Raw genomic sequence first — 70,160 nt, forward strand, 5'->3', positions numbered from 1 at the left:
ACTGATATTGTGTTCAGGTGATTCCGTATTTACAAATACAAATAAGGAGAATATGAGGCCTCTCACGTGCAACATAGTTCATAAAAATGTGGTCACGCGTCTGTCCTGAGATTCGGACGTTTGTCTGATTGTATTTTACAACATATTAAAACTTCTCAAATTTAAAACGCTCCAGTCGTCAGTAAAGAGTTTACCGTGGGTTATAAAAACAACGTGTTGAGGTTTTTTTTAAGCTATAACCAAACACTACACACACAACCGAAAGCGCAACCAGACTGTCACACCTGCCGAGCGCGGGCCTACCGGATGCGTATCTTACATACTGTCCTTGTTCTCTTCGGCATCACTGTGATGATAGGTGCACAGATACCAGAGTTTAAATTTTTTTTTTCCCAAAACAATGAATAATGGCGACGGTGTATCAAATTGAGCTTCAGTAAAAAGCTTAAGGAGCATTTATGACAGCTGTGAGTCAGTCTCATAACCTAAAGAATAACTAAGTTATGTGCGCTAATAATTCTCACCAAAAAAAGCCGCCGGACTCTGTTCGAGCAACCGGCAGACACCTCCAGACAGTCGGATACACGACGAGACTTCTGTGCATCAAACAGAGCAATCCACACGTCCCATCTTTCCAATGTGCCTATGTATCTACATACATGTGTATGTATACGTGTGTACACGTCTATTTTTCTGTCTGTCTGTAACCGTGTGTAATTAATTTAAAGAGGAATCCGTAGATTAAGTAAAGAAAATCTGATTTCAGTGTTCTCACATCTGTTGATATAGTAATAACAATAATAATAATAATAATAATAATAATAATAATAATAATAATAATAATAATAATAATAATAATTAGTAGTAGTATTAGTAGTAGTAGTAGTGGTCGTAGTATTAGTAGTAATATTGTTGTTGTTGTTGTTAAGGTTATTTTCTCATTATTTTGTGGCCTTCTTGGTGCAAAATGGATCATTTCTCTTCAAGAACATTCCGTCAAAGAATTCCCCCATCCTCTCTGTATCCGTCAGTCTGAAATGTTTTTAGGAACTGGTATGACGTTAAACGCTTGAACATTTTCCTGTCATGTACAAGTAGAAGTTTCCTGCCAATTTCTGTCGATACAATCTGACACGAGCTCCACGCCAGCTCCGCGGCATGTAAACCCATTCTGAACGGAATAATTCCCAAACCTGTTACAGTTCCCTGACGTAAACACGGACACGTGTATGTTTTTCTACTTCTTGTCCCTGTTTATGCAAACGAACTGAAACCGTTATAATTCTGCGGGTTTTCTTAGTCCGTCATATTGTTGTACGCGTTATATCTTTTATCGGCTCGGGGGTTTTCACTGACGGACCTCATAAAGGACATTTAAACAAAACAATGAGGATATGAAGACATTTCAGATTTGAATATTCTACAATTTAATTTACCCAGTAAAACACATTCTTCAAAAAAATCTATTTTTAGAACTGCAGAATTCTAAAATAACATGACTATGTCTAATTAAACTAGCATCAAAATGACCGAAAATCCCACAAGAGACTGGCAGTAGACTGCTCCTTTTTAAGCATCACTGTGTGACCAAAGCAGTATGAAAAAAAAATCAGTATATTTTAAAAGGCCTCAGAGCACAGAGGTCTGACGTCATGTTAATTAGACAACACGAGTATTTGCATTAATATCGTAACCCTCACGTGGATCCTTCTGTATCGATCCGTCCATGGATTTAAAGAGCACGTTACACACTGTGAGCATTTATAAGAGAGCAGTTACTGAAATGAAGAAAATCGGACCCTAAAACCCTTTTGCTTCATCCACTCATTCGCCCCGGGCTTCTCCGCATTCAACCTTGGCAATAGAAAACTAAGCAATTTCCAGTACCAGTTGTGCTGGTGTATTCCGTAGTATTATACCAATCAGAAGCGAAGCAAACAGCGACACCTACTGATTAAAACGAGGACTGCATAGGCCTTATGGTACCTAAAAAGCAGCGTTTGAGTTCCCAAATCGCCCCTGTAGCGTGGACACACTCAGCGTAGCTGAAGGGTAAGAACTATGGTGGCTTCACACAGAGCACAGGAAGCAAAGTTTGCACCAGCTTGTTTTGCATTTTTTGTAACCGTGCACGCAATGGCAAAATAAGTCACAAATAACAACAATCGCTTCAATCTATTCATTTAACCTCCGTGTCATTTGCAAAAAATAAATAAATAAAAAGAAAGGAAAAAAAAAAGAAAAAGAAAGAACGCTTCACTTTGGAACCCCATAAAAATATGTGAGATTTCTGCTCCATCACCAAACCACGAATGCCTTTGCATGACAGCGTACAGAAACGGAGCTGCGCCAAAGCTGATTTGTGCGTTGGCTGTTATTTGTAAAGGGACAGTGTGTCGACAGATTAATGAGTCCGCTGTTAGCCTAAAGCAGGAATCTTCTACATACTGGGTTGTCACAAACGAATTCTTCCAAATACTGGTGTGATTCCGGAGCTACTGAGCACAAACACTGAATTTCAATGTAGTGCAATAATTTTTCATTTAAATTTGCTGTCTAAAACATTACTCAGATTCTTTGGCATAAAGGTTTCAATCGGAAAGGCTATAGATTAGCTTTGGAGTTTTGCCTCGAGGCAGAGCGCTGAATAGGCTACAAGATTAACATAATACAGGTGTAATATTGATCAATTTACTTTTCTAATGTTAATTTACCTACAGAAAAAAAACGAATATAATCACCACTTCATGATAAATGTTTGATCTTTGTCTTGATTGCTGTAAAGTTTGTAATATGAAAGAGACTATAATTTTGCGAAAAATAGGACTGACGTATTTCGCTGTAAAGGCAGAAGTTTAACGACCCTACTCGCCACAATACGCGTGTATTCACGTGTGTTCTACTGGGGGAACTTGTTGCGTCGAAGTTGCCTAAAAATGGTAAAGTAAGCCAGATATTGTAAGGCTATATAATTTCATAGACAATAATTTAAGTCAGACATTTAACTGACAGTCCATTAGATACTTCAGGATATATAAACGGCTATGCGAAGAGAATTAATTAAATATATATTCAAAAGTACACTCGGTCTTTGTGGTGTCGTTTTGTATTTCACCCAAGTGTTATGATGTTACTCCTCAAAACTGAATTTAACGACCGTAAAGTGACCGTTATAACATTTCTATAAGCGTTTCTTGTTTCTTTCATCAATGAAGTTTGACGGTTGTGGCCTATGAAACGATAAAAAATATAATTATCTGTTTATCTGAGCAAAGATTAGCATGAAAACGGTTACGGAAGTTTTCTGACGTTAAAAATGTTGCGGAAAAAGGTTGCGGGAAAGGGAGTAAATAGTTCAAATGGTCAGTAAATATGTTTATTATTGCCCTTCGATTATGGTTTGCAGTCAGTTTCCTAAGATGCAGCTATAGGAACTAAAAAATGACAACGACATTATTATTATTATTATTATTATTATTATTATTATTATTATTATTATTATTATTATTCAAACCCAAAAGAATAATAGCCATTCTTTAGAAATGTGTGTTATGTGTGGGAATCACATCCTAGTTTATCAATTGATGAAAAAATGAAATCACCTCAAATAATTAAATCCTCCAAATAATCACACAGTATGTCTAATATTCAGTTATGTAGACCACTAACCCTTCATTCTGCACATTACACGTGACTGCCATAGGGTCTCAGTGATTTTCTAAGGGCCCTAATGTGCATTGAGTGTGTGAGTGTGTGGAGGTGTTGGGACCTCTGTAATATTAGCACTGTTCTGACTCCTAGAACCACTGGCTCTCTTTCTCAGATGACCACATGAAAGCAGACATAAAGAATACATCTGATGACTGAGGGAATAAAATAACTGAAAATGATAAAGTGATAGAACAGAGCAGATAAAATGTCTGGCTATCGTTTCTGAAGGTGGAGATGTAAAGATGAAGGTCTTGTAAGTCGCTGAGTAAACCCATATAAGACGTTTTTCATTAAAAATACACAACGATCCTTCAGCCAATGAAAGCCAGACAATTTTACTTTCACCAAAAACAACAGGACACTGAGGGTTCCAAAGCAACTTCGCCATCACCGCAGGAAATGAGGTTTTTTTTTTTTTTTTTTAAATCCACCACATGTACAAAATAGTCATGGTTAACACCCGCTTTAATCTTCAGAAATCAAGAGTATTACATTAAGATAAGAGGTTACATTAAGCCCTGACCATTTCGCATACTCTATAAAAGCTTTCCTGCAGAAAGATCTTTCTAGAAACACGCCACGTGATACTGGCAATGCTTTTTATCTATTATAAACTAAACATCAGACAGCATAAGTATACCGCTCTTTTTCATCTGACATGTTTTTGAACGAAACGGTAATAGTGAGAGTGCACGTGCAGAGTCTATATGTCATACTTGTGTAAAATCATGCCAATTCCGTCGATTTGTCAAGTCCTCCACAACGACGCGGTAATCTGACACGGCATAGCGTTTTTTTCTGCTGCTGTAATTCATTTCTGTGTTGTTTATGGTCTGTCATTTAATAAACTTTACAATGCCAGGTTGTTCGTTCTTTGTGTTTCCCAATTACTTCCACTGAAATGAGGTACCGGTGAAGATGCAACACTTAGGGCTGAAAATGATTCTAGAAAGTTCTCTGAACAATCCCTGGTCTGAAATCGTGACCCATTGATGACTCTTGACCTCAGGTTCCTGGTTTGGGTGGTTTATGGAGGCTGTGGCTGCTCCAAAGGTCTTAGGGTCAAACGATTAAAGCAGAAAGCGTGTGAGTGGGTGAAATCTCCGCTAGTTCATCAGTTTCACTGGGGACCAGACCTGTTGCTTTGTGGTCCAAAATCTTCCACAGGGCTGATACATCTACCCTTACGGCTGTCACAAATGAGTGAAAGCTTATATAAGGGGCAACGCATAAAGGTTTTTTTTTTTTTTTTTTTTTAAAGAAAACTCGCGAGTAGCCTAACCTCGTAAGGTTCAAACTCTTTACAAACGTTTTTTCATCTTTAAGACAACATTTTCTTTCAAACTTCAATTTTATTTTGAGTCGTTTTCTTTCATAATTCCAAAATTCCTCTTCCCCACAGATTTTTCGGCCCACGATAATCAGACTTCGCGGCACACTGGACAAAGCGTGACACTCTGCTCACACAACGCATACAGACACAGCAAAATAACAAAAGAACCTGTGATATTTTTACATCGCTCAAACTAGTCAGGCTCCTGTTTGTTCTAAGAGAGAACTCAGCTCTGCCGAAAACGGTTCCCTGAGTGTTCAGGAGAAACTGAACTGGGAAAAATTGATTTTGAAAAACTGCCGAACAAACGCAAAAAGAAGAGCCATCTACTCCACAGCCTGTATTATTATAGCGTGGGCACCATATAGAGAAAATGACGTGATGTGACGCATCCATTATCAAAGCGTATCGTCTCATTTCACACATATTTCTCAAGCGCCAGTGTCGGTTAAGAACGAATACAAAAATGCCTATTTAAGCAACAAATTTTTACGTCTATTTTGTCAGAAAAAAAATACAATGGAAATGATGGCAAAACAAGAGTAAGCTTATTCTAAACGTGCTTTCATATCCCTAGAACGCATCTTTAGGACGAATAACATTTGCTTTCTCTGATAAACTTACCAAGTGAAGTTCTTAATGTTTGCGCTGCGGAGATGTTGGCTGCGTCTCTGTACCGTGGGAAAGGACGTGCCTTCCACTGTCACTGTCTTTTAATTGGAAACGGGCTGAATTTTATGATAATGAGCTTTGACATCAGTCCTAACAACTTAGGCCACATAATGGGGGAGAGCAAGGGGCAAATTCACGTCTTTTCTACCCATGCCATTCCTCCGGTCAAGTTCAAGCGCAAATCTCAACTCTTTCAATGTGTGGCCAATTGACATGCAAGACGCGTATGTGCGCGAGCCGGTGCAGAAAGCATTGTTGGGGGAAGTTAAGCATTTTTCTTCAACCATTAGGACCTAATTAGACCAATGCGTCGTCTTAAAAATAAACACATTCCTTTTTTTTTTTTTAATTAATTAATTTATTTTTACTAAAAGTGAATCCACGTTTACGTTCAAAGGGGAGCTGATAAAAAAATTAAATGAAATATAATTCGATTCTGAGTCACACAACAGAGGCACTATAGAGGTACTATAATGAGAGAGACGAGCAGGCGAGACGAGATTTCCTGAGAATCCTCGTTATTTTTGGATGAACAGATCAAACTGCCCCGTGGATCGCATAAAAAGGGAAATACTTACATCCGAAGGGACCTAACTTATTTTTCTTCTCTCCAATGTCTCAAACTTAGACCATGGTTGTGCAGTGAATTCTACATACTCACATTCTTAAATATAAAGGCTCCTGAAATTAATCTTCGGCCAAAAAGAATCATAAATGAAAAAAAAAGAACTCAGAAGTACGATCTGGGAATACCCGCAAATTCCTGGGAATTACTGGATTCGTCATAATACAACTTACGCTCGGAAAATGTTCTAGGGAGTCAGAGAACTAACTGCCAAGAAAGTTTCATGCGTGCGTCTCACGGCATGTGACTTTCTGCCGCATAATTCTGTCATTTGCGCAATAATGCACGATAATGTGTGCGAATGGAAACGAAAGAGTCACCAGCTACTGGCTCAATTAATCGAAACGTTTGTGTTAAGTTCATATCGGAAAGAAAACGATTTCAACTAATGTGCATAGTCATTTACCATAATCCTTTCCTTCGGTGTACTTATGTGTGCTTATAACACGGTTACACAGATACACAGTAACTGTGAATGGATACACTATTATAGCATAATTCAGTGTCCCAAAGACCACAACCGTTGAATCTACTTCCCTGTCTCTTGATTTAGGAGACTGGCTTTGTGGTTAAATTTAGCTTTAAAATTAAGTATATGTATTGGGAAAGGTTAATAAAAAAATACGTATACAAGCCTCGGACGTTTTTTGCTACAAGCAAATGCTTTGTTACACATAACTCCAAACAGCCTGAACCTTGTATTTTTTTCTTTCCACTCTGTGTCGTTGAGAATGTGGACGGACCATTCCGATGGTTTGTCAGGCCAAACGCCACTCTTTGCATTGTAGACTTTTTCCCGCCTTGACTGATGAAAGCCAATGAGATTGAAATGTTACCACCATGAATCTCAACTCCTTTTCACGTCCCAACAACAAATCAGATGAAGGCCCCTCCGTTTCCATAGATACCCAAAAATCATTAGCATGCAGAGCTGAAGAGGCCAAATGTATAGGAGTGGGCGTGTCCACTGACTGGGCGCCATGGCGACATTTGCATGTATTTAAATGATGCTTTTTTTTTTGTCTTAAGTCTACAGACAGCCAACAAAGACTATCCCCTCCCACCACCTGACAGGCCTGTCCAATCCCAGATCTCCACCTGGCCCATTCCTCTGGCTCCTGTTTCATGACTGTAACAACTGGATGGCCTTGCAAATACTCAGGACACCGCAAAGAGCAGGAACAAATGGTTTGAACAGTTCTCTGACATTTGTAAGATGTACCAGCAAAATGTTAAGACTTACACTTCATATCACCAGCAGCTGCACTCAGGTGAACCGATTTATTCAATACGCTCAAAGAAAACAAAAATAAACACGATGTTTAGATAAACAGATTAGAAGAGGAGGATAAGATGCTTGTGCACCCTCTGAGAAAAGACAGAGAAGTGCTGTGGATACTAGGGCACACACACACACACACACACACACACACACACACACAGAGGTTGTCCTTTACATTCCATAAAGCCTGGTTATCTTTTTCGAGAAGAGACTAATGCTGGATTTCATAAACACAATCAGAGAACATTGACCTCAGAGGCAAAGGGGGTCAGGTGGAGAGAGGTTGGTTCTGTTTCATGACCACACAGAAGAATCCAGAAACACCTGTGTGGTCTAGGCACTGCTGTGAGACAGGGATACACAGAAAGATGACGTCCATATTTATTGACATCTTTTCACTCAGCGTGCAGATGCTCTTGGCCGGAGCGTGATGTTAAAGAGAACGCACAGTTAACGGGTAAGGAAATACACGCACAATTTCCAGAACGTTCTTAGAGAGCAGCGATGCAGTTCTGTATGACGAATTCCTTGCTTATGCTAACACACTTTACTGGACACGAGGTTCATTTTTTTTTCACTCTGAAGCCAGTTCACCCAGTCCGCTTCAAACCAGTTTGGTTTCCAGCCAATTACACAGCTCTTCAAATGCTGCAATTCGGTCAGTGCTGAAAGAGTGTGTTTAGAAAATGTGAAGAATTTCTATAAAAATGATTGCAAGCTTTATATACATTTTTTAAATACAATTTTACCAACAGTCACAGAATAACTGAGTACCTTCATAAGAAAGGAATCTCATGAACTGCACATGAACGTGACGCCAAACCTCGGGTCCTGAAATCATCCCCTAGTGGTGAAGAATGTGACATTCAAACATAACTAACTAAAATTCTGTGAGGAAAAGGTAAGTACAGTCACAAACCTGGAAAACTATGAGCAAATGAAAATGCTTGAAAAAGCACATCCACGTGCTAATAAACAGTTTTAATGTAATAAATGCATTGGCACAGTTCTGAGAGCAGTGGCTACTCCGTGCTCAGCACCTGCAACCTCACCGCAGAGTGAAAGACAGCAGCTGACACTGTCTATAGCCTGAGGACAATTTATTCAGCATGGGCAGGAATGGGCACATATCACCATTAACTGATCTATCAGCCACCAACCTTCAGTATTTTTCACAGTTAGTGTCTCCATTTACAGATTTGGTCAGTCAGTCAGTCAGTTAGTTAGTTAGTTAGTTAGTTAGTTAGCCAGTTAGTTAGTTAGTCAGTCAGTCAGTCAGTCAGTCAGTCAGTCAGTTAGTCAGTCAGTCATTTAGTTAGTTAGTTAGTTAGCTAGTTAGTTGGTTAGTCAGTTAGTTAGTTAGTTGAAATAATTGTGCTGTATTTAAAGAGCTCTAAAATGTGCCCACTGAAATTAATATGAAAAACAAACAAGCAAGTATAAGTGACATTTCTCTGGTGAATACTCTGCAGCTGTCTCAGGTTTAGAGGTTCACTGCCTCTGACATGCCGTGAGCAGGAGGCAAGCGCCGTGAGCAGGAGGCAAGTTTAAATGAGAATCGTAACGATGCGAATAGGTTTATTCGGTGGAGGTTTTGTGATTGGTCCTGGTGAAAATGTACATGGCACAATAAAGCTGTCAGTAAGTATCAGCATGAATGGCCTACATTCATCAACAGTTCCCTGGATGAAATGCAAACAGACGCACTGTCAGGTATATTGTGTTGTACATGCAAACTTATTAGATGAAGATTAGTTGTTTGTGGGACTGCATGTGATGTCTGTGTGTTTATGTATCTGAGATTAAGCTAGAATAGAATAGAATAGAATAGAACAGAATAGAATAGAACAGACCTTTGAAAAAGTAGAAGAGCAAGCTAATGAGAAAGGAAAGAAAGATTGTCATTCTCAGACTGCACTAAACCTTTGATGGATTGTGAAAACCATAGAAATGAAGAACTGACATTCAAAAATCAGCAGCAGACTGTGGCCAAAGTCTCCAGGCTCAAATGTTTTTCAATCACTCCACTTCAGCGCGCCGAACAAACATTCCAACACACGCTAATCGTACTCCTACCCTCTGTTTTATTTCTGTCCTCAGTGCCTTTGAAACGGAGATACAATTTCATCGAGTGAGCCAATAAAATCGTAGTTGTATCTTGTCAGCCAATCGTGTCTGAGGTTTTTAACACCACTTGTCCTGACATGCGCAATAAGCACATGTCAATACCCTTTCAGCTGTTCTAGGACTTGATCCGCTGCACGAGTGTGCATATACATGGGAAGCCACTTCATTCATTAAAACTACACCGCAAAAATGGTAAGTGAAAATTGTTCAGGCAGTTTTAAATTGTAGTTACTCAATTATTCATCAGTAGCCACAACCTAGCTAAAACATCAAGCAGAAACTATGTAGGCAAGTCGCTAAGCAGCGTGCCAGTGTAGCAACTAGGCTAGCTAATTTCTGCTTGTTTGGTGTTTTGCCAGTTGACAGATGTATTTACACAACAAACCTCTTCATTGTTGCACAGTTTGTAATAGACATATGTTGCTCAATGTGCTGTCATTGTAGTACACGGAAACCTTTGTACCAGGAAAACTGTTTCAGGTTGTTTCTTTAGTCCGTAGCTTAACTACTATGACTTTCTCTTCGCTGAGTTACGCCAATACTCTGGGGTGCCTTAGCCACCTGCGATGGGACACTGCAAGACTCAGAGTTGACTGACAGACACTAATGTTTCGCCCTCACAACCCCCAGGGATTCTCACACTCGCGACTTGACCAAATGTTCTTGGAAAGCCCAGTTTGTCAGCCCTGTAATCACATTTCATTGAGCAGAGTCAACTGTAGCAGTCGTTTTGTGGTTTCATGGATAACATTACTCTTGGTGTGAATCCTTGTAGATGGTTAGTTACTTCTTTATGAAAAGCGATCTTGTCAGACTTTGCCAGTCAGTGTGCGCGCTCGCGCGCGTGTGTGTTATTTGACAGGCCCTGATGGGCGTGCAGCTGGTTGTCAGCTTACTGGCCGCCAGTATAATGCAGAGAATGGCCCCGCACTGTTCCTTCGCGCGATGGCTTCTGTGTAACGGCAGGTAAGTTTGAAACTTGACTGTCAAGATTTACCGAACGATTTAACAAAGGTTATTTGGTTTGTGTGTGTGTGTGTCTCACGCAGTTAATGACTGAATAGCGTTATAAATGTTATTAAAGACGAGCTGTTTTCTTCCTGCAGTCTTTTCCGATTCAAACATCCGTCTGAGGGAGAGCTGTGTGCGCTCGCAGGAAAACAGATTCCAAAGCCCAGCAGGAGAGACAGGTGTGAACCAGTAATGTTTTAAAACAACCCCCTCTCTCTCTCCCTCTCTCTCTCTCTCTCCCTCTCTCTCTCTCTCTCTCTCCCTCTCTCACTCCCTCTCTCTCACTCCCTCTCTCTCCCTCTCTCTCTCTCTCCCCCTCCCTCTCTCTCTCTCTCTCTCCCTCTCTCTCTCTCTCTCTTTGTTTGGGAGCGTGATTTCAGCGAGTTGTTTTTTCAGGCGACAAAATGGCCACGGGGAGAACAAGCCTCTGACTGTACCCAAAGACATTGACCTGCATTTGGAGAGCACGCCTGTGAATGTCATCGACGCTCTGGGTAGGCCTGTTAGCGTATTGCGTTAAGGAGACTTGGTCTGAACGCTGTGCCGTGTGCTCCTTTAAGCCTGTCTCCCCTCTTGTCTGTAGTTCTGCGGTTCTTTGTGGAGTATCAGTGGCTGATAGACTTTGCAGTGTATGCCATGGGAATCTACCTCTTCACTGAGGGTTATTACTGCCTGTGTGATGCCAGTAAAGAAGTCAACATCGGAGCCATCTGGTGTGTGCTGACCGTCTTCTTCTGCCTGTATCCTTAACGTTAAGCTTCATCTCCCCCCTCACACTGACTCCTTAACGTTAAGCTTCATCTCCCCCCACACACTGACTCCTTAACGTTAAGCTTCATATCACCCTCACACTGACTCCTTAACGTTAAGCTTCATCTCCCCCCACACACTGACTCCTTAACGTTAAGCTTCATATCACCCTCACACTGACTCCTTAACGTTAAGCTTCATCTCCCCCCACACACTGACTCCTTAATGTTAAGCTTCATCTCCCCCCACACACTGACTCCTTAACGTTAAGCTTCATCTCCCCTCTCACACTGACTCCTTAACGTTAAGTTTCATCTCCCCCCACACACTGACTCCTTAACGTTAAGCTTCATCTCCCCCCCACACACTGACTCCTTAACGTTAAGCTTCATCTCCCCCCTCACACTGACTCCTTAACGTTAAGCTTCATCTCCCCCCTCACACTGACTCCTTAACGTTAAGCTTCATCTCCCCCCACACACTGACTCCTTAACGTTAAGCTTCATCTCCCCCCACACACTGACTCCTTAACGTTAAGCTTCATCTCCCCCCACACACTGACTCCTTAACGTTTAACTTCATCTCCCCCCACACACTGACTCCTTAACGTTAAGCTTCATCTCACCCCACACACTGACTCCTTAACGTTAAGCTTCATCCCCCCCCACACACTGACTCCTTAACGTTAAGCTTCATCTCCCCCCTCACACTGACTCCTTAACGTTAAGCTTCATCTCACCCTCACACTGACTCCTTAACGTTAAGCTTCATCTCCCCCTCACACTGACTCCTTAACGTTAAGCTTCATATCACCCCACACACTGACTCCTTAACGTTAAGCTTCATCTCCCCCCTCACACTGACTCCTTAACGTTAAGCTTCATATCACCCTCACACACTGACTCCTTAACGTTAAGCTTCATCTCCCCCCTCACACTGACTCCTTAACGTTAAGCTTCATATCACCCTCACACACTGACTCCTTAACGTTAAGCTTCATCTCCCCCCACACACTGACTCCTTAACGTTAAGCTTCATCTCACCCCACACACTGACTCCTTAACGTTAAGCTTCATCTCCCCCCTCACACTGACTCCTTAACGTTAAGCTTCATCTCCCCCCTCACACTGACTCCTTAACGTTAAGCTTCATCTCCCCCCTCACACTGACTCCTTAACGTTAAGCTTCATCTCCCCCCACACACTGAGTCCTTAACGTTAAGCTTCATCTCACCCTCACACTGACTCCTTAACGTTTAACTTCATCTCACCCTCACACTGACTCCTTAACGTTTAACTTCATCTCCCCCTCACACTGACTCCTTAACGTTAAGCTTCATCTCACCCTCACACTGACTCCTTAATGTTAAGCTTCATCTCACCCTCACACTGACTCCTTAATGTTAAGCTTCATCTCACCCTCACACTGACTCCTTAATGTTAAGCTTCATCTCACCCTCACACTGACTCCTTAATGTTACGCTTCATCTCACCCTCACACTGACTCTGTCACAGTGCTGGGACTCGTTTTGTCGCAATAATAATCTGTGGTTTTATGGGTTGTATGATTGTTTTAATATAACAATACAACTTTATAATTTTAACTTTTTTTGTAGTGAAAGTGATTAGAATGGATTTTACTGTAGACACCTTTACGACAAACATCACATGACGTGTGAGGTTTTTATGTCTCCCTTACTCTGCTGTCATGGTAACAGGTGTGAATGCGTGTATTAGTGAAACTTCACATTAGTGCACTGTATAAAAACACTCACTCACTGTATTCTGTAAACATCCATGCCGGGCGTCCCGGTGAAGAGTGGGTGTCGTCTGTCTCTGTGAGCGTGTTTTCCTTGACCAGCGTTCCCAGGAGAACTCTCCACATCCTCATGAGTCACTACTTCCGCTCGGACGAGGGTGGCGAGCGCTCCGTGTGTCTGGCGTTCGGGTTCCTCTCTCTGCTGGTGGCCATGTTGGTTCTGGTGGTGAGAGAGGACTACCTGGAGTTTGGACTCGAGCCAGGTCTGGGTCTGGCTCTTTCTCTCAGCTTCCACTCATCGTCCTTCACGTTTATTCATTTAGCTGAAGTTTTTTATCCTAAACCAGTTTTAAGACGGGCAGAACACAAACCGAGTATGTAGCCATTAACGGGCTCTCTGTGCCATTAACGGGCTCTCTGTGCCATTAACGGGCTCTCTGTGCCATTAAAAGGCTCTCTGTGCCATTAACGGGCTCTCTGTGCCATTAACGGGTTCTCTGTGCCATAAACGGGCTCTCTGTGCCATAAACGGGCTCTCTGTGCCATTAACGGGCTCTCTGTGCCATAAACGGGCTCTCTGTGCCATTAACGGGCTCTCTGGGCCATTAACGGGCTCTCTGTGCCATTAACGGGTTCTCTGTGCCATTAACGGGCTTCCTGTGCCATTAACGGGCTCTCTGTGCCATTAACGGGCTCTCTGTGCCATTAACGGCTCTCTGTGCCATAAACGGCTCTCTGTGCCATTAACGGGCTCTCTGTGCCATTAACGGGCTCTCTGTGCCATAAACGGGCTCTCTGTGCCATTAACGGGCTCTCTGTGCCATTAACGGCTCTCTGTGCCATTAACGGCTCTCTGTGCCATTAACGGGCTCTCTGTGCCATAAACGGCTCTCTGTGCCATTAACGGGCTCTCTGTGCCATAAACGGGCTCTCTGTGCCATAAACGGGCTCTCTGTGCCATTAACGGGCTCTCTGTGCCATTAAAAGGCTCTCTGTGCCATAAACGGCTCTCTGTGCCATAAACGGCTCTCTGTGCCATTAACGGGCTCTCTGTGCCATAAACGGGCTCTCTGTGCCATTAACGGGCTCTCTGTGCCATTAAAAGGCTCTCTGTGTCATTAACGGGCTCTCTGTGCCATTAACGGGCTCTCTGTGCCATTAACGGGCTCTCTGTGCCATTAAAAGGCTCTCTGTGTCATTAACGGGCTCTCTGTGCCATATGTGCCACCACTAAGTCCAGTATTAGAGCAGATACAAATGTAAGAATACTGATGGGGAATAAGAGAATGAAGCACAGACAGATACAGAGGTGAGTCTCTAGTTCCGTAATCTAAAGCTGCCGTTTACCTTCTGACATATAGCATCAACAAAAACAAGTGTTAGGTAGTACCCGTCATAGAGGGAAGGACATCTACATCATAACAGTGAGTGCATCTCATTAGTCTGCATTTCTGATACAGATCAAACAACACTCAGGAGATTAGATCCATCTATTGTTTTTTTTATTTATTAACGATTTGATTGACCAGCCCTGTCCTGGTCCTCTTCAGCGCCCAGTGACCTTGTGACCTCTCACTGAGCAGAATAAATGGTGTGTGTGATAAGGACTCTCTCAGGCATGTGTCCGCTGTGTGTTGGGTGTTGCTTTAACACACACACCCCTGACAAAACTTGATGAACTTAAACGGAAAAGGACACAGAGTATTGGAGCTGTGTTAGCACTGAGTCAGAACCCAATCAGTCAATAAAAGCTCAGATACTCATTTACCTCAGGTCAGAAGTGTTTATAGAACCATTATGAATCATTTAACGCGAGTTTTGTTTTCTCCCCGCTCTGTGGCCTCGCTGATTGATTTTTGTCTTGCAGGGTTTAATAGTCTCTTTGACAACCTGGAGATTTTTGCCAAACAGCAGGGATATGAGTGGTCGTAAGTATTTGCTCTGTGTGTGTGTGTGTGTGTGTGTGTGTGTGTGCGCGCACACGTGCGTGTGTAAGCAGGCACACACACGATGCCCTTGTCATGTTGTTAAATGGCTTTTATATGCATACAGTTAAAGACACACACACACACACCCTAACAACGTTGTGTGTTATATCTCTCTCAGAGTTCCTTTCACCAAACTGACGGTCAAGTTGGCTTTGGCGGCCATTTGTGCTTTTATTGGAGCGCTGCTTGCTTTTCCTGGACTCCGGTTGGCTCAGACACACTTAGACGCCGTCCAGATGAACTCAGACAGGCCAATCATTCAGTAAGAACAAAAAGCATGTGTTTCTGATTGGTTCTCTTCACCAATGACAACACTGCCAAGACAGAAATGAATGCACATACGTAACCCTCCTTTCCTGACCGCTCCATTTAAGGATCCTCCTGCACACCAGTTTCCTGTCTCCACTGGTTGTACTGGTTTTGTGGGTGAAGCCCATCGCCAGAGACTTCTTAGGCAACGCTCCCATGGGGAAGACAACAGTCACGCTGTGAGTGTGTCTCAGTACATGACATCACTTCCTGTCCTGTCACAGTAAGCCCTAAAATACGGCCCAAAACAAACTTCAGGACACTTTCAGACTTATCCCAATATTTTCTTTCATCTTTTTTTTGCCCGCCCCCCCCCCCCCCCCGTTTGGCTTCTGAGGATAAGAGTATCCATGGAAACAGATAATGACAGTGTGATACATAGTAACATACACACTGGCCTCGTGAATCCATGACATATGATCATATAGGTCATTGAGAGCTGCGTAGCACATAACCAGCTCAGCTGCTCCATCATCACGTCTTAATTACAAACACCAGTCTGTGTCAGCAATCTTCCTCAACACAACTAACTTTACTGATACAAAGCTGAGCAAGACTCCGTATGCTGTGTTTACACTGAGGATGGGAAAGACTACGGCTGTCCGTTACTCAGAGTCTGTATCCTGTGTTTAGCATTGGGGAAATCAACACCCTTCCCCAGACAAACGGTTTAACCCTCGGAGGTTTTGGTCTTCGCTGGTATGAGGTTTCTGTCGTGGTGTAGTCTTTAAATATTCTGTCCTGTTTAACGCTGGACCTGCTCCAAACAGGAACTGAAAACCAAGACTCAGCAGGAATGGAGCTCTTCTGGTTAAAGTGTTTTTTTGATGTTGTTTGTTTGTTTTGTGATATTCAGGATCTCCAGCGCGACCTTTGACTCGGTGCGTCTGTGGACGGTCGTGGTTCTGTGTTTGCTCCGTCTGGCGCTCACTCGGTACCACCTGCAGGCCTACCTCAACCTTGCCCAGAAGTGGGTGGGGCAAATGAAAAAGGAGGCGGGGCGTATAGCTGCTATTGACATCCAGAGAAAGGTCAGCCTCCCTTTTTCTGTCTTTAAATCACTTATTTTTCATATGAGAAATGAAAAGAAATAGGGGAAACAGGGAAAACAGGTAACAGCTGAAAGTATCTTAAACTTCACCCATGCGCCCTTATCACAGGGGGTATAGATATAAGTATAGATGTAAATATAGAAATAGATATAGATATAAAGATATATAGTAGCTATATATAGTATCTTATACATGCTGTATACTGTACATAGGGATACAGATATATATGTAGATCACATATGTCAAAATCCTGGAGGGCCAGGGTCAGGTGGGTTTTTGTTTTCACCTCTTAGTTACCTGTCGATTTTCACCTTGAAAACAGGTGTGCACGCTCTTCAGCCAATCAGAGATTGTATTTAGTTGGTTGACGAGAAAAACAGCAGGGCCGTGGCCCTCCAGGACTGGATTTTGACACCCTTGATGTAGACATAGGGTATAGATGTATAGGCTATAGAGTGAGAGGTATAGGGTATAGATGTATAGGCTATAGAGTGAGAGGTATAGGGTATACAGGGTTACATTAAAGTGTCAGAGAGGAAGCGTGTGTGTGTGTGTGTGTGCGGTGTGTGTGTGTGTGTCTGTGTGTGTGTGTGTGTTCAGGCACTCTTGCTTATCTTTTCTCTGTTTGTTCTGTTTGTGTTGTTGCAGGTGACGCGTGTGTTCTGTTACCTGACTGTGGTGACCTTACAGTATCTCTTACCTGTTCTCCTCATTCTCTTCTCAACGCTAGCTCTCAAGTCTTTAGGTAAACATCCCTCACACCTGCACATGGCTGCTCTGGCCTTCATCATGTCAGAACCCAGAAATAAAGGACAGAAAATGTTAACACACTTCCTTCTATAAACTGTTTACACACTTCATCTCACTGAAAAACACATTCAAACCACTTTTATCTGCTCATTTACATGTTGACATATGATTGGAAGAGCGTTTCAAGTCAGTTTCACCATGTGATGAGGGGACTGTTTGTGATTGGCTGTGTTGTGTCAGGTGACTACTCATGGGGGTTGGTCCCAGAGACTCCTGGTGTGACTCCAGCAGTGGTCGCTCCCACCGTGCCTCCTCCTGCTCCCAGACTGGAGGATGAGGAGGACTTTGAGGAGGTGGAGGAGGATGTCCAGGCCACGGTGGCTCACCTGGCTCAGGTGTTCGCAGCGCTACGATCCGTCCTCACGCCGCTCTTCTTCAGAGGCCTCTTCGCCTTCCTGGCCTGGTGGGTCGCCGCCTGCCAGGTCATCAGCAGCCTGTTTGGAATCTACTTCCACCAGTACCTCATGCAAAACTGAGGGAAGTTCTGGAATGTTTCCCGGAAACAAAAATTCCTTCCGCTCCAGGGGCTTAATGCATGACGCTTGTGCCCTCAAGCCCAAAACATCCGGTGTCGGACAACCAGATACACTGTGGTACCTGTCAGGTTATCACAGCTACACACACACACAAACACACACACACACGTTTTGTCAGGGCAAAAGATTTTGACGGTTATAGTCTGGAGTCTAAGTGTCCCGTTCTACGTGAGAGGGAGAGTTATTATGGGAGTGTTTAATTCTGTTTTCTGATCACTGTCATTTTGAGGAAATGTGGGAGAGAGGTTGTGGTTTTCCACAGCGACTGACCAGTTTAGCACTGAGGTTTCATGTTTTAAATCTGTCTAAAACTTTTCAGAGAGATAGTGTTACCTTGTATTTATTTACTTTTTCTTTTACGATTTCCATTTGATCACTATAACATTAAAAAAAAAAAAAAAAAAAATATTGAGTTTGAGTTTAACTTAATCATTTTAAATCACCGAGACTAGAATCAGGACCCTCAGCTTCTGACAGACAGTGATCAGCATTAATGGGGCTTAGACTGCTGTACGTACGTTATGATCATATCTGAGTTATGTAATAACCGTGTTCTAGTGATGTCATCTTTTTTTTTTCTTTTTTTTTTGAGCAAAGACATTTCAAGTGCCTGAGAACTCAGGGAAGCAAAGTCAGATCAGAAAAGGGAGAAACCAGCAGAGTTACAAAGAGAAAACAGTGATTATTAGGGTTTGTTTTTTTTTCTTTCTTCTTTTGCATCCGTCTGTTCCTGGAGCAGGTGTGTATCTCTCTGGCCACTAGAGCTTGCTGACAGAACAGTGTTCAGCGTTTTGAGAGAGTGACAAACACGCCTCTCCTCTCCTCTCTGACCCAGGGTTTAGTCTGCCACTCCACAGACGACACACAGACATGAGAACACGTCTGCTGTGGGCCTGAAATGCCCTGCAGATCATGGGTTTAATTCATCTGTTTATTTACTTCTTCCCCAGTGCCACACAGCTGTGCTCTCTCTCTCTAGACCCCAGCAGTGCACAGGGCAGGGTCACGTGCGTGAATGGCATCGCCTGCTAGAGATGTACGGCAGAGATCGCGAATTCCACGACTGACTGTCTTTTGAATCACACCGCGTTGTTGTTTGTTTGTTTGTTTGTAACCTGATTGATGAGGTGAGATCGAGGTGAATGCATGGTGTGATCCTCCTTGAACTGTGTGCGAAACGTTTTAAGAAAATCCTGTGTTTTAATAAAAATGTGAAATGTGGTTTGAAGACGGTGGCTGCTTTTGTGTTCTCTGGTGACGTTCCCACCCCGTGTCTAGTCTTAAAAGCACATTTTATTTCAATGACCTTATATCACAGTAAAAGAAAAAGGGTGTGTCTGTGTGTGTGTGTGTGTGTGTGTGTGTGCGCAATGACCTTATATCACAGTAAAAAAAAAAGGGTGTGTCTGTGTGTGTGTGTGTGTGTGCAATGACCTTATATCACAGTAAAAAAAAAAAAGGTGTCTGTGTGTGTGTGTGTGTGTGTGTGCGCAATGACCTTATATCACAGTAAAAAAAAAAAAAGGGTGTGTGGGGGGGGGGGGGGGGGGGGGGGGGGGGGGGGTGTTTGGTTTTAGTCTCTGTGATACCTCTGACACAGTGACTGATACTTTACTTCCTCTCAATGAACAAACACGGTATATTTTTACCTTCTTCTGTTATATTGATACACACACACACACACACACTGTCTGTCTGCGGTCATGCTGATTAAGAATCAACAGCCCTGACGGTGGGAAAAGAAAATAGTTCCACTTTTTTTTTTCCCTCATTTCACACGAACCTGAATGATCATTTTCACACCAGCGCTGTCTGGGAACCGTCAACACACCACTTAAATAAAACAAACACATATATAGCCTACTGCAATATATTAATGGTATAAAATAATTATTTCTCTCATTTTAAAAGAGAGTAAAATCTATTTTTACAGTGAACTTTAACTGTAAAATAAAGTTTGATTTGTATCAAGAGTGCGGGCTAACCCCTCTGTATCCGTTCCTGTGCCGTGTTTGCGGCCGGCTGAGGTCCTGGGGGTGTCTGTCTGACAGATGACAAGATTTATTAGCGATATTATTCCACTTCCACACGCAGACCAAACGGACAGCCGTGCTGAATCCGGGGTCAGACGGTCGCTTGTCTGTGCTTTTTATTAGCTGCTTGGCTTCATTGGACACTATTTACGTCAATTTAAACTCCGTAGAAATCGGTCTGGTGTCCACATCACAGGGTAGCACCGGGTAAATAGCGGAAAACACACGTTGCCTTTATATGTACTGCTACGACATCCGTGTAAAACCCAGATGTATAAACAGTATGGTTTTTCTTTTGTTGCCGGTGACGGAGGGTTTGTGTGTCGCCACTAAATAAACAGTTGTTTTACGGTTTAACCCAGCACGCAGAAATTATTAACTTGTTATTTTAATCGTATCATTTCATTTTTCTAACTGGTTTCTGAAGGTGAAAGTCTTCTTGTTAAGGAAATGATAGGCCTGCTAATTAGAAGGTAATGTTTGGTTGCCGCGGTTGATCACAAGGTGATCAGATCTTTAAGTTATATTGATTCACTCTCTACAACCAATGGGCCCATTCTGTCTGTTGGGTTTTGACTAATAGTCAATGTTCCAGACCTAGAAAATTACCCTAAACAGCAGGCTATAGGATACGACGGTCTGATAGTGGGGCGAACGCGGATTTATTATCAAAACAAGTAGCTTATGGCAGATTTGTATGGCCTGGCTGATTTAACTGCTAATTTGCGAACTGAGAGAGGAGGGAGCGCATCGTTTTGTCGTCCCTGTGAGAAATTTTCTCCTGTACGTCAACCCGTCGCCCCCCAGCTATAGGACACAAATAATGTCTAGTCGTCGTTCAGACAGGCTGATTTTCTGCCGTACTGAGTGCCTGTTGACTCGTCTGGGAGCGAGACTGCGTTGTAATGAAATAAAAGGTAAAGGCGTTGACATATCTATATAATCACATTCATTAAGTGCATCTGATTTTTCGGGCCTGGCTGAGTTGTCATGGCTGGACGGAGGCCCGGGTGGTTGTCATGGCTGTTGCTATAGTGACAGGGGCCGTGTTCTATTCAGTCTTGACCCCTGTAGCCTGCGTCTCCTCTCCGGGGACCTGCCCAGACGTGACCTCGGACAGCCCTCTTTTTATTTGGGAGGACAGGGGGCCGTGCTGACGGTCTGGGAAGAGAGGTAATTTTAGCCAATTGTGTTATTCTTGGTTCAAAAGGCTTCGAGTTATTTAGATATGTGTTTGCGAAATGGATTACAGAGAATTCGTTTGAGAAAATGTGTCATACCCCATCCTGTTGAATCTTAACGTTTGTAGTGACCCACAAAGTATAAGATGCTGACACGAGACAAATCTACGTTTGTGCTCAGTTTAAAGCCATAATCTGAGGAATCACTTCTGCTACCGACAGGATCCGTTTAAGTAGATTTAGGTTGGATTTCCCAGTTATCACGAGGTGTTCAAAGAATCAAGAGTTCACACAAGGAACACGTCAGAACGTCAGTGTTAAGAGGTACATGGAACGCACCATAACTACACAGGTACAACACGTGACGCATGCTTTCTCTCCGAGAGCCACAGAAAGCTTTATGCCAGATTTAAGTCAATATGTGTTTATCAGATGTGATAGGTAAACTGGGGCTTTTCAGATCGACGCGAGGCACCTGATTGGTATTCTCAGCGATGACGTCACCCTTCTTTATTAGAATAAAATAAATATTACACAACCGGCAGGGTTCTAGCTTTTGGCGCGGCACACGGTTGAGGTTTATCAGACATGCACATGTGCTGACCTCTGGTGGACAACACATTCAATTTCACCGGGATTCTGGTAGGTTACAAAAAAAGACAAATTAAGCGCTTTTTTGTTTTGTTTTTTGGAACAAAATCTTAATATTCATCTGTAAAAATGAACTGATACATAAAAATCAAGCCGAGCTGAATACACACAAACATTAACATTATGAATTAATTCAGAGTTATGCTAAATAACATGAAATAATGTGAATCAATATATCATGAATCAACAACCAAACAATTAATTATTTTTAAGCAGATATACAAAAATCTTTTTTAAAAAAATGCTTTAACATTTTATCCTAAAACTGTCTCAGGTCTGCATGGAAAAACAACAGCAAAAAAAAAAAAAAGAAAAAGAAAAGAAAACTCAGCGGAAACCAGATATTCACACAGTTCCCCACCTTTCCTCTTTGGTGTCAGAAGCTTTAGAACCATCTGGACTTTATCTCAGACAGGTGCCGTACAGATCATCACCAGCGCTACCTTCTGAGATAAGACGTTCCCTTACAAAAGTGAACAAATGTCCTTCTTAATGCAAAACTATTTTTAAACACGTAGGTCAAAATGAATCTTCCATCAGATGCAGGTCTGGCTAGAATTGCTAATTATGCAAATTATGAAATTACATACATTAAAACATTAAAGGAAACATAAACTGAAGGGTCCCTGAGAATATATATATATATATTCTATGATATAGAATAAAATGATAAAAAAAAGGAACCTAGCTAGCCCGCTGTTGGGCTATGATTAAAAGTGGCTTGCTTGCCTACTGTATAGCTAGCTTTTACATGCATGATGAAAAGTAGCTGATGAACCTGCTGTTGGGTGTGAAGGAAATGAGCTAACTAGCCTTTTCATGTATGATAAAAGCAGGTCGCTCGCTAGCCAGCTAACTAACCTGCAGTCAAGAAACTGGTTATGCGTCGCTTGACAACACCTGTAAATGTAATCCTGAGGGAACTACTTTTGTCGGCGGAGCCAAATAAAAAAAACAAAACATAATTTGTTGTCTCAAATTACTTGATAAACAGCCTTGTTTGTAGAACAAAGCAATATCACACGAGAGAGAGTGTTGATATATTGTATATTAGCATATAATTTATCTTACCCTAATCCTAACCCATTTCAGTTTGGTTGGAAAGTTTGTCTTAAACTTCTACGGGAAAATGATTTCAGACAAAGGTGAAATAAGATGAAATGATATGTATTCTTTTAACTGCACAGAGGCATAGCTGTGATTCATGTTTGTCTACTTTAAACCTTTTAAATTGACAGACTGAAAGTGAGAGTAAATGCTGTTATTTCCCCATAAACATACATGTAGCCATAATCATGGAGACATACTGGTCCCATTCAAACCTGTCCAACTGTTCTGAAACTTCAGCACAGCCCAGCAATGATCACTCTACCTTGTGCTCTACTTTTTCATTTTGTATATGTTATTTATATATATATATATATATTATATATATATAAATATTTTATATATGTGTGTGTGTGTGGCACATATATATATATATATATATATATATATATATATATATATATATATATATATATATATATATATACATAAAATTTGATGATCTGCAATTGCTGGTTTATCACCATAAGTCTGAGAAGCTGCAGGGTTAGAGTAGCTGGTGGCTCTGTAGGGACTAGTCCGTGTTTATTATGTATATTGTAATGAAAAGCAAGAGCCAGGGCTTAATTACTGCACACACAAAGGTCAGGGTTGGGAGGCTTCTCTCGGTTATTCTGGACTCTCTGCCGTGTGACTGCGGATTGGCTGGGGGAGCATGGGAAGGGAGGGAGGGGCCATTCTAAAGATTCTGTGGAAACTGACCACTGCGTTGGGGGACTGAAGATTGCGCTGATTCTAAATGAAACGGAACGTTCTGTGGACTGGCACGTCACGGGTTCCCTTTTCCTCACGTTTGCCATCACTGTCCTCTCCCTCACACTCTCTTTCCTGCAGAGCAAACGTACATGTGTCGATTCACCAGTGCCCTGGTACCTACGCTATTGTAATTACACATTCCAATGAAATCTTTGCTCATATAAGCACTAAAACGAATTATGACGTTAAATGTAGGAGTCGGGCCGGTTTCCGATCCTCTCTTAGTTGCGTTTACTCTACAGAGCGTGGACGTGTATCAACTTTAAAATGACACCTTTAGGGTTAACACTGGTGAGTTGGATGGGTAGTGACCTGGTGGGGAACCAATAGGGAGGGTGCGAGGGTGTGGCTATCTCTGCCAGCCTTCCTCAGTCTCTGCCTGTCTGTCACACACACCTCTGTCCTCCGCCATGCCCCGCCCACTGCCGTGCTGGCCCGGGTAGCTGCTCTTATGGTAACCATCCCGCTCTATGGGGAACGCCTCTGGAGGTGGGCGGTTCGCTAAATCGGCTTCACCCATCGGTGAGGGTTGAGCCCCGTGATGGGCGGAGGGCGTGGCCGGGGAGCAGTTTTGATCCGGGGACATGCGTTCTGATTTGATGCTGAGGTTGAGGGAGGAGCCAGGAGGGGAGTCTCCTGCTTGTGTCGAGTAAGGTCCGCCTCCCGCAGACATGCTGCAGATAAGAACAGAGCAGAACTTCAGAATGAATCGAGTTTCTAAATAAACCCAGACATTTGCTCTTGACTTTCACGTTTAAAAAAAACCAATACAAATTCAGAGAAAGTCCCTTAACACATACATACTTATGACTACTTTTTCAGAGACTAAAGCCATACAGAAATTTTCCATGTGACAAACAGAGCGACATAATGCCATCCCATTTGACACAGTACACACTCAGCCGAGCAACATTACCCCAAACCAGCAGCAACCACCAGTAACAGCATTATTAACCAGTAACACCAGTACAACTGTGAAATAACTTCAGACAGTTTCACACCACAGATGTCAATACTTGCAGAGAACTTTGTGGTGTGTAATGTTTGTATACCATAATTTTGTAATATCAAATTAAATTAGATTAGATTAGTTCACGTTAGATTAGATTAGATTAGATTAGATTAGATTAGATTAGATTAGATTGAAGGCTGGAGATTGGGATTTTACCTGGGGCTAGTGAGGGACTGGTGGGTGTCTTGGTGTGCCAGGGATTGCCAGGTGTTGGCTGAGCCGCGCGGGACGCCCACAGTGTGAGAGAAACCCGTGTGACCGTAATCTAATGAGAGAGAGGAACAGTTGCTATCTCCGGGAGCCACAGAAACATAACTCGTGTAAATAAACCAAACGGTGAGGTGTGCAGTCTCATTGAGAGGACGCTGGCTGTGTTTGTTAATGTGGAAAGACATCGTTCCGATTGTGCTTTTATTCTCTGATGGGGCGGGACTCTCACCGGGCGAGCCGTAGTTTCCCAGGTTGTGTCCCAGTAGGCCCGCCTTAGACATGGCCAGCATGTGGTTGCTGGGATGCATACTCTGGTATAGCATTCTCTGATTGACACAGGGAAACATCCAATTACAGAGAGGAATTCAAATCTATTCCTTAATCTAACTGGATTGGCTATCACTGATTCGTGTGTTTTTCAAGCAACATGAAATGAGGTGATGTTTGAAGCCATTCATAAATGAAATGAACATTGTTACAGCCTGTTACAACAAACACTGCAACCCATACTGAACAGTTTATTAAGGTTTATTAATTACGTAATTAAGACCTGTTCAAAACACAGCATAGGGAAAGCGATTTGCCTCTATTAGTTGTAAAGGGCGAATGTTCTAGAATGAATGTTCTAGAATGTTCTAACATGGCCTCTCACAGCATTAGTTAGGTTGTTTCGAGTACTGGTCAGTCCAGGGTACGTGTCCATCCGACGCCCATCACTGCCCAGATTCAGAGGGGGCGGCGTCTTCATATCCAACGTCCGACTCAGGTTACCATGGGAGAACATCGAGTAGCCAATACCTTCACATGCACACGCACACACACAAACACACGCGCGCGCACACACGCGCACATATATACACACATAGGGAAGTGAAAAACAAGATGTGGGCAAGATTCTATTTTATTCTCCTATCTTTCTCTCTCCGTCCCTCTCTCTCTTTCTTTCACTCTCTCTCTCTTTCTCTTTCTTTTTCAAAGGAGAAGTGTTTTTCAATCATCTTTCACACCTCTCTCTCTCTCTCTCTCTCTCTCACTCACACACACACACACACACACACACATACACTCGCACACACGCGCGCGCAGGCACATTCGTGTGGTGTCCCTCTCTTTCAAAGGAGAAGTGCTTTTAAAAAAAATTCCAGTGCGTATCTATGAATGACACCTGTCTGTTAGATAATACAGATAAGAGACACTAATTTTCCGTCCTACTGTACGAGCCAAAACACACACACACACACACACTGCCCAGGCCATCAAAGCCATTGTTGTACGACCTGATATTAGAATCTAAGAGGTGATGGAGGCAGTCTCCAGTCTGCGTGCCTAGGCGAGTGTCAGGGCTCATTGTGACGACTGCAGTGTGACCACATGATTCGAGTGAAGAGGCTGAGTCTTATTCCCATACATGGCTACTAATAGCAACGGGGCAAGAAGAGCTCGGTGCCGCTCTGATGTCTCCTATCCAGCAGGTGCAATACAGCGCGCAGAAGAAACCACAACTCAGACTAAAGCCTCCGTTTCACACATGGGGAGGAGGGGGGGTGTGCCCGTGTGTGTGTGTGTGTGCGTGTGTGTGTGCGTGTGTGTGTCTGTGCGTGTGTGTGTCTGTGCGTGTGTGTATGTGTGTGTCTGTGTCTGTGTGCGCGTGTGTGTGCGCGTGTGTGTGCGTGTGTGGGAGGCGGGAGCTGTTTCACAAAGCAGGGGAACTTCCTGTGTGTGCACAGATAGCTAATCTAGCTAATCTAACTATACAGTGGAGTGTAGAGCAGCTGGGGGGGGGCTTTCTGGGTGCCCCCCCCCCCTCTGTAAAACACAGGATAATTTACATCAGCAGTTGGATGCACTAAACCAGACTGGCTCCTGTAAGACCGCTGTTAAATTTGTGGTCAATTCCACAAACTCTGAACCAGTTTACCAGCCACGAAACCTGGCACTAGCTTCTCTATGCCCAACACCAACTTAACTACACCCAACACCAACATCTCTACACCCAACACCAACTTAACTACGCCCAACACCAACTTAACTACGCCCAACACCAACATCTCTACACCCAACACCAACTTAACTACACCCAACACCAACTTAACTATGCCCCACACCAACTTAACTACGCCCAACACCAACATCTCTACACCCAACACCAACTTAACTACGCCCAACACCAACTTAACTACGCCCAACACCAACATCTCTACACCCAACACCAACTACGCCCAACACTGACTTAACTACACCCAACACCAACTTAACTACGCCCAACACCAACTTAACTACGCCCCACACCAACTTAACTACGCCCAACACCAACATCTCTACACCCAACACCAACTTAACTACGCCCAACACCAACATCTCTACACCCAACACCAACTTAACTACACCCAACACCAACTTAACTATGCCCCACACCAACTTAACTACGCCCAACACCAACATCTCTACACCCAACACCAACTTAACTACGCCCAACACCGACTTAACTACACCCAACACCAACTTAACTACACCCAACACCAACGTAACTACGCCCAACACCAACTTAACTACGCCCAACACCAACTTAACTATGCCCCACACCAACTTAACTACGCCCAACACCAACTTAACTACGCCCAACACCAACTTAACTACGCCCAACACCAACTTAACTATGCCCCACACCAACTTAACTACGCCCAACACCAACTTAACTACGCCCAACACCAACTTAACTACGCCCAACACCAACATCTCTACACCCAACACCAACTTAACTACACCCAACACCAACTTAACTACACCTAACACCAACTGAAGTAAACTTCTCTTTGTGACAGTGTACAACAAAAAACAAAACATGAAAGGGTGAAAATAAGATCATGAACGTGGTGGGTGTATGAAACGATGGTCTGTGAGGACAGCGATATCGATTGCATCTAATTATAACAGATACAACCGATTATATAATGAGCGATACCAAATGATACATTTGGTCAGTGCAGTTTGCTCATTATGAATATTGCATTCTGATCACTGCACAAGACATAAAAACTCATCGTATATTCATTTTGTTTTCTAAGCTGTTATTCACTTTTTTAAAATTCTCTTTTTGTGCTGTTTGTATTCCATTAGTTTACTGAATGGGATGGAAGATGCAGGTATCAGGGGACTTCCACTACCTCTACCACAATCAGAGGCTTTTAGCTTGGTTTGAATCTACAGTATCTGGCCGATACAACAAAACAAAAACAGTATTAATAAAACAATTTTAAAAACACAGTGTGGTCAACACGCGCGCGCACGCACACACATAAAAACACACGCGCACACACAAAAAAACACACACACGCACACACACACACACATACACACACACAAACACACACAAACACACACACACACACAATATTGCATTTCCGGCTGCAGGGGCCTTGTACCTGGGTGTGGGGCCAAGTATGGAGAGTGGGGGTGGGTGGAGGTGGGAGTGCTAGAACCCGGGCGTGGTCCAAGAGGTTTGAAGGACTGGGAGCGATGGTGAGAGCCCTGACTGGGACTGGGAGAGCTGGGAAAACTGTTCTCGCATCCAGGTGAGACTAGCGGAGCGTCTGACTGGATGTGAGAGGGGGGCTGTGGAAAATCAAAGAGAAATAAAATTAAATTAAATTAAATTAAATTAAATTAAATTAAATTAAATTAAATTAAATTAGCAGCCAAGTCAGAGAGCATGACGTGACCTGGTCACAAACCCCAGTCACCCGCGGCAATGCAGAACAGCCTGATGGTTAAACTGCGTTCCATGAGCCGGTGAGTGCGGTTTCATGCCATGTGGCGGTTACAGTCACGATCTGCTTCAATGATCCCAAGTATCACATGCTTTTTTATGTCCCACCTGACACGTCATGGAACAAGTCCGATTTTATGCAGTGATTAGAGCAGACAGAGCAAAGTGACACCTGCCCAGCTGTTCAAACACGTAGTGCAGTACAAATTTAAATACAGGTTTTTTTTTTTTTTTTAATATACTGTTAAAAACTTGTTTGTAATAATTTGATTAGAGTCCTGGCAGCAGTGTGGCTGGATCATTACTGTAAAGTGTATGGTACCCACAGTGAGAGAAACCTCTCCTTGATCTTAGCGTAACCGCAGATACTGTGTCTGTGTGTGTCAGATTTCAGTAACCGTGGTAAATTTATCGCTAGGGTTTCCGACCGATGACTGCAACACTGTCTTCTGTGTATGTGTTGTCTGTGTGATCAAGCGTCCCCTCAGCCCAACTCACTGTAAATGACCACGGGCATTCACTGTCACTGTAAATGACCACGGGCATTCACTGGCACTGTAAATGACCACGGGCATTCACTGGCACTGTAAATGACCACGGGCATTCACTGGCACTGTAAATGACCGCGGGCATTCACTGGCACTGTAAATGACCACGGGCATTCGCGGTCACTGTAAATGACCACGGGCATTCACTGGCACTGTAAATGACCACGGGCATTCACTGGCACTGTAAATGACCACGGGCATTCGCGGTCACTGTAAATGACCACGGGCATTCGCGGTCACTGTAAATGACCACGGGTAACAGGAGCACATAGGGTCCTGCTTTAGTGGGTCAATAACAGGGTTGATCAATAACAGGACTGATCAATACCAGGACAAATCAATGCTAGCTGTCAGCTTTAACTAGCCTGCTCTAAAGATATTATTTACCTGAACATGGGTAATTGTTATTTTAAGACTTTCGGTTAAAATGATGTTAGCAGTGATGCTCATTATCAGCGTGCTGTAATTTAAAGAATTAGTGCAGTCAAACTTTACCACATAAATCAGTTTCAAGTTTCTCACTCCATTCCACGAGCCTTCATTCACTTTGAACTGCACCACTCAGAATCTCCCACAATCCAAAGTGTTACGCAGAAGAATACTGTGAAACAGTTAAAGAGTAACTTCCTTTTTTTTTTTAATTTGCTTTTGTTTTATTTTTTTTTTTTTACTGTGTTTCCGCACACACGGCAGTTTGACTTTTATCAGACATACTGAACTAACAGAGCGGGGTGCTGATTTTGACAGCAGTCCTGTCCGCTGATTTACTGAAGTCACTCTGTTCACGTCGTATCAGCTTCTGTCCCCACAGGGCTGTTTGTGGGCCGGACACGTTGTTCAGGCTGATGGAAGATTCTGGAAACAGCCGAGAGACGTGTGTAAACCCCAGCGGGGGTCGGTGGTGCTCACGTGCGCTGCGCTAACTGACCACACCCTGTCACCCTAGTCTTCCTCCTCTCACGCAGTCTCCATCTAAACAACACCACCCCGAATTTAACCATGCGTGGTCTACACACCCTCACCCTCTTCCCGGCACTCTGGCCCAGACGGCCGCTTTGTGAGAATCTTTAATGGAAAAGATAACGATATAAATAAGCACTGTCGTCAGCTGACTGCCTGAGCGTGCTGGCCTTTTCGCAGAAAAAGAGAGATGTAGTGAATAAAGGGCCACTCTGATGTGGTTTAGAAACAGCTTTGCAGTGCTACTGCTCTCATGCTTTTCTCTTCACAGTGGAACGGTTTTAATAAGCGGTTATAAAACGTTTTGAATGCTGATAGAACGTTTAAGTTTTAATGAAAAGGTTTGAATACAGAGATAATGTTTTTAAATAAGTATTAATGAAAAGGTTTGAGTACTGAGATAATGTTTTTAAATAAGTATTAATGAAAAGGTTTGAATATCAATGTAATGTTTTTACTGAAAAGGTTTGAATCGTGACATAACGTTTTAAAACCAGCATTAATGAAAAGGTTTGAATATCGATATAGGGTTTTTAATGAAAAGGTTTGAATATCGATATAGGGTTTTAAACGTTTTGAATACTGACATAGTAGCGTTGGCGGGTGACTGAGAGATCCACGCCTTCGCTGTGTTGATATTTCTCTGCTCCCGTGTGCATAGAGTCATCATGATCAAGATCCGCTCCATCCAGACCCAATCCTTTCCTCCTCAGAGTCTACAGACACACAGACAGACAGACAGAGAGAGAGACAGACAAAGAGTCGTCAAGCCTTTCCTCCTCAGAGTCTACAGACACACAGACAGACAGACAGACAGACAGAGAGACAGACAGAGAGACAGGCAGAGAGTTGTCAAGCCTTTCCTCCTCAGAGTGTACACACACACACACACACACACACAGACAGACAGAAAGAGAGACAGACAGAGAGACAGGCAGAGAGTTGTCAAGCCTTTCGTCCTCAGAGTCTACACACACACACAGACAGACAGACAGACAGACAGACAGGGAGAGAGAGAGACAGACAGAGAGTCGTCAAGCCTTTCCTCCACAGAGTCTACAGACACACAGACAGACAGACAGAGAGAGAGAGACAGACGGAGAGTCATCAAGCCTTTCCTCCTCAGAGTCTACAGACAGACAGACAGACAGGGAGAGAGAGAGAGAGTCGTCAAACCTTTCCTCCTCAGAGTCTACAGACAGACACAGACAGAAAGACTGACAGAAAGACAGACAGAGAGTCATGAAGCCTTTCCTCCTCAGAGTCTACAGACAGACAGACAGGGAGAGAGAGAGACAGACAGAGAGACATCAAGCCTTTCCTCCTCAGAGTCTACAGACAGACAGACAGACAGGGAGAGAGAGAGACAGACAGAGAGTCATCAAGCCTTTCCTCCTCAGAGTCTACAGACAGACAGACAGACAGGGAGAGAGACAGACAGACAGAGAGTCATCAAGCCTTTCCTCCTCAGAGTCTACAGACACAGAGAGAGAGAGAGAGAGAGAGTCGTCAATGTCCCGCCACAGTCAAATCACAAACAACACACACACACACACACAGACACACACACACTCACACACACAGATAAACCATTTCTCACTGATAAGAGGTTTCTGTGTAGGATAAGACAGAGACCAGATCAGAGCGGGCTCAGACGAGCGCAGTCTACCTCCAGAATGTCTGTGTTTGTGCGGCTCTCGTGTGGCTCGCTGTACTCGGTGTATTTGAGCAGGACTTTGTCCATGTCCGTGCTGGCGTACTGGAAGAGTCGGTTGGTGCTGTTGAAGATGATCAGAGCGATTTCACAGTCGCACAGCACGCTGAGCTCATAGGCCTTCTTCATCAGCCCAAACTTACGCTTCGTAAACGTCACCTAGACAATGGAAATCTGGCGTTATTTTTAGGTTGTCTGAGACACAGGAGAGATGAAGAAGATGAAGGTGAGGATGAAGGACAAGCCAGACCAGGCATGAGGACATGTACCTGCCGGTTTCGCTGGTCCAGGATTCTTGAAATTTGAATTTTCTTTCGTCCCATGTTTCTCTGTGTTTCTCTCTAAATATACAACGTTCTGAAATAAAAAAGGAAAACGACATTTTTAAAGCATTTTCTATTTCGCCTTATTTTTATTGCAAAGCTCCTAGACAGGTGTAGTGTGGACAATGAGTTTAAACAGTTTCTTCACGTGAAGATTTCTGGTCTGTTCAAGGTTACGTTTGACAAACATTAGACTGGAATCCTGCAGCTCAAAGCTGAAACACTCAAAACACATCTTCAACTAAATGCCAATTTTCTTTCACTTTTTTTTTCACCAGTTTTAACCACAGACCATGACAGGCTATGTCGGCAACACCCACAGGACCAAAACATGGCATCTGTACTAAAGGATTTTGTCATGCATCTGTTATAAAACGTCGATTTTTGTTTTTGTTTTGTTTAATATCTTGGGTTCCACCCCCACCCCCACCCCAACCCCCTAGCCCCACTTGGCCCCTGATGATGACAGGGTGTTTTATTTAACCCCCCCAGAGGGACCAGTAGGCTAAAGTTAGCCCATCCAGGCTAACACCCACTCAGTTTGTGTTCTCTTGATACAGACAGACATTTCCACACAACATGGTCAAAAATACCTTCGCTCCCTTTAAAGGGAGAAAGCAATGAGTGGCGTAGTCAGAATAATAACATGTTTAAACCAAGGGAACGGCCATTTCCACCCCCTCCTCTCCCACAAACCAAACACAACACAAACAGTCAGGCAAAGAGCATGATGGCACAGGGGTATACACACACACACACACACACACACACGCACACACACACACACAAACACACACCTGTACACTAGGCAACCCATTACCATGGAGATGTCTAACTGTAATAGGGCTGGCAGTTGTAGGCCACCTATTCTAGAGAGAAAAATTATACTGTTGTATATTTTCTGAGAGCCATGAGTTAAAATTGAAAATGTGGAAATATTTTATGTCACAATATAGATAACTGAGCATTTTTTGTGTACACAATTAGCTCTATGCCAACAATTACAATAAACCGTAATCAGGGCATATAACGGATTTAGACGAACGAGTTGTCCGGTGACTCACGAAGTGTATGATTTCTGTTTAACTTCTGCCACAAAAATGTGAACAGAACACACATTCAATAAGTTCAATAAGTAACTTCTTAACTTCTCTTCTTCTGAAATGAATGAGAGAGAGAGAGAGAGACAGAGAGAGAGACAGAGAGAGCGAGAGAGAGAGAAAGAAAGAGAGACAGAGAGAGAGAGAGAGAGAGAGAGAGAAAGAAAGAGAGAGAGAGAGAGAGCAATGGGCATTTACACAGGTGTATCATGCATCTGTCTGATTCATTTGTGTCTCTGTGTGACTGTGGTCAGATCTCCTCCAGGGGTGACAGTCAGGGGAGTACAGATCTCTGTGCAGGTCCTCCTGACTCCTCTGAGGAGCTCTGCACGGCCTCCTCTCTCTCTCTCAAATTTGACACGTATGACCTGTTCTATTAATAGAAGTCAAATCCAAACGCTGAACGGAAACTGTACTACAGTTCCCATGACCCCCAAGAGCCCGATGTGGCCCCCACCCCAAACGCCCACTCCTGCCACAGAGACTGGCAGCTCACAGCAAGAATGTCCATGATTTCCCCCTAAAGCACACACACACACACACACACAGACGCACATGCAGACACACACTAGCCTTAGATCATCCAGGAGAGTCTCATTGAAAATACACAATATTATTTTAAAAAAATATAAAATTACATGGATTTTATATCCATGCTTTGTGACTGCTCATTGTGAAGGACTAAACTCGAATTGAATTGAACTGAATTGAAGTGAAGACTCACACCTCTTAAAATAACTGAGGAGTGCATGGTGGCACGGGGGGGGGGGGGGGGGGGGGGGGGGGGGGGGGGTCACTCAAGGTCAAACCCAGACGAGAGCCAGAGAGAGGGAGAGAGAGAGAGAAACAGAGAGAGAGAGAGGGGCACGGATGTGTGAAATCTTTACGATAAGAAAAGATTATCACAGGTTTTCGTGTCTGTCCCCCGTCTGTCCCCTGCCCCAATTCTGAACCTAGTTCCTCAAACGGCTGTGAGCTGACGACAGTAAAGAGCACTGGGTTTTTTTCACAATAAAAGTGTGTAAAGAGAAAGATCATGTGCTGAGTTCATGAAGAAGAGCGCTTGGCTTTCCTCCTCTCTGTGGGATTATCCTCCCACTACAAACTGATCTGTTTTACCTCCCCCTCATAAGGCCTCACTCCGTGTGCAGTTTCCCATGAGGAAAGTCCAGTAGCGGGTTTAAAGAAAGCCTTACTACCATCCAGACAAGAGACCTCCAGAAACATCTGCCAGAGTGTCAGTTTTTGATCACATAAGCATTTCTTTTAGTGTTACTTTAATCTACAGTCAAATGTGATGATGAGAGTGCTAGAAAACAGCGCCCCCTACCCTCTGACTGTGACAGTGCAGCTGCCACTTACTGTAAAATAACTCTCAACTCAAAAGCATTTCACACAGCACTGATCAACACCAGCAGACTCACTGCGTGTGTGAAAGTTCATCTCTGAATACACCGTTCACAAACACTGCCGTCACTCTACAGAGGTTCTACTGTATTTAAAGAAAAAGAATATACCCTGACAAAGCACGAGAACGTGTTTTAGCCGTTCCAGACAGGTGGAGTCCTTAGATGTGACCTACTGACCTTTGGGTCGGCGTTATCTGAGTTGAGAAGTAAGACGCCCTGGCTCACACAGACCCGGCGCTGGTACAGACCACACGAGGAGGCTGTGTCAGATGCGAGCTGAACTGTTACTCGTCTGTAGACACACTGAGTCTTCAATTCCCCTGAGAGAGAGACTCTGGTTTCCTCTGCAGAGCACCCAGAGACCAGACAGGGGAAAGGACTACACACACATGCAGAGAGAGAGAGAGAGAGAGAGAGTCTGACACCAGGGCCCACTCTATCCCAGTAGTCTCTGTGGGCAGGAGAGCTGTGTTTGCTAACCCTCTCAAAGGGACAGTGTGACTCGTGTGCTAACAACAAACAGTTTCGTCATCAGAAGCTAAAGTTGTTCCAGCACAAGACTGAAAGCGTGAATCATCCCTGTCATGCGGGCACGCTTCATTAGCCCACCCTGCCTCACGGCCTACTGCCGCCTCTAGACATCTGGAAATCAATTCCACAGAAGCATGTAAAGGCTACTGTATCCGTGTTTTAAAAAAAACAAAAAAAAACTATCCAAAATAAACACACTCGAAACGATCAGGAACATGTGTCACATGGAAAACTGGGAACGGCGACTAAAAATCCAAGTCTCGGGTCTCAAACCTTACGCTGCTCTGTTACTACGGCGTTGATAATCAAAATCCTAAATTCCAGGTACATTGTAAAAATACGCGTTGTCTGTGTTTATTTATGAGTTTATGTTTGTCTGTGTAAAGGTATACATTGGCTGATATTGTTTTGGCTGAACTACTTGGTAATTTGGACTGATTTAAAGATTTAGAAATTGATCTTTATTTAGGGACAAGCTGTGCGTCGTCACACAGAAGTATGGAACCGTATTTTCAGTATCAGTTGTTCAGACTCAGATGGGAAACCAAGGCCAGCCAAAAATAGAAAGCAAGAATTCAATTTGCATAACATACATCTCCATAGCTGCATGGCTACATGTTGACTAAGCTGCACCAGAGAAAGCTGGTTTGAAAAAGAGTGAAAATACGGCTAAAAAAGGGGTTGAGAGTGTGTCAGCAAAGTTTACACACGGCGAGCTGTACTTTGTGATTTCACGTGAAACAATCTGGCTGTAATTTCTGACACCAGAACTGAGGTTAGGAGCTCCGTTTGACACCCTGCTTTGTAAAAATAATCACGTCTAGCTGTTAAGGGTTAGGCCAGTTCTATACAGGGCTAGGCTGTTCTGATTTACCAACGTTCTAATTTATTTTGCTCATCTGAATGCGACTTCTCATGCGTATGGTTGCATGACAAAATCCCTCGTTGTCACTGGTCAAGACTTTATCTGTCTGCTGCAAGCATGAAATGCTCTCACTGCACAGCTTCTCTGTCTCTGTTAGACATATCTAATTAACACATAAATATATCACATTACATGTATCACATTATCTAAGTATCTAATGCACTTGCAGAAAAACCCTCTAGTCTAAGCAGGTGAACAGAAAGAGCGTTTCTCTGACAGTCCAGTTCTGCCCCCGACAGCGACAGTCTGCAGGTACGCACAACTCCTGTGCCTAAACTAGGAACTCTGATTTGTAACACCACTGAATGGGTTCAGGTTCTTTCATTCGGTTCTAGATCCAAGCTGATCAGACCATAAGAATGTTTCTTTTATTTATTTATTTATTTTTAATTTAAATCTAGAGGATAATATAAAAGCCCCTCAGAACATTTCCCTGAGTCTGAGAGAGAAGGAGTATAAATCATTATTTTTACCATAACAGGTGAAGGGCACCATCTTTCAATTAAATGCCTGACTTCAGTCAGTTGCACTAAGGCATGGTAGAGAAATCTGCATAGTTTTTATAATTTTGAAAAAAAAAAAAACCTTTCAACACACGCATACACACACGCGAAGTCAGTCAATAATTCACCTGTATATACATTGTTTTTTTTTTTTTCCTCAAGTAATCCAACACATTTTTAAAGATACCGACGCTGCAGTAGCGGTGTTTCAGGGCACACAGGAGGCCCCTGCATCTGAGATGTGTCGTCAGGAAAACCTCATCTACTCTCATGTTCGCGCTGTCGCTCTAGTAAACGCAAGCGTCTGGCTCGAAAAAATAAATAAATCGCTCAGAACACATACACTACATATTTAAACCGAACCAGTTTGTTCAGTCATTATGAACTGATAGCCTACTCAAACTGTTTAGTCAGCAGCGGATATCACTGAATGGCGTGCACAGCGTTACGAGCGAAAACGGTGTAACCAGTTTGTTATAAATGAACATATAATTAACTATCTCCAGGGACGGCCTAAGTGCCTCATGAAAACTGAGTCAAAACGAAACATACGAGCCCCCAGAAACACTGAGAGTCAAAATAATTTGGCGCTTTTCTAGCAATCATCATCAAATCTGCCGGGAACCAAGTGTGTTGTAACTTACAAATTACGTTGGCTTTCTGTAAAGAGTTCATTTTAATGTCCATAGAATTTCGTTATTCTATATTTACTATATAAACAAGCAACCTATCATTTAAACACCCCAGCGTCTTCGAAATATAGTCTTAATATAGCGTTAATATTCCGAAGTACCTCACTCTTTGACGCCGCGCGCATCTGCTGCTCACCTGATTATCAGTTTCCAAGCCTCAGCCGGTTGCGCGTGAACTGTCAGTTTAACCACCGACGCCGTGAAGCCGCGCTGAACATCAAAGAAACTTCTATCGACACTTGTAGTTGTCTCAGTAGATTGAAGGTCTCACCTGAACGCAGCGACTGAAGGGAGGAAGGAAGCCACTCTTTAATGTCTAATCTCCAGTTGTACAGGAGATTGTGCTCTAAGAGAAATTACCATAATACGCCCCCCGGCCACGCCATTGGTTTAACGCAGCGGCGCGTGGCTCGTCCTCCCGGCTCTCTTTGACTGTTTCGCTTAAGGAGCTGACTGCTGGAGTCCTGTGCTGACTGAACATGTCGCTACTATAAATTTTAAATGAAGTTACAGAAAGTTGAATTGTGTAGTACATAAAACAACTTGTCAAACCGAAACAGGACTTTCGTACAAAGCTTTGGTGTTAGCTTTGCATTTGCTGTTACCACAACGTTTCATCTAACGGATATGCTTAAAACAAATGAACCCAAGAAAAAGTTATGTAAACAATAAAACTGAACGGCGTTTTAATTTTCCGTCGATATGATGTTTAATTATTTCTGAAAGGTCAGAGGCGTTAGATCTGTGATTCTGTCTAAATGTGCCTCTACGTATTTCTTCAGATGTAGCTGCACTGAATGGAAAATAACAAGATTGCAGCTCAGAGACAGAGAACAAACACTAGTCTGATATTATAATAAGTGACTAATACCGCTGTTCACTAATATCAGAGGATATAGTTTAACTGAGAGCGATGTTGCCCCATGCACTGTGTTTAAAGGTATCAGTGAGAGGGAATGAAGATGTTCTACAGTCGGTTTGTTGGTGGGGGGGGGGGGGGGGGCAGTTTACGGTTTTGCTGGCACACATCCACAAGACTTCACAGACTTATTTCTGCATTTTGTTTCTTTCATTATCTCTAAACATTGCGCGCGCACTCACGCCATTTTTTGAAAACTTTTGAATGCTTTGAACAGTTGTGCCTAGTTTAGGCCTAGTGGGGTTTTTTTTATTTATTATTATTTATTTTTCCTGAACATTTAAGTTGTCTGAACACTTTTCTTACATGTTCATAAAATTTGCACTTTCGTAGCTAGAGCACAATGATAAAGTGCATTACAAGCTCAGTTGCGATATGAAATTAAACAAAAGTCTTTATCCATGAATTATTAATGTACTTTTATGCTGTTTCAGAGTGGCTGCATTCACCAATAGGACAACATGTTTTTCTCCTCCTCTGTGGAAATTTATCTGTGATCGTGTTTTTCTTTCTCTCTTTCTTTTTAAATTTTTTTTTCATTTGCGCCATTTTACATGTGCCATTTTGCATGTCCTCTGTGCTGAAGGCAGATTTGAGAAACCATTGTGACCGTCTTCATTCTAATTTAAACACAACCACATCAGCCTTCTTTCTTGCACTCGCTTCTGTCAAACCGTACGCTTCTGAACTTCACACACACACACACACAAGGACACACACACACACACACACACACACACACGCACACACAAGGACACACAAACAATTTCTGTCTGTGTGCCGTTGTCTGCAGACAAATTCTTCACAATGAAAGTGTTGAACAATTGCATTGCTGCATCAGGACAGAGACGCAGAGACAATGAACCAGAGAAAGAGACAAGAGGATGATAAAATACAAGCCAAAACATGGATGGCTTTTCCCAGTGATTCTGTGACATATTTACATACACAGTGATACAGGGATCATCAGAACATTCTGAAAGAATACGATTAACAGTGTTTTTCTCAGCCAGGTCTGTCTTGGAGAAAGAGAGAGGGGAAGAGTTACTTATACGTTCTGCTCTAAGCACAGAAGTGAGAAGAGAATAATGCTCTAATGACTACAGTTCTGCAGCTTTTAGACAGAATGTGTTTGGACTCGGGTGCTGTATGTTCATGTTTGTGTACAGCTATGATGGATGTGCATTTTGTTCTATTTTTGATGCTCAAGAAAGCTCAACATTTATACACGCGTGTTATATTTAGGGGTAATAACTCAATCACTTACTATACACAGCCTACATTGTTCTGGAATATTCTTAGAACGTGTCAGGCATTATTACGCCTACATGTAAATGTGGACAGGTATAATTCACACACACAGACACGCACTCTCACACACACACACGCACAACTAAGCATGCATGCATGCACACACACAAACTTAGCGCGCGCGCACATACACACACACACACACACACACAGAATAGTAATAATAACTTCACCCTCTCTAGACCACATATTCATGCATCTAAATGGGTAGGACTAAAATCTCTCCCTCTCTCTCTCTCTCTCTCTCTCCCCTACATACATAGACACTGTGTAGTGTTGGAGCCTCCCCAGGGACACTGAGCCACACATAATATGATGCAATAATCAGCAACATCTCCTCAGACAACTGAAAGTCCCATCTCACCAATCCACATCCCCAAACTGAGCAGCAGACACATAGCTCCATCCAATCCCGCTGGGACCTGGCTCCCCCGCGGACCGGGCCCTACCACAGGGTGTGTCTGGCCCAAGTGGTCTGGGCCGAACTCCCTAAGGCACGAAAACATGAGCGTTACATGGGCTCCTTCTATTATCAGAAGAAAAAAAAAAAAAAAAAAGAGTCTGAGCATATCATGTATCAGAATTCAAGACCGGGAGGTTTTGCTTGTATAAAAACACAGTACATTCACACTAAGATTGGTTTTTTTTCTGAATGAGGTGCATGTACTTTCAGAATCAGATATTTATTTCATTGGGCACCTCGCAGAGAGAAACACACTTCTTTTTATTTACTCTGTCGTCTTCCAGTCACATGAAGAAAGCTTTGGAAAGTGTCCATAATTAGACTTAATTTTTTTTTTCTTTCCCTGAAACTACTCACTTCTGCTTTTGAGAGCATCAGCATGTTCAGTTTTCTTCTGCTCGTGTGGTGAGGCTGTGTGGTGCAGAAATAACCCTCCCTCGGCCAGCGAGCATTAGTAAGAACTATTCACCGATCTAACCCATACAGGGTTTTTTTTAAGAAGCAAAACCCTTATGTCTTTAAGAGCAGTGCTGTAGGTTCCCATACCCCCACCCCCCCCACCCTCTTCACCTCCCCCATCCCCTTAAGAGACTGCTCTTAGCCACGCGAGCTGACCTGCACAGAGAAATCTTCAGTTCTAAGTTTAATTACTCAAAGGTTAAAAGAAAACCACACAGAAACAAGCTTTTAAAAAACAATGCATGCATGAGAGACAGACACACACACACACTCACACATGCACACACACACACATACACACACTCACACATGCACACTCACACACGCACACACGTACGCACGCACGCACACACACACTTAGACTCACAGGCACAAGCAGCATGTCTTATTCAAACTTCGCTGCTATTTGCGGGGCAATTTGTAAACAGATTTCATTTCCCTCGATAGACAGTATATTCTTTTTTTTTTTTTTTTAATTTTGAGACGTTTTTGATTCTTCTGTTTAAACAAATACAACAGCAAAAAACACACATACACAAACCTTTCTTAGGCCAGTGCAATGTACGTGCAGGGAGTTTTTGGAATCGTGCCGAGGCAGATTTGGATGGATAACGTTGCCGTTGGCGATGACGAACAATTATACAACAGCTGACAGAACAGGTCAGACACAAGGCCGTGCGAGTACATACTACATACAAATTCAGCGGCACTACACAGATAGCAACACGGTACAGACGTAGAACAAGGCGTCTGGACATACAGGCCAACGTCATGTCTGCGAGATACCTGGGCCTCACACAAAGCGACCACTCCTTACGTGCAATTATAGGCTACTCAAAAATTAGCGATAATCTATTTTAATTCAGAATTTCCCTGAAACGGTCAGAGAAAGGTTCGCGACTTTTTTTTTTTAATTTTATTTTTATTTATTTATTTATTTTTCAGGTTGATTAAGTCCTACACTTTTGAAAAAAATCTCTGATTTGTTGGTTATAACCTGAGTAAATTACGGATGACATCTGTTATACGCGGGAGCGCTATGACATTTCTTTGTGTGCTTTTTTCTTTGTTTTTTTTCTTAAAAAAATGTATTCGATTCAATGATGAGCAACTGGGTGCAGAACATCAACTGCCCTCTGCTTCCCCAGAACCACGGAGCTAAAATTACGGGCTCACACGTTTCATTCTACCTGTAAGAGGGTTTACACTCTACATTAACTAGTCAGTCATTTGCCGTTGGACGGTAAGAAGTTAGGTTTAATTTAAATACACATTATATTTGAATTTTAACGAATGAAAAGGTAAAACACTCCCGCATAAAATAGTTAATGCTTTTCTTGAATCTGAGTATTATTTTTTACTTATTTTACAGCGATTTCATTCATTTTATATTTTCTTGCCTTTTGCCTTTTTTTATATCGTTCATTACGGCTTTTAGTCTGTGCTCAATGTCGACCAAACCGAAAAAGGCTTTTCACTTGGCAGAAAAGGGGGGCGGGGTGGGGGAGCGAATGCAATGTCGGCAAAAGTTTTTACTGATGCCATTTTAGGGGACAGAATCTCGAACGGCTGTGTGCCTGCGTTATTTAGGAGAATCCAAATGAAAAGTCTATTGCCACATGAAAAGTTTTTAATCTGACGGATTTTAGGTGACCTGGATCACATGCTTAGTCTGAGCACTCACCGTGTGCTCTCAAGCAACCAGCCAACATACGCATTCCAGAGTGGGATCCGGTCCGCACGACTTCTGCATGGAAAACCGAGCACCGAAACGCAGACAAAATACTTCAGAGGAAGAAAGAAAAGCCACTGGTGTAGACTAGCCACTTAAACTGCCTAGATGCAAAATTACCCTTTTTTCATTCTTAAACGAAGAAGCGTTTCGACGTAATATTGTATAGTTTTGTAAACAATTACATTCCGACGAGGATGCTGGACACCTACAGCCATCGCTCCCTGATGGTTTTGGCGTTTCTGGGGATTTTATCTGCTATTATGTCCTTGTTGTCCGTTATTTTGATCTTTCAGCTGCAGTCACAGCAGGCGAACGTGCGGGAGTCGCCTTCGACCGTTGTACCAGCTGAGGTTTCTGCTGTGTTGATGCCAGTCTCTACGGTTCTTTCCGCGTTATCTCTCACTCTGAACCTCTGCTCTGTTACCGTCTGTCTTCTGCACAGTTACTTTACCACAGAGATTTGCAGGGGAGAAGAAGACACAAACAGGTAACCAAATTAACGCAAATGTGTGATTTATTTGGGGTTTTGATAGGGTTTCTCCAGCTCCAACAGAGATGAGTTCGTCATTCAGTTCTGTAAGAGTTGCTAGTTCAATGAGTGCGAGGTGGCCTAGCGCAGGAATAGCGGCCCCATGTCTGAAGCGCGAAGCACAATAGCTCCCTCTCATTAGAGTTTCAGCTCACGACCCGCGACCTTTTCCCACGTCGTGAGAGTACATTTTTGAAAACAAAACATTACATGCCATCACAGTAAAGTATTTTGACAACAGAGGCATATCTGCGAGTGCGCCGATTCAAACACAAATAACTTTGTGCTCTTTCGAACTGAACCTCTGAGATGGTACACCAAATTGCGGCGACATCGTTAATCTGCACACAAAAAGGCCTGTTGTTACACGTTGGTTACTTTTTTTTCTTTGCTCTCTTAGGGCTGACTGGTTCCTATTGGACAGCAGAGCAGTCCGACATGTAGCGATTGGCTTGTTTTGCCTGGGCGTATCAGTGTATTTAGCAGGTAGGTGACGTCAGTCCAACCCAAACGCTGGTAAACCAAACTTCTCAAGGACTTTAGATTCGGGAACGCTCAATTACTTTTATCCTTTTCTTTGTGATAATATGTGAAAAGAATGGGTTTTATATAACCGGTTTTTTTTAACAATTCAAATTGGCGCAAACGCCATTTAAATGAGGTTCCCCCAGATAACCTCAAAGCAAAGTGTTTTTCAGTTACATAAATTAGGACAATATTTAAATCTACTCACTTTGATCATGTACACTGATGTCATGCATCAGTTGCTAATATATGAACAAACTTACATTCTGTGGGCACTAAAAACAGAACACCCTCTCCAAAATGGTCCAGTTTTAAACAGTAAAAAAAAGACAAAAACAAAAAACAAAACAAACGGGGAAAAAAAAAGGACACAACAGCATTTACACGTCCTCCGTGTGAAAGTGACAGATGTAAGCAGAACAACTGCTGTCTTCTTTACAAATGTCCATTCCTGTTTTTTTTCTGTTGGAGAGTCTGGTAGGGCAGGTGATTTCCATCCTAGTGCAGAGGTGTGAGGAGGAGTCAAGGCCTGAACTCGTCCACTAAAACAGAGGGATATCGGCCTCACACCCTCCTCTCTCTGGTCACACACACACACACACACACACACACACACACACACACGCACACACAGGGCTCAGGGGTCAGTTCATATTCCAGTGCTGTGTTTTTCTGCCACATCCCTCAGTGTGCCTGGCTCCATCACTCTTCTCCTGTAAGAAAAAAACAATCAGTCAGTCAGTCAGTCAATCAATCAATCAGTCAGTCAGTCAGTCAGGGGACAGACACACAGGCCAGGGGTGCAGACGCAGGCCAGGGGTGCAGACGCAGGCCAGGGGTGCAGACGCAGGCCAGGGGTGGCCTAACTTGACAATGAGCTATTTTATCTCAGGGTTTCGCTTGTTGCTTGTTTAAACCCAGTCCAGCATAAATGTTTTTTTGTTTCTTTTTTTAAATCTCTAGACAAGACTTCGAGGGCTCTGAGAATCAACGGTAATCTAGGACAGATATTTGTAAACACACAATGAAAAAAAAAAAAAAAAGAAAGAAAAAAAAGACAAAAGCAGATGTGAAAGCTGATGAGCAGCTTCCCCCCAGAATCACCCCTGTCAGACTCGCTGCCGTGGCGATGCGCCGACATTTAACTCTTTCACGTTGGTAGAGGGTGTGTGACCTACTTCTCCATTTTAGGATCTAAATGACAGGCTGAGTCTGTCCTGACTTCTTAACACCATACACCACCACACTTAACGTCATCTTAACGCTGCTGCTTCCCCCCCTTCGCGTTCCCAGCTCTGTCCATTTACATGCTGATGGTGTTTGAGGTGGAGACCGGCATAGCCAGCGTATGTGTGCTGTCCTCCGGAGTTCTGGTTCTGATGATCGTGGTCGTGCACTCCCTGGTCCGAGCCGCCCGAACCGCAAGGCACTTCCGTTCCGAACACAGCCACACCGTTTACCAGAACGAGGCGGAAATCGTCTCGGCGGTCCACCCGAGCGAGCTGGGCGTCAGGGAGAAGCCGCGGCGGCAGCAGAGCCAGACCGGTGCGCAGAGACAGTTCTACCCGCCCTGTGTGGACTCCGCGGACAGACAGCGCTGCTCCCCCGCCCGTGGGCCTCACAGCAGCACAGTCAACCACAGGGAGAGCTACAGCGGGGCCAGGATGCACAGGACTCTGTCTGCCGAGTCTGGCCTGCTCCAGGCTCAGGCCAAACCCTGGAACGGGGTCAATAACGAGATGAGAACTGTACTGGCCCGTAAGTCGGGCGCGTCTGGAAAAGATTCCACCCTGGTGTGAGAGACCGTGGGGTGCTGATGTGGCCCTGGTACCACACGCTGGGATAACAGGTCTAATCCTGTGTAGTAGAGGAGAGCTGGATCCCTGTTTGTAATAGTGTTTGTTTAACACAGATGTCAGAGGGGTTACTCTGTGACACAGAGGTCAGTGAAGTAGATGGAGACAAGGTTATTTATACGGTTATGGTATAACTGTTATAACTGCTACTGCTGAAATAAATGAAAAAAAAATTGCTGTTAAAGTGAAATCCGTCCATTAACATCCACTGAATGTCGACTTATAAACAGGAAAAAAAGACTGTTTTATTGATTGATGTTGTTTGTTTTGAAACACATGAAATTAGAGCATTTGTACTTGAATTGAATGTTTCAATGTTTAAGTTTATAAGTATTTTAAAATCAGCTGTGAGATTTAAGAGTTTTAGATTTGTTTCATTGTAATACAGACACAAATATAGCTCGATGCTTCATTCTTGGAGCTATTTTTCATTGTCATCTTTAAGTGGGAGGAAAAATAAAAGTTAAAAAAGAAAAAACATGTGGGAAAACATTTGTGCATTGTTTTGAGTGCCATGACATAAAAACTACCAACCTCGGACTCAGTTTCCCATAAGTCAACAGGTCAAGATGAAGTGGGAGGGGCATGTGTTGGGGTGTCATGGTGGCCGGGAGGGGGCTTCACACCACTGAAGCAGCATGCATGTGTCAAGAAAACAACAACAACAACAACAACATCATACACACATGCACTGTTAGACTGAACATGTTAGCAAAACAAAAACATGGGAAGCAGCGTTAGCTTTCTGACAATGAACGGAGTCAAACATCATAGCCCTCCCCTGTTTCTTCCACTCCACCACCAGCTATACCTCACACACACATGCACATACACCACACGCAAACACCACCAGCCATACCTCACATACACACACCCACACACACAAAGACCACCAGCCATAACTCACATACACATGCACATACCACCAGCCTTACCACACACACACACACACGCACACGGGCGCGCGCACACACACACACCGCACACACCACCAGCCTTACCACACACACACACACGCACACACACACACACACACACACACACCACCAGCCTTACCACACACACACACACACACACACAGAGTGCCAGTAAACCAGTGTGATGAGAGGAGACGTTAAAGACCATGACATTAACAGAAAACAACACCGGAGCAATTAACTTAAGCTGAAATAACTGTGTAGTGTTACATTTACTTAAAGAAACATAAGCTGTACACAAGTCATATTAAGATTCACACACTTAATCAGGCAGCCAGTGCAGCTGTGTCATCCAGAGGGGATTGTATGTGTGACCGGGCAGTAAAGGAAGTGCTTCACCAGTTCCTTCTTTTCCCATCACCGTGCTCTTCATTCACAAAAACAACTCTATTCCAGCTGACGTCATTCATTCCATTAGCTGTGGCGGTTGCATTTGCACATACTAACATTAGCATTAGCATTCCTCTGGCCATAAACCGTAGGATTACACGGGGCCACGGCTTGAGTTAGCCAGACTGTGGCATTAACTACATCCATTTGTTTCCATCTTAGGATGCTAACTGTTAATAGCGCTAAAACTCAGTTAAGACCGCTATTACATTGAACTGAAAACTCTATCTTCTCAGCCGTTTCACTGGAAGGGGGGGGGGGGCATTCCTTTCATGATTTGTTTCATCGTTGAGTTCTGCACACGATGCAACAGTTAACTGACAAAACAAACAAAAAAAATTAAAAAGTTACTCTGCGTTATTCTGTATAGACGGTAGTCCGGGAAGACAAGTAAAGAGAGGTCACACTTGCAGAGATGCGTTACTGTGACGTAATGACTCCTTACCTCCGGCCTTGGGTATTGCTGATTTGATCCTTCAGCGTGATAGCTTGGCGAAGCAAACCGTCTATGCTTTTGAAATAGAGACCGCTGTTGGTCATGCTTTTCACTGCACTGTGAAACATACGAAAGTATCGATCAGAAAACCCACAGATACGAACTGCGAAGTAACCATCAACAACTAGCCCAGCGTTCGGTTACACTCAATCTGCCATCACAATATTCACCTGCACGCATATTCCACTGTGTAAATAGCTCCTTGGCTTTGCTCTTCCCAGCTCTGCATATCTGTCTACAGGCAGACAAACAGATAGGTTTCAAAAGACAGCAGGTTCACAAGTTTTAATTAACCGTTCGTTTTTTCTTTATTCACTTCAAAATAATATCAATAAAATGTTTCAGGACACAGCCAAGAGTTCTATCCTTTGTAGAAAACAAAACTGAACTTCTTCGTTAAACACCTCGACCACTACACACTGACTAACACTGAGTACACAAACAAAGATCATACTTTGTGTTGCACCAGCTCAGGCAGCGACCGTCGAACGTGTTCCTGTAAGCGATAAAGGGCAACGGACGGTTCGTTCGCCAAAACGTACATGCTCTCCGTGAATTTGTCGGTGACTAAAAAGAAGGTAAACACACACACACAGAACACGTTGAATCTACCATACAAGCAAAGAAGATACAGGTGACATTTCGAAAACAGGCATTCCGGTCACAGCTAGCTACTCAACTAGCAGTGAAAAGTTCACAGATTGAAAATGAAGGGCATTTTAGAAATTTGTAACAATACCTCGTTTGACTTTGAGTTGCATTTCTTGATCGTCCATTTTAAATATCCCAAATCTTTGTGTCCTCGCACCCGCAAAGCTGACTCAAGTCAATATTGACAGGAATGAGCCCAGACTTCACCGTTTACGTTGTGTCCTTATGAATTTTGGTTCGGGTCGTCACAACAGTTAAAACATTGGTTCCTAGCATCCTTCACGATTTTGTTAAAAAAAAAAAAAACAAATTCACTACAAGTGGGCAGATGCAGTCAGATCTGCAGATGAGAATTTTACGATGCCGTATAAAGATCTGGCAATCAATCCTACACAGAGTACTCTTTCTACAGCAGTGACCTGTTTATACGATCGGGTTCTAATGCATGTTGGGGTTTTTTTTTTATTTTTTTCAGTTTCACTTTTGATATGGGATGATCCTCAATCAGGAAACAGAGGCTGAATTTAAGATTTGTCTCAAGACGCGATGATAAAAGTGTCCATATTGTAAATAAATGGAACATTAAACTTAACAAACTGCGGTAAGGAATCTTTGCCTATTTCACCTACAGTATGAAGAACTGTCGCAATTAGCCTGAAACAAACATTATATTGGCTCATTTGAACCGATCTGGTACCCCTAACTCTGCCCAGTTAATAGGATGTCAACTTTTGCGTTAGTTTGTAAAATGGATTCAAATAATAAATAAGAATTGATTGATGATATATGAAATGTGATACTTTAAACGCGTTTCATTATTCACCGTGGGTTATGTGTAAGATGTATTCTTCGTCACCTAATGCAAAAGTGAGCTGCAGTATGATGCGTAACAAACAGTTCATTAGTTTAAATTGAATTTCAAAACGTTACGCGAGAAGATGTTGCACCTGCTCGCTGTACTGTGTATCTGAGTTTATTAATCCATTCCAGGCAGCTCGTGATGGAACACAGGGGTGAAGAGATTGGAATCAACCACGCGACCACCCTCACTAACAGACAGCGTGGGAATGAGATCACAGTCAGACCAGCTACGTTAGACAGTAAGTACAGAGAAAACACAAGGGTCGACATTATAAAAATATATGTATTTATATAAAATGCCAATATATATTTCTACATTTCTCTGTCTTTTTAAAACACATTTTGGTAGTTGCTCACTTTAAAACTGATCAGTTTTGAAAGACGGTTTTATCTGTTTTGCTTTGCGCCTTCTTCCCTTTCTTATTTTTCTCTGTCTAATATGTTTTAGACTCAACGCCGTGTGAAACAGAAGCTTTTTATTGCTTTGGCAAATGTTCTGCTCGTGAGTTTGAGTTTTTCAGTCTTGAATCAGAGAATTGACAACACAACTGCTATCTGATTTCTCCTTAGGTCTGTCTGTCCATCAGCTCGCGGCGCAGGGGGAGATCGCGAGGGTGGAACAGCTTCTAGCTAAAGGTCATAACGGCCGTTTAAAGTTACGCTGCGCTCACACACTATGCAAATTGCATAGCTCACACACTATATTACAACCTTGACTGATGGCATACAGTCAATATTATAAACTTATCTCTATTATATCCCAAACCATAAATTACACATTTCTGTACTTAATCTACCTGCTTAAAATATATATTTAAAACAATGTCCAAGTAATGTAGTGGAATCTCTTTGGCGAATACGTCATCATATTGAATCTTCCCTTAAATCTGTAACCTCTGTCAGTAACGGATACAAAGGGCGCTCTTAGACTTTTTATGTGAAAATATAGTTGTATAGCAATATTGAATGACATTATTAATATTTCATTACAGACGTTTCTCTGCTGAATAGTGAGGATGAGAGAGGATTCACCCCACTCATGTGGGCAGCTGCATTTGGGGAAATCACAATGGTGGAGTTTCTGCTTGAAAAAGTGAGACATTTCAGTTGGTTAGTTATTTTTTAAGACTTAAAAAAAAAACAGCCGTATGTCTATAAACGGTGTTATAAACGCGCTTGTTTTGATGCAGGGTGCTGACCCAACAGTGCTTGCACGTGAGCGAGAAAGCGCCCTGTCCCTGGCCAGTGCTGGGGGATTCGCTGATATCATCAGTATTCTTCTGAAACACAAAGTTGACATCGACTCCTACGACTGGGTGAGAAGAAGCACTGTTTCTTTTTTATCCAGTTGAGAAGAACCATGTATCTCCTCATTTTGTATTACTGTATGTTATCTGAGATAACTGTTGGTTGATTAACCCGTGCTGTTGTGGGGAATAATTTGAAGTTGTTTTCCCGTCTCTGGTCAGAATGGGGGAACTCCTCTGTTATACGCTGTGCGTGGGAACCACGGGAGATGTGTAGAGGCTCTCCTGGGTCAGTCCTGACTCACTTTTATTTTTTGGAACATTTTTCAGCGTGACTTCCATTCCTGTCCTTTCACCCTACACCTCTTCACTTTAAACTAACGCTTCATTAAAACCTCTCTGCTGTAGGTGGAGGGGCAGACCTCACATTCGAGGCAGACTCTGGATACAGTCCCATGGCCTTGGCCATCGCACTGGGCCATAAAAAAGGCAAGGCTCACACTTCTGTAACATCACCGTTTATTATTCACACATTTCTGGGTTTCAGATCGTACACATAAAATGACCTGAAGGAAACAACACATCAATTCATGTGTTGAGTTTTGAATGTACTGAAAAGCTTTTGTAAACCTAATATTTTGTTGTTGTTGTTGTTGATGTTGTTTTTAGTGCAAAAGTTGATAGAGGACCACATTCTGAAGCTGTTGAAGCAGAGACAGCGTGAGACTGTTGATGAATGAAGCTGGTAGCCCAGGTCAGTACACTGAGGAGAATCTTGACCTGACAGTGACCAGTCAGTCAAGTCCGCTGAACGACCAAACACACTTACAGATTATGACACAGGATGTGTGGAACTACTGTATACGGCTGAACACCAACGGAAAGTTAAATAATTGTTCTTTAAACCTTTTTTTTAAACAGTTTTTTGGGGTTTTTTTGTAAATGAGATGTTACTGAAAATACATTTTTATTTTTTTTTTTCCTTTTATAATAAAAGCACCATTACCAACGATGCGCACACATGACTAGTTTGATTTGAGAGAGCACTTGAGACATGTTCCACAGAAGGCAGATGAATGGGCGTGTGACAGTTGGATCACATGTTTAAAAAAGAGGATCTGAGGACAGAGAGAGGTGTTGGGTTTGTGTGTAATGGCAACAGGTGGACAAAACATCTCCGCCACAAGAGAGAGATGATTCCTCCCTTTCAAAACCTCAAAAGAAAAGAATATTCTGATCTTCTCCTCTTCTCTTCACGTTGCTCTTTCCCCCAGGACATCCAAAGAGTAAACAATTATTCTCCCGAAAAAGTCTGCACTGTTCTCAAACACTATTTTCAGCCGGTGCAGCGCGGGTGAGCGCTGAATGGGAAAGCTGTAGGCGGCCAGTCAAGACCATGACCAGTTAGAGAGTGGTGACGTGAACTGGCACCCTGGCTCTCTGCCAGTAACATTATAGTAAATGTAACATTACACTAAATGACTGCCAGTAACATTATGGTAAATACATAACACTAAATGACTCTGCCAGTAGCATTAATGTAAATGTAACATTACACTAAATGACTGCCAGTAACATTATGGTAAATGTAACATTACACTAAATGACTCTTCAATTTTGTATTTTACAATTCAAGCAGCTAAAACAGCAGTGAAAAGTCAAAGAAGGATCCAATCTCCTCTTATATTACTGTTCACACAGTTTTATCATTGATTTTGTCACTAATTCACAACTGTAGCTATGTGTTTAGCATTAAAGTGGTTAAAAAATGGTTTGCCAAATTCTCCAGCTCCACAATTTAATACTGCATAAATGACAATAGCAAATAGGTTGAAAAAGGATATTTGTAAACAGTTGTTGTCTTCTGGGTAGAAATCTGCAATGTGTGTAAGATCATCTTCCTTCAAAGACCCTGTAGGAGGATAAAAACATTACATAATACAATACATAAAACAATACATAATTCCATTACAGAACAGATTAAACAATACAATGAAAACACTCTCTCTCGTTATTTTAATCACCATTTAAAAACTGTCAATGGTATATCTGAACTTTATTTTGAACTCATTTTTTTTCATTAAGGATGCGTTCACAAAAACCTTTTAATCTGCAAGTTTTCCCTGAGAATCCGCCCTGGAACTGTAACCTCAGTTCCGATACCCTTACGGGCTGGGGGAACTCCAGAACTACCCACTGGGAATCGCCCTGTGAGAGAAACGGAAGACTGGTAACTTCAGAAGCTGCCTGACAGACAAACACATCTACTACTGTAAATAGTGTATTTCTGTTTATGGGAAAGGGCTTTTAGTGACTATACCTGGTCAGAATTCCAACACGTCTCCTCGTTGGAATCAAACATAAATTTTTTCCCGAACTGTTTGACATCTCTGTTCAGAACCGAACTAACCCTGTTTAAAACAAGCGAAACGTTTTCACTGATGATCAGATGCCCCTACAAGCAGACAGCGTACAGGTTGGACAGCGTGTTCGTCATGCACCACATATATGCAAGGACAAATGTCATCATCAGTCTTTTATGCTGTTGAAAAGAAATAGTAAAGGCACACGGTCAATACTTTTGAATAATGTCTGAATGAGCCACGTTAACCCACCTGCTCTGTGTATTGCTACAGATCAACGACACGGCCATCTTTGATTTGAACTTTCAACTGTGGGCAAAATGATGCACAATAAAAACCGTGTTTACGACAGTACTGGCAGAAAAATCTTTCTTTCTTGGTCACTAGATGGCAGTAATGTTCTTTGATACTCTCATGATTCCTTTCAAATTCTTGACACTTTTCAGGATCGTAGCGCAACCTAATTATTCTCTATACAAGGCGACGCAGTGCGAGGTCTTCGTATTTATTTAGTCGTACCTGAAAAAAAAGTAAAATCAGTTAGACACTTAACTGGAAAACAATAGAAAACAACAAGTATTGCATATGTAAATAACATTCGGATTAAAACGGTCACAAAAGAACATGGGTGCAATTAAAGGGTCAAAATAAGCACTTTACAAACAGTTATCCCAGAGAGCTGTAAAACTGCGCATGAAATAGTTTGTTAAACCTTAAATTAAGCGAGCGCGGTAAACTGCTGTTTTGCTGCGTTTGCCATAACCTATCAGGGCGGTAATAAACAAACGGCTGGGTTTGTAACCACAAACAGTTCATACCCTCATTGAATTTGCTGATCTTATATATTCCCTAAATCTCAAAGGATGTTTTTCGCGGAGAAAACGGCGAATGCAGCATTTGATGGGTGCATTGGTTGCGTTGGAGTAATCTGTCTTTGTGAGAGGTCTTGGTGCAGTGTGCTCCTTAGCCAATCAATAAGTGTGAATTACCAAACCTGATGGAACTGGACCTGCGGGATTTGCTGCTTTGGTGGCCAGGAACTATAGAGACATTTCCCACAGCAGTGACGCAGTGACCGAGACTGTACAGTGTGTGTGTGTGTTGGGAGGGGGGCTATCCAGATTTCGGGGATGCGGTCTTGTTTAGGCTGGAGGAGAAATAGAGGGAGGGAGAGGGAGAGAGAGAGAGAGAGAGAGAGAGAGAGAGAGAGAACTAGGATACTTGTCCAATCAGCTGACATGACTCAGTGCTTTCGTGTTCTCTGCATTAGACACGGGGCAACACTGTCTGCTCTCACGACAACCTTCACGTTTGAATCTCTCTGTGTGTGTGCGTGCGTGTGCTGGTTGCAAGCTTGTGAACTCTGTGACTTTCCCTGCACTGTAATACGTTGTGCATGCTGCTGCTGGACACCTGTCTACAACGCCATACATATCCATGAAACCAAGCGGCTCCATCGGTATCTTGATCGCTGCTTTCTCTCTGTCGCTCTAACTCACATGTTGTTAGCGCCTGCGTACAACGCACAGTCCATTAATACAGCTATTGAACTTGATAATAAAATTATTCTTCGCTACACAGAACTTGTACGTTTGATGACTTGTCATATCAAGCAACACATATGCAATGTCAATCTAAATGGGAGAGCTAGGAGACGGGGCGGGGGGCAGTTAAACAGAAGCTCGATTCGACAACCTCAGCTATGAGATGAACTTTGAATGAACTTGCTATGTTCAGTGGTTTCTACGCTGTCCCAATCGGTGTGTACATGTCTAATGTCGCTGAGGTAGCACTGGAGAGCGGTGACAGATTTTAGTTCAATTTCTGCTTGATATTTTAAGTCTCGATGTGAAAATATGAGTTGAGGAAACTGCAGTCCGGAGATAACCTTGCGAATATGGGGGGGGGGGGGGGGGGCGCTAAATGTGAGTGAGTATACGTGAGATTCATGAAGTGCTTCGTATATAAAAACGAATTTACCTACATTACACTACAGGTAAATTCATAGTCCTGTTAAAAGTATCCAATAAGTTCGACAAATGTTGTTGAGTTCATTTAGAAAAACAAGTACATCGAAGAGTGACCCTCTTTTTTCTTGCTCAGAATACTGTAGTCAGCTGTTTTACCGTAAAGTGTTCTATATATGTGAAAAAAAAATCTGATAAATTGAAGGTTTTACTACGCTCCGTGGCAATTCTGGGCCATTCATGTGGTTGTTTAATGTGTCCCCTACTTGCATTGCTCACGGACCACTTATGGATGACGAATCGTATATTCTCTGATTTTTTTCATAAAAAGTTGCTCTAAAAATGGAGAGAATGAGGGGAGAATGAAAATAAACAGCAATACAAGGATGCAGCCCACAGTCCGCACGAAGGATTATTTTCTCTGCTTTTCAGGTGTTGAAACAAATAGGCATTCCTCGTACCTTTTAATGTGTGTGTGTGTGTGTGTGTGTGTGTGTTTTAAAGATTTGTAAAGGTTTTAAAAAATATATTTTGCACAAAAGAATTTTACAAGAAGACGACAATTTTACATCTATGTATGTAGGCTATATTTTATAGCGTAAAAATCGAGTAAATCACTGGATGCATACTCTATACTGCTAGAGAGAGAGAGAGAGAGGGGGGTGTGGGGAGAGAGAGAGAGAGAGAGAGAGAGAGAGAGAGGGGGGGGGGGGGGAGACAGAGAGATGGAGAGAGAGCTGTTGATGTTAGGCAGGTAAATAAGCCTCCTTTTCCTGCCGTGGCAGTGTCATCAGTCTCCAGAGCTTCACGAGCCGTGGCCATTTGAGCAGATTGCCCTCGTGAGATCGGTCATTAATTGTTCGGGAGGCTGAGGGACGCGGCACCCGCTTATTTAGAGCGGCGCCTCCTCCCTTAAATGGCAAGTCAACTTACCGGCAACGGCGGAGACTTTTAATGAACTAACCTTGTTTCCAGTTCTGCTCGATAAACAAAATACTGACAGTCTGCCTCCTACACAGGTCCCAGGCCCTGTCACAGTTGAAATGTTAGGGTCTGGAAGAATTATGTTTGGGCGAAGGTCTTTGGGAAGGGAGGGGCACAGCCGTGTCCACTGCCAATAGTTTATATTGCGCGGCATTTAGAGTGTGCTTTGAGGCGATCTGTGTTTTAACAAGCTTAAAACTCCCCCAAAATCCCATAACCACACATCTGGATAGATCTAAACAATTAGCGACAGCCTGACTTTCGCATTTTCTTGGCAGCCGCTTAGTCGTTTCAGCGCTGGAATTTTCTGCTCTAATTTGAATGAGCTTCTTAATTAAACCATTAAAAAGCAAAGCATTTGCACAGTATGCTCGACTGCCTTCATTACAAAGCGCAAACAGTTGTAATTTATTCGCTTACATCTGCAAGCAATGAATTGTCCTTATTGTCTTCTTTCTCTGTTTTCCTGTTTTCACTCTCAGTGAAACAGGCACCCATCACTCACTCGGGGAAAAGGTGAACACGCATGCTCTTTTCGGCAGTAAATTACGGGAGTGATTAATTGATGGTGGAACAATGCATGTCTAGTCTTGCGTACCACTGACTGCACAGGAAGTGTAAACAACTAGTGCTTGCAGGGGGTAGGGTAAAACGACACGCTAACGTGACGAAATGGAGTAACAAAAGAATCCGATATACTTCTCCAAACATTGTCATGTATTTCTAATTAACTGCTAAATTAAATTAAAAGTCAAAGCAATTAAGTGGTCTTCACTAATCACAGACGTTAAACCGGGAAACATTTTCAGGCTCGTGCGAAAAACCAGTTTGATGTCAGAAAGTATCTCCAGGTAGCCTAGTACAAACTCATACTTCACAGACTGAAGCTTTAACACGCTGTCGACACGATTCCATTTTCCGAAACATTTGTCACGATTCCGGTTGTGTTGCTGCTGGAGGGAAGGACAACGTTTTCGCCGTCTTAGCGAAATAGCTACACCAGCAGGATGTGCGAAGTGAGGTTAGCTCAGCTAAACACTCCGCGAGTCCGAGACGCAGTCAAAGTGCCCGAGGGGACGTATAGAATGCCGTGTTTGAGCTGCAGTCGGAACCAGCCAGAAAAGAGAGTTTCTGTTCTGTTAGACAGTTTAGTCTCTGAACACCTGTATCCCAAAGGCTTTTACCGGTAGCAGCAATTTAACAGCGAGCAAGAAAAATGAGCAGGACTGGTTAGCAAAATAAGGTCAACGCATTTGGGTTCAGTCAGGCCTGTGTGTGTGTGTTAAATGTATTGTGAAGCGATTACTCAGGTTTAGAGCTTCAAAAGATTTTTCATTTATTTTAGATTAAATTATCCTTCAGGTGAAGTCCAGCTAAATTAAAGTCTCCCACATAGTAACCGTCTCGTAAACAAGCTTGGCTGAACTAATATGAGGCCACGACATTCTGATTAATTGCTTATCTCTGGAGTTTTCTTCTTTAGCTACTTAAGGTTCTTCCCTCCTCTTACGTGTTTTCCACTTCGCATCCTTTCTGTTTAACTTTAGTTGCTATGGCCATACGTAAATTCAAAGTCCAGAGTTTTCTGACGTTAAGAATGCCAACATTCTTTGCAATGCAAAACGAGTGCTTGATTTGTTGTACTTTAAGTAGATATTACAAAATTACAGCATATGACACTGGTTAAAAGGAAGCAAGCTATATGTATTTACAATGTAGTTCATAAAAATAACAATAGTGTACCTATCTCTTATCATTGTTTTGACAAATTACATGCAGTATTTTGTGCTCATGCGTTAATTACAACGTAACATTGGTCCTAATTAAAGATAAATACAACTGATTCTCATACATACGACGAGCGATACTTCTGACCCCTAAGAAGTGAAATGCAGGCGCGAGGGCTTTCATATTTTCTAAGCGGCGTGATGTTAACCACGTCAGCTGCGAGCACGTCTGTGAGAGTTGAGCTGAGATTTTAGATTAAGCGCAATCAGGAGCGAAAACAAACTCTCGATGCATGAAATTCTGTAATAGCTGTTTATTTGTGCTTAAATCGACCGAATCTAGATAAAGTAAACGCAGTGAAACGAGTTTTTGAAGGACTTGTTAAAAGCCTGACGGACTAAAGTATTAGAACAGTGCATACCAGCTCGATAATTAATATTCACTGCAATATCCGTGACGCCAGGAAAGGAGAAGAGTTTTCCATGAATACTTTGGTCATGAGATTCTGGACCTGAGAATCAGTTCTGGTACTGACCTGCCCCAGTCAAAAACCGTCGAAGTTGATTTTAGGAATTTCGATGAATTAGGTCAGGTAAGGGATTGATTAATTTCACTGAAGAAAATAAATGAATCTATAGTAGCTACAGAACCTATACTGGACCTCAGTTCCATTTGTATGTTACACAGGAAGCCACAAACAAATTTAAGAGACTGTGGATATGTTGAAAAATTCCCAGTCTCCACTCAGCAATTGCCTGAACATATACAGTCTGCACTGAGAACATGGGTGTACTGGGTTTGTGTCTGTCTATGGGGGTACTGGGTTTGTGTCTGTCTATGGGGGTACTGGGTTTGTGTCTGTCTATGGGTGTACTGGATTTTGTGTCTGTCTATGGGTGTGCTGGGTTTGTGTCTGTCTATGGGTGTACTGGGTTTTGTGTCTGTCTATGGGGGTACTGGGTTTTGTGTCTGTCTATGGGTGTACTGGATTTGTGTCTGTCTATGGGTGTGCTGGGTTTGTGTCTGTCTATGGGTGTACTGGGTTTTGTGTCTGTCTATGGGGGTACTGGGTTTGTGTCTGTCTATGGGTGTACTGGATTTTGTGTCTGTCTATGGGTGTGCTGGGTTTGTGTCTGTCTATGGGTGTACTGGATTTGTGTCTGTCTATGGGGGTACTGGATTTGTGTCTGTCTATGGGGGTACTGGGTTTGTGTCTGTCTATGGGGGTACTGGGTTTGTGTCTGTCTATGGGTGTGCTGGGTTTGTGTCTGTCTATGGGGGTACTGGGTTTTGTGTCTGTCTATGGGGGTACTGGGTTTTGTGTCTGTCTATGGTTGTACTGGGTTTGTGTCTGTCTATGGGTGTGCTGGGTTTGTGTCTGTCTATGGGGGTACTGGTTTTGTGTCTGTTTATGGGTGTACTGGGTTTGTGTCTGTCTATGGGTGTACTGGGTTTTGTGTCTGTCTATGGGGGTACTGGATTTGTGTCTGTCTATGGGGGTACTGGTTTTGTGTCTGTCTATGGGTGTACTGGATTTGTGTCTGTCTATGGGGGTACTGGATTTGTGTCTGTCTATGGGTGTACTGGATTTGTGTCTGTCTATGGGTGTACTGGGTTTTGTGTCTGTCTATGGGTGTACTGGGTTTTGTGTCTGTCTATGGGGGTACTGGGTTTTGTGTCTGTCTATGGTTGTACTGGGTTTGTGTCTGTCTATGGGGGAACTGGATTTGTGTCTGTCTATGGGTGTACTGGATTTGTGTCTGTCTATGGGTGTACTGGGTTTTGTGTCTGTCTATGGGTGTACTGGGTTTTGTGTCTGTCTATGGGGGTACTGGGTTTTGTGTCTGTCTATGGTTGTACTGGGTTTGTGTCTGTCTGAGTGAGTGAACGTTTTTTGACTCTCTCTGCGTTGTGGGTGTTTTTACAGTTTTCTCTCTGTCTGACTTTTGTCTCTGAAGAAGTTCTCTGTGAGCCCAGGGGCAGAGGTATCTGTTAGAGTGTGAGAGAAGAGGAAGAAACAGTGCTCTCTCTTTCTCTGAACACTAACTGTGTCGAACCCTTAAACCAAAACACGGGGGTTAACCCCACGCTCTCATTAGCACTGATCAACACACTGTGACATCATCAAAAACACCTGTGCTGTGCTTGTTTCTGCGTGTGTGAGCAGTGTTTGTTTCCATGTGTGTGTGAGAGTGTTATGCTGCAATGTGTCTCTGTGAAGGTGAAATTTTACAATCGTATCTTATATACGGAAATGCAAGAGAGGTGTGTGTGTGTGTGTGTGTGTTTGGAAGGGGGGGGGGGTTGCAGTGTGTGTCTGTGAGGGTGAAATTTACCCTCATTTCTTCATAATATACAAAGATGTGAGGGTGTGTGTGTGTGTGAGAGAGAGAGTGTGAGTGAGTGAGACAGCGCGAGAACAACAGACAGAGTGTGTGTGTGTGTGTGTGTGTGTGAGAGGAGAGTGTGTGTGAATGAGTGTCTGTTAAGACTTTATAAGGGGTACGAGTGATTGTCTCCTGGCACTGAAACACTGCAGCCCAGGTCATCTCAGGATTCTCCTTAATTCAATTCAGAGTTCAGTAAAGTCACTCTCAATGTTCCCCAATTCCACCCATAAATGATCCAATTTCCATGCAGGCACAATTCAAACTCTGTCACTTTCAATTCCGCGTCACTTTGCCTGGCCCTCACACATAAAGAGGAGTGCCCGCCTCTCTCCTCGGAGATCCTCAGTGAAGAATGATGGACTGTCTCCTCGCTGCGCTCCCATAAACGCGCTGAGCAGAGCGGAGCCGTCGTAGACGAAAACAAAGCCGTCGTCTCTAAACGCCGTTTATACCCCCCCCCCCAGAGCTCTCCTCCCGCTCTCAAGAGCCCCGAGGTGCCGTCGCACACGGACGTGTTACGGAGTGTGGAGTCAGAAGGCCCAAATCAGACAAACTTCAATAGCCACTCCTGCCAGACGGCCTGATTCGGAGAGAGCGCGAGAGAGGACCTGATGAATGCAGAGAGACCCTGAAGTGGACTGAGGGGGCATGTGCCGCCCGAAGCAGCGTCCATGTTCTTGTTTACTTGCTTAGTCACGATGTAAATAACAACATGTGGCATTCAACACTCCACTCCTCCTTTTGTTGTTTAGTGACTTTTTCGATCAAGTGCATCATTTAAATCTCTTCAAAAGTGGATTTAGAGTGTTATTTGTTCGTTTGTTGTTCTAAGCAGTGAAACTATGTCCTTTTTCTTTTTTTTTTGTATGCACATGTAGTTGATCACTGTATTTGTTTTTAAAAACAGAGCGTGACAGTGACGTCAGGGCACTGTGACTCGCGGCAGTCAGAGAGGTGGTAATAAACTGACCTGCTAACAGAGAAGCAGTGCATCAGCGGTGTTGCTGTAATAAACGGGCGTCTGTCAGATGCGTTCCTCTGGAAAGAGCACGGTCTGCAGGCGCGGTTCTCCTCGGGTCATCCACGAGCTCACGTCCAGGAGAACAAAACGGCGGAGCGGTTGCCCATGTTGGAGAGGAAAGCAACAGAACATTCTGTGGTCACCAGGGCAACATCCTGATAATGTTGGTTAGAATCATCAGAATCGCAGGCTGGCAGCCTATCGGGTGCCTCCCTGGGAACTGTGGGATGTCGGTCCTAACGCCCCCGGGCCTATATCTAACAGTCTAGAACGCTGGCTGTTCCCCCCTTTACCGAGGCCTGATTGAGAGACAGGGTTGTGGGGGGGGTTGTAAGAGGCTGTGCTGTAAGGTTGTGTCTTGACACACAGACTTGGCCATTTAAAGAGGCAGTGGCATTTGGACTGAATAAGGACAGATCAATGGTCCAGAAAGGTCAGAGACTGGGAACCAGAGATAGGAGAGAAGGGGGAAATGATTTGTAAGTTAATCTGAATGGCACTGGAGCATGTTGTAGTTTCTTTCTCTCTCTCTCTCTCTCTCTCTCCCTCTCCCTTCCTCTTTCTCTCTACATCTATGTGTCTCTCTCCATCTCTACCCCCCTCCCTCCCATCTCTGTGTATCTCTCCCTCTCTGTCTCTATCTCTCGCTCTGTCACTCAGTAGGTCTGATCAGGCATGGGCAGAATTCCTCCTCCTGAATAACGGCACATAATTTCAGTCCTACACAAACACACCTGAGTTAGTTTAACAAGCACCTGATTGGCTGCACATGGCTAGAGTCAGGTGTGTTTGATTAGAGCCTTGTTTGAGCCTGGCCTCACCCACTTTGGCTTCAGGTGCCAGTGCCATCTTCTCTCGGGGTCAGCAGAGGATGCTTGTGAAAACTGTCGCCTGCTCTCTGAATGACAGACGTCGGTGCTCCTGGTAACTTAGCAACATGCGTGCCACCTCTGGAGGCAGCGATGAGGACTGTTCGACACGTGTTCTGTTGCATTTGCATAACGGGGGGATATTGGATTCCTGTTTGCTCGATGCAGTCATCTGCTTGGAGAGCATTTGTACAGCAGCTGGAAGGAGAAATTGAGTTGTGAGTTTGGACTCTTACATGTGTGCCTCTGTAATAAACTCTGTTTGAATCTCTGCTCTGGCTTCTCTCAAGTCATTTAGTAAATAGCTGTCTCCTGTTTTGGTCAGGCTGTCTGAATTTGGGTTGTGGAGGTTGCATGTGTGTTTGTGCGTGTGTGTTTATGTGTGTGTGAGCATGTGTATATCAACTTGTGTTTGTGTGTGTGTGTGTGCGCGCGTGTGCATGCGTGTGTGTTTGCATGGGAGTGTATCGCCTTTGTGTGCTTGTGTGTGTGTGTGTGTGTGTGTGTGTGTGATTTAATGATGTAATACAGTGCAGTCTATAAGAGCTACTATGCGTCATTGACAACAGCCTAAAACCTTTCTGACCGCAGAAAACAAATTCATTTACAGCGTGAAGGCCAGAGCTCGCTGCCTGTTTGCATGTGTAAATATCAGACTGTGTTTGGACGACTGAGCCAAGTCCTGCTCACCCTGGTGTCATCCACGTTTTATCTGATTTATGTCTGACTGAATGACAGCTGGTATTTCTGTATTTTTTTGTCTCTATGAACCAGATGCCTCCTGGTTTTGTCTGTCATCCTCCATGCAGGAGGAGCCTAGCCTGCTTTCTTCAGAAACAGTTTATTACCATGATTCAGAGAGTCATGGCTCTACAAATGACTATAAATGCCTTCTGCTTTCAAACCTCTGCTCCTAGTGCTGACCTCTGCTCCTAGTGCTGACCTCTGCTTCCACGCCTCCTGTGCTGTCACTCACACACACACACACACAAACACACACACATTCCCTGTTTGTTTATAAAACCAGAAAGCGTTTAGTTGTGTCCTGGGCTATTTGAAAAGACACCGTCTTCTCTCTAATGAAAACTAAAGATTAATCCAATTATTTCTGGGTCCTGTTTTGCTTTTAGAGTCCTCCTGCTGCTGCACCCACTGCGAGAATCTGGCTGGTTTTTTTTTTGTTTTTTTTTGTTTTTTTCAAAACCGTGCATCTGTGCATTAGCATCCACTCATTTCTCTTTCCTTCCATTCATCCCTCATCTGACATGAACCCGGCTAAATGTTCAAGTTTCTGGAATGTTCTCACTCTCTGGTGCTCTCTAGCACGGCTCTGTTAATGAGAGGCCGCGTGTCTGTTCTGCTCACACCCGTTTTCTCCCTCTGACAGTCAGATCACGTGAGGAGTGTGTCTGAGGAGGGGAGGCCTCTGAGAATGGACCCGTATTTGGGCCTGTACTAGAGCGCTGCAGGCAGATTGAGTTTTCAGTGAGTCTGGTCCAGCACCAGGTCTCTCAGACCCCCCCTTTAGTCCGGGGTTTATTTTCAATCCCACTTACGGCTGAGGTATAAACCTCACACGGGATGTGTGGAGAAACTCTCTGAAACTGTGGGCATCAGCCATCCATGCAGCAACAAAGGCCAGGTATAGAGACAGGCAGGGAGAGACATGTAGGGACAGACAGGCTGGGAGAGAGACAGGCAGATAGAGACAGACAGGTATAGAGAAACAGGCCAGAAAGAGGGAGGGACAGGAGGAGAGAGTCAGACTAGGCTTGGGAGAGAGACAGGCAGGGGGAGAGACAAGCCAGAGAGAGAGAGACAGGGAGAGACAGACCAGGCTAGGAAGAGAGACAGGCAGGGGGAGAGACAGGTGGGGCAGGATGAGGATCCACAGGCTCTTCCGTGATGTTGACATCCACCCAGACAGTCTCTTCAGATGCAGGGGAGCAGAACAGCTACCTAATCACTGATCACCGTGAATCAGAAACTAACACAGCCCTCCCTCTTTTTCTCTGTCTTTCTCTGTGTCCTCAGTCATCTGTGTAAAACCTGATTCACATCTCACTCACCTTCAGGCTGAATCTTATACTGTTGTCCAAACAGAGCAGCAGTGCCATTATGTGTGTGTGTGTGTGTGTGGAGGCAGTTGGGTTGGTGTGTGTGTGTGTGTGTGTGTGTGTGTGTATGGAGGGGGCAGTTGGGTTGGTGTGTGTGTGTGTGTGTGTGTGTGTGTATGGAGGGGGCAGTTGGGTTGGTGTGTGTGTGTGTGTGTGTGTGTATGGAGGGGGCAGTTGGGTTGGTGTGTGTGTGTGTGTGTGTGTGTATGGAGGAGGCAGGTGGGTTGGTGTGTGTGTGTGTGTGTGTGTTTGTATGGAGGAGGCAGTTGGGTTGGTGTGTGTGTGTGTGTGTGTGTGTGTGTATGGAGGAGGCAGGTGGGTTGGTGTGTGTATGTGTGTGTGTGTATGGAGGGGGCAGTTGGGTTGGTGTGTGTGTGTGTGTGTGTGTGTGTATGGAGGAGGCAGTTGGGTTGGTGTGTGTGTGTGTGTGTGTGTGTGTTTGTATGGAGGAGGCAGTTGGGTTGGTGTGTGTGTGTGTGTGTGTGTGTGTATGGAGGGGGCAGTTGGGTTGGTGTGTGTGTGTGTGTGTGTGTGTATGGAGGGGGCAGTTGGGTTGGTGTGTGTGTGTGTGTGTGTGTGTATGGAGGAGGCAGGTGGGTTGGTGTGTGTGTGTGTGTGTGTGTTTGTATGGAGGAGGCAGTTGGGTTGGTGTGTGTGTGTGTGTGTGTGTGTATGGAGGAGGCAGTTGGGTTGGTGTGTGTGTGTGTGTGTGTGTGTATGGAGGAGGCAGGTGGGTTGGTGTGTGTGTGTGTGTGTGTGTTTGTATGGAGGAGGCAGTTGGGTTGGTGTGTGTGTGTGTGTGTGTGTATGGAGGAGGCAGGTGGGTTGGTGTGTGTATGTGTGTGTGTGTATGGAGGGGGCAGTTGGGTTGGTGTGTGTGTGTGTGTGTGTGTGTGTATGGAGGAGGCAGTTGGGTTGGTGTGTGTGTGTGTGTGTGTGTGTGTTTGTATGGAGGAGGCAGTTGGGTTGGTGTGTGTGTGTGTGTGTGTGTGTATGGAGGAGGCAGGTGGGTTGGTGTGTGTATGTGTGTGTGTGTATGGAGGGGGCAGTTGGGTTGGTGTGTGTGTGTGTGTGTGTGTATGGAGGAGGCAGTTGGGTTGGTGTGTGTGTGTGTGTGTATGCATGGTGTGTGTGTGTGTGTGTGTATGGAGGGGGCAGTTGGGTTGGTGTGTATGTGTGTGTGTATGCGTGGTGTGTGTGTGTGTGTGTATGGAGGGGGCAGTTGGGTTGGTGTGTGTGTGTGTGTATGTGTGTGTGTGTGTGTATGGAGGAGGCAGGTGGGTTGGTGTGTGTGTGTGTGTGTGTGTATGTGTGTGTGTGTGTGTATGGAGGAGGCAGGTGGGTTGGTGTGTGTGTGTGTGTGTGTGTGTGTATGGAGGAGGCAGTTGGGTTGGTGTGTGTGTGTGTGTGTGTGTGTGTGTGTGTGTGTGTGTGTGTATGGAGGGGGCAGTTGGGTTGGTGTGTATGTGTGTGTGTATGCATGGTGTGTGTGAGTGTGTGTGTATGGAGGAGGCAGTTGGGTTGGTGTGTGTGTGTGTGTGTGTATGGAGGGGGCAGTTGGGTTGGTGTGTGTGTGTGTGTGTGTGTATGGAGGAGGCAGTTGGGTTGGTGTGTATGTGTGTGTGTATGCGTGGTGTGTGTGTGTGTGTGTGTATGGAGGGGGCAGTTGGGTTGGTGTGTATGTGTGTGTGTATGGAGGAGGCGGGTGGGTTGGTGTGTATGTGTGTGTGTGTGTATGGAGGGGGCAGTTGGGTTGGTGTGTGTGTGTGTGTGTGTGTATGGAGGAGGCGGGTGGGTTGGTGTGTATGCGTGGTGTGTGTGTGTGTGTGTGTGTGTATGGAGGGGGCAGTTGGGTTGGTGTGTGTGTGTGTGTGTGTATGGAGGAGGCAGGTGGGTTGGTGTGTATGCGTGGTGTGTGTGTGTGTGTGTGTGTGTATGGAGGGGGCAGTTGGGTTCGTGTGTGTGTGTGTGTGTGTGTGTATGGAGGAGGCAGTTGGGTTGGTGTGTATGTGTGTGTGTATGCATGGTGTGTGTGTGTGTGTGTGTATGGAGGGGGCAGTTGGGTTGGTGTGTATGTGTGTGTGTATGCGTGGTGTGTGTGTGTGTGTGTATGGAGGGGGCAGTTGGGTTGGTGTGTGTGTGTGTGTGTGTGTGTGTATGTGTGTGTGTGTGTATGGAGGAGGCAGGTGGGTTGGTGTGTGTGTGTGTGTGTGTGTGTATGTGTGTGTGTGTGTGTATGGAGGAGGCAGGTGGGTTGGTGTGTGTGTGTGTGTGTGTGTGTGTGTGTGTGTGTATGTGTGTGTGTGTGTGTATGGAGGAGGCAGGTGGGTTGGTGTGTGTGTGTGTATGGAGGAGGCAGTTGGGTTGGTGTGTGTGTGTGTGTGTGTGTGTGTATGGAGGGGGCAGTTGGGTTGGTGTGTATGTGTGTGTGTATGCATGGTGTGTGTGTGTGTGTGTGTATGGAGGAGGCAGTTGGGTTGGTGTGTGTGTGTGTGTGTGTGTGTGTATGGAGGGGGCAGTTGGGTTGGTGTGTGTGTGTGTGTGTGTGTATGGAGGAGGCAGTTGGGTTGGTGTGTATGTGTGTGTGTATGCGTGGTGTGTGTGTGTGTGTGTGTATGGAGGGGGCAGTTGGGTTGGTGTGTATGTGTGTGTGTATGGAGGAGGCGGGTGGGTTGGTGTGTATGTGTGTGTGTGTGTATGGAGGGGGCAGTTGGGTTGGTCTGTATGTGTGTGTGTATGCGTGGTGTGTGTGTGTGTGTGTGTATGGAGGGGGCAGTTGGGTTGGTGTGTGTGTGTGTGTGTATGGAGGAGGCGGATGGGTTGGTGTGTATGCGTGGTGTGTGTGTGTGTGTGTGTGTGTATGGAGGGGGCAGTTGGGTTGGTCTGTATGTGTGTGTGTATGCGTGGTGTGTGTGTGTGTGTGTGTATGGAGGGGGCAGTTGGGTTGGTGTGTGTGTGTGTGTATGGAGGAGGCGGGTGGGTTGGTGTGTATGCGTGGTGTGTGTGTGTGTGTGTGTGTGTATGGAGGGGGCAGTTGGGTTGGTGTGTGTGTGTGTGTGTGTATGGAGGAGGCAGGTGGGTTGGTGTGTATGCGTGGTGTGTGTATGGAGGAGGCAGGTGGGTTGGTGTGTATGCGTGGTGTGTGCGTGTGTGTGTGTGTGTGTGTATGTGTGTGTGTGTGTATGGAGGAGGCGGGTGGGTTGGTGTGTATGCGTGGTGTGTGCGTGTGTGTGTGTTTGTGTACGTGTGTGTGTGTGTGAGTCTCCGGTGACACGGATGGATAAGCCAGGCTGGGTTCGGCTGGTCAGACAGCTTGTGTACGGGGATAAGGAAAGAGAGGGGTGAGTGTAGTGTACTCCCGGCTATAATTAAGGCAAACCGCCGTGTTCCTGCCCTCGGATATGGTAAGTTGTCTCCTCTTTCACAGATGTAATTTAGACTGGCTGGAAAACGCTGAGATCCACAGGGCCCTGTGCTATTAAAGGCAAAACAGAAACCCCTTTAGACCACACAGGTCTCTCCTGCGGGATTCTTTTGATTACTGTGAACGCGGCCTGAGACGGCGACGGGAAATGTAAGACGTGCCGCTGTCCTTAATCAGCGTCCTTGGGCATCTTCAAACAGACTGCAGAGGGTGTGTGTGTGTGTTCATTTTCCCTGAAAGAGAATTCACACTCCACTACAAATGCACTCAGAATATGTACCAGTGTACTAAGCCAACGGTCAAACAAAGCAAGTAAATATGTGATCAGCCTCTCAAAGCTCAGTCTGAACATTCAATCAATCAGTCCATCAATCAATCCATCAATCAGTCAATCAGTCAGTCAGTCTGTTACTCAGTCTGTTACTCAGTGCGTTCAGTGTTTCAGGTGTGTTTCAGGTGTGTTTCATTTTTCTTTTCTTTTTTGTTGATTCCTGACCGTCCCATAGCTTGGCACGCGTACCACAAATAAAGGACGAATGCAGTCAAGAGTTTTCTCAGATTATTTTTCCTCTGTCGACGCTGAACGATTAAAGACTCAAGGGTGTAATTATGCTCCTTTGAAACAAAAACACAGAGAATTAAAAAACACTCATGTGACTAGTCTTCCAGCAGCAGCCTTCAAGTCTTTCACAATTCATTAGCCCAGCCTGTTCAGTGTACACTGTTCACTGTTCACTATTCACTATTCACTGTTCACTGTTCACTATTCACTGTTCACTGTTCACTGTTCACTATTCACTGTTCGCTATTCACTATTCACTGTTCGCTATTCACTATTCACTGTTCACTGTTCACTGTTCACTATTCACGACTCAAAATGCATTGAGTGCAAGACAGTCATTAGTACATAAATCGTCCAGTCAGGATTTGATTTTATGTTTGACAGTTGTAACCACGTGCGGTGTCTCGTCTTCTGTTTCATCAGAAGACTGTTTAAAAACAGCAACACCAAGGCTTTCAACACAACTACAGGCATGTTCAATTTTTCCCCTTGCATTCCCCTTACATGCACAGATGAGCCTGACCTCTTTCAGTTTGAATTGGCTGAACTGAGCAATTCATTCTCATTCTGTTCATTTTCTGTGTGTTGGTACTTTCTGCCTGATGTTGTGTATGGAGGCAATGTCAATTAGAATGTAATGCAAGGTGTTTTTATCCTGGGCAAACACCAGGCGCTAAACCAGCAGTTGGACTAACAGCTGCGTGACTGGCAGTCGGAGAGGAAACAGTTAGACTGTGGTGTCTTTGAAAAGCAGGTTGTCTTTACTGTGTGTGCATATGTGACAAGAAAAACCCCCCAAAAAGCACAGAGGCTTTTGTGGACACAGCAGACACTGATGCAATGCTCCTCTGTCTCTCTCTGAGATGGGCGGAGCCACAGCTTAAGTTCACCTGGGTACCAGGATAATGAGAGTTTTCCTTTACTGAAACCCTGATGTCAGAGTAGGGCGGCATGGTGGCGCTGTCGCCTCACAGCAAGAGGGTCTCAGGTTCAACTCCTGGCTGGGTGGCCAGGGTCCTTTCTGTGTGGAGTTTGCATGTTCTCCCCAGGTTTCCTCCAGGACCTCTGGTTTCCTCCCACAGTCCAAAGACATGGAGGTTAGGTGAAAAGGCGAACTGGAGACACTAAATTGCCCCTAGGTATGAATGTGTGAGTGAGTGTGTTTGTCTGTGTGTCTGCCCTGCGATGGACTGGCGACCTGTCCAGGGTGTTTCCCCGCCTTTCGCCCTCTGAGCACTGGGATAGGCTCCAGCACCCCCCGTGACCCTAATCATAATATAAGCAGCTTAGACCCTAATCATAATATAAGCGGCTTAGATAGTGAGTGAGTGAGTGAGTGAGTGAGTGAGTGATGTCAGAGATGTCAGAGTGCCTCACCTGATGAGTGATGTCAGAGATGTCAGAGATGTCAGAGATGTCTGAGTGCCTCACCTGATGAGTGATGTCAGAGATGTCAGAGATGTCAGTGATGTCAGTGATGTCAGAGATGTCAGTGATGTCAGAGATGTCAGTGATGTCAGTGATGTCAGAGATGTCAGTGATGTCAGAGATGTCAGAGATGTCTGAGATGTCAGTGATGTCAGAGATGTCAGAGATGTCAGTGATGTCAGAGATGTCAGAGATGTCAGTGATGTCAGAGATGTCTGAGATGTCAGAGATGTCAGAGATGTCTGAGATGTCAGAGATGTCTGAGATGTCTGAGATGTCAGAGATGTCAGAGATGTCTGAGATGTCAGAGATGTCAGTGATGTCAGAGATGTCTGAGATGTCTGAGATGTCAGAGATGTCTGAGATGTCAGAGATGTCTGAGATGTCTGAGATGTCAGAGATGTCTGAGATGTCTGAGATGTCAGAGATGTCAGAGATGTCAGTGATGTCAGAGATGTCTGAGATGTCTGAGATGTCAGAGATGTCTGAGATGTCAGAGATGTCAGAGATGTCAGAGATGTCAGAGATGTCAGTGATGCCAGAGTGCCTCACCTGATGAGTTGAACAGAAGATAGAGAAGACAACAGGAAAAACGCAGAATTCATGTGCGACTGACGCTCTGACTCGACCTGGGGTTGCGGGGGGGGGGGGGGGGGGGGTTGCAGGGGCAGGTTGTCTCGAGAGACTCCAGGAACCCCCCCCCCCCCCCCCCCCCCCGCTGGCTGGAGTGTAATGTGACGGACGGAGACCTATTGGCTCTCCTGAGTTCTCCTGTTCTCCTGAGGCAAAGTGACACCATGTAATCACTCGTCCTCCGACGTCTGAACCTGACAGGATGTGTCGAATCTGTCCTAACTCTGCTCCTCCCTTTACTGTTGTCCCTCTCCACTTTCCTCTTTTTTTCTCTTCTTTTTTTTACTTCCAATCAGAAAACTAGGAACTTTCAGTGCAGATTTCAAATACTTACTTACAAAGAGTTACTTTTCAGATGCGGCTGAGCGCACGATCGCTGATTCATTTTTAAAATCACAAAATCGAGTAGTTTTAGGGTTGGGTGAGAGAGGACACGTTTTTTTCTCTCTGAAAAACAGAAAAAAAGCATGTTTTCTCTTCATTAAATGTCTGTAAGGACCAGACCTTTGTTTAACAGAGTCACAGCTGGTCGTGTCCTCTGGGGGCCAAAGTGCCAATTTTTTGGGTAGTTTAATGATCAAAATCGCTCACGCTGGGCTATTTAACACGTGCTGACTGCTTCTCCGACACCACTCCCCCCCTCCCTCCACCACCCCCTTTTTTTTCCTCCTTCTGAATAACTGAAAGTGAATGTCACCCTTCGGATAAGGAGTTGGAAGCGAATGGATGTTTTGGGCTGTTTTTGGTGTGGCACTCGTTGGCGGCGTGTTGGATAACAGAATCTGACAAACGCGACGCCATCCTCAGTACTGCGCCCCGGTCACCCGGTCACGCGGTCACGCGGTCACGCGGTCCCAGCGGCTCTCCCTG

General features: G+C 44.0%; 6 protein-coding genes across 7 annotated transcripts; 3 read left to right on the forward strand and 3 right to left on the reverse strand.

The window, feature by feature from the left end:
• The first annotated feature begins 9,870 nt into the window (after nt 1-9,870).
• tmem161a (transmembrane protein 161A) lies at nt 9,871-19,163 on the forward strand. Its single transcript, XM_030784750.1, has 12 exons — nt 9,871-9,942; nt 10,613-10,716; nt 10,857-10,940; nt 11,158-11,255; nt 11,345-11,501; nt 13,381-13,532; nt 15,137-15,197; nt 15,376-15,519; nt 15,632-15,745; nt 16,423-16,597; nt 17,267-17,363; nt 17,609-19,163. The coding sequence occupies exons 1-12, from the start codon at nt 9,940-9,942 to the stop codon at nt 17,902-17,904; spliced, it is 1,485 nt and encodes a 494-aa protein (XP_030640610.1). The 5' UTR covers nt 9,871-9,939; the 3' UTR covers nt 17,905-19,163.
• A 4,878-nt stretch (nt 19,164-24,041) lies between these two features.
• On the reverse strand, nt 24,042-32,225 carry mef2b (myocyte enhancer factor 2b). Its single transcript, XM_030784203.1, has 8 exons — nt 32,172-32,225; nt 31,858-32,061; nt 30,776-30,904; nt 28,337-28,526; nt 25,555-25,712; nt 25,144-25,240; nt 24,861-24,969; nt 24,042-24,366 (listed from the first exon to the last, which is right to left on the reverse strand). The coding sequence occupies exons 1-8, from the start codon at nt 32,223-32,225 to the stop codon at nt 24,042-24,044; spliced, it is 1,266 nt and encodes a 421-aa protein (XP_030640063.1).
• A 10,241-nt stretch (nt 32,226-42,466) lies between these two features.
• tmem221 (transmembrane protein 221) lies at nt 42,467-45,206 on the forward strand. The gene is made up of 3 exons (XM_030784009.1): nt 42,467-42,759; nt 43,202-43,287; nt 44,620-45,206. The coding sequence occupies exons 1-3, from the start codon at nt 42,467-42,469 to the stop codon at nt 45,123-45,125; spliced, it is 885 nt and encodes a 294-aa protein (XP_030639869.1). The 3' UTR covers nt 45,126-45,206.
• Nucleotides 42,773-47,883, reverse strand: borcs8 (BLOC-1 related complex subunit 8). 2 transcript variants are annotated; one of them, XM_030784012.1, is made up of 6 exons: nt 47,785-47,883; nt 47,500-47,612; nt 47,216-47,280; nt 46,995-47,102; nt 45,717-45,810; nt 43,948-44,039 (listed from the first exon to the last, which is right to left on the reverse strand). In XM_030784012.1, the coding sequence occupies exons 1-5, from the start codon at nt 47,819-47,821 to the stop codon at nt 45,747-45,749; spliced, it is 387 nt and encodes a 128-aa protein (XP_030639872.1). In that variant the 5' UTR covers nt 47,822-47,883; the 3' UTR covers nt 43,948-44,039; nt 45,717-45,746. The 2 variants fall into 2 exon arrangements, with proteins under 2 accessions (XP_030639873.1, XP_030639872.1); XM_030784013.1 differs by lacking the exon at nt 45,717-45,810 and having other exon boundaries at nt 42,773-44,039.
• An 813-nt stretch (nt 47,884-48,696) lies between these two features.
• On the forward strand, nt 48,697-50,562 carry rfxank (regulatory factor X-associated ankyrin-containing protein). Its single transcript, XM_030784579.1, has 7 exons — nt 48,697-48,796; nt 49,128-49,193; nt 49,550-49,650; nt 49,748-49,873; nt 50,027-50,093; nt 50,213-50,293; nt 50,474-50,562. The coding sequence occupies exons 1-7, from the start codon at nt 48,697-48,699 to the stop codon at nt 50,542-50,544; spliced, it is 612 nt and encodes a 203-aa protein (XP_030640439.1). The 3' UTR covers nt 50,545-50,562.
• Nucleotides 50,563-51,044: 482 nt separating this feature from the next.
• Nucleotides 51,045-52,457, reverse strand: nr2c2ap (nuclear receptor 2C2-associated protein). Its single transcript, XM_030784580.1, has 5 exons — nt 52,420-52,457; nt 52,125-52,215; nt 51,907-52,012; nt 51,649-51,716; nt 51,045-51,180 (listed from the first exon to the last, which is right to left on the reverse strand). Exons 1-5 carry the CDS (start codon nt 52,455-52,457, stop codon nt 51,058-51,060), a joined length of 426 nt encoding a protein of 141 aa, XP_030640440.1. The 3' UTR covers nt 51,045-51,057.
• Between the last annotated feature and the right edge of the window lie 17,703 nt (nt 52,458-70,160).

This window comes from Chanos chanos, chromosome 9, assembly GCF_902362185.1.
Source record: "Chanos chanos chromosome 9, fChaCha1.1, whole genome shotgun sequence".
Taxonomy (NCBI): domain Eukaryota; kingdom Metazoa; phylum Chordata; class Actinopteri; order Gonorynchiformes; family Chanidae; genus Chanos; species Chanos chanos.

Bases quoted from the DNA above. Each gene is read 5' to 3' on its own strand.
- tmem161a (XM_030784750.1), top strand. The intron at 15,746-16,422 runs GTGAGTGTGTCT...TGTGATATTCAG, and splicing joins GGGAAGACAACAGTCACGCT to GATCTCCAGCGCGACCTTTG. The intron at 17,364-17,608 runs GTAAACATCCCT...GTGTTGTGTCAG, and splicing joins GCTAGCTCTCAAGTCTTTAG to GTGACTACTCATGGGGGTTG.
- mef2b (XM_030784203.1), bottom strand. From the start codon at position 32,225: ATGGGACGAAAGAAAATTCAAATTTCAAGAATCCTGGACCAGCGAAAC. The intron at 32,062-32,171 runs GTACATGTCCTC...TCCATTGTCTAG, and splicing joins TGGACCAGCGAAACCGGCAG to GTGACGTTTACGAAGCGTAA. The intron at 25,241-25,554 runs GTTAGAACATTC...TGTGTCAATCAG, and splicing joins CTAATGCTGTGAGAGGCCAT to AGAATGCTATACCAGAGTAT.
- tmem221 (XM_030784009.1), top strand. From the start codon at position 42,467: ATGCTGGACACCTACAGCCATCGCTCCCTGATGGTTTTGGCGTTTCTG. The intron at 42,760-43,201 runs GTAACCAAATTA...TTGCTCTCTTAG, and splicing joins GGAGAAGAAGACACAAACAG to GGCTGACTGGTTCCTATTGG. The intron at 43,288-44,619 runs GTAGGTGACGTC...TCGCGTTCCCAG, and splicing joins CGTATCAGTGTATTTAGCAG to CTCTGTCCATTTACATGCTG.
- borcs8 (XM_030784013.1), bottom strand. From the start codon at position 47,821: ATGGACGATCAAGAAATGCAACTCAAAGTCAAACGAG. The intron at 47,613-47,784 runs GTATTGTTACAA...CCTTCTTTTTAG, and splicing joins GCAACTCAAAGTCAAACGAG to TCACCGACAAATTCACGGAG. The intron at 47,103-47,215 runs GTGAATATTGTG...TATGTTTCACAG, and splicing joins ACAGTGGAATATGCGTGCAG to TGCAGTGAAAAGCATGACCA.
- rfxank (XM_030784579.1), top strand. From the start codon at position 48,697: ATGGAACACAGGGGTGAAGAGATTGGAATCAACCACGCGACCACCCTC. The intron at 49,874-50,026 runs GTGAGAAGAAGC...GTCTCTGGTCAG, and splicing joins ACATCGACTCCTACGACTGG to AATGGGGGAACTCCTCTGTT. The intron at 50,294-50,473 runs GCAAGGCTCACA...TGTTGTTTTTAG, and splicing joins CGCACTGGGCCATAAAAAAG to TGCAAAAGTTGATAGAGGAC.
- nr2c2ap (XM_030784580.1), bottom strand. From the start codon at position 52,457: ATGGCCGTGTCGTTGATCTGTAGCAATACACAGAGCAG. The intron at 51,717-51,906 runs GTTTTTGTGAAC...ATCCTCCTACAG, and splicing joins GAAAACTTGCAGATTAAAAG to GGTCTTTGAAGGAAGATGAT. The intron at 51,181-51,648 runs ATATCCTTTTTC...CTGGCCGCCTAC, and splicing joins AAGACAACAACTGTTTACAA to AGCTTTCCCATTCAGCGCTC.